At 40.2% G+C, this 52,423-nt stretch overlaps 2 protein-coding genes across 2 annotated transcripts; both read right to left on the bottom strand.

Annotated features, from left to right (window-relative positions):
• Positions 1-1,785: 1,785 nt before the first annotated feature.
• Positions 1,786-17,006, bottom strand: wdr19 (WD repeat domain 19). The gene is made up of 36 exons (XM_022758512.1): positions 16,932-17,006; positions 15,847-15,938; positions 15,693-15,758; positions 15,442-15,567; positions 15,118-15,233; positions 14,895-15,010; positions 14,624-14,704; positions 14,130-14,242; positions 13,855-14,028; positions 13,697-13,767; positions 13,423-13,595; positions 12,827-12,947; positions 12,625-12,731; positions 12,382-12,498; positions 11,328-11,483; positions 10,110-10,257; positions 9,550-9,760; positions 8,905-9,064; positions 8,668-8,778; positions 8,076-8,185; positions 7,935-7,992; positions 7,395-7,541; positions 7,097-7,179; positions 6,904-6,987; positions 6,671-6,817; positions 6,000-6,124; positions 5,694-5,803; positions 5,499-5,567; positions 5,322-5,399; positions 4,270-4,366; positions 4,015-4,139; positions 3,428-3,509; positions 3,141-3,291; positions 2,833-2,956; positions 2,632-2,708; positions 1,786-2,197 (listed from the first exon to the last, which is right to left on the bottom strand). The coding sequence occupies exons 1-36, from the start codon at positions 16,938-16,940 to the stop codon at positions 2,083-2,085; spliced, it is 4,050 nt and encodes a 1,349-aa protein (XP_022614233.1). The 5' UTR covers positions 16,941-17,006; the 3' UTR covers positions 1,786-2,082.
• A 5,223-nt stretch (positions 17,007-22,229) lies between these two features.
• Positions 22,230-47,824, bottom strand: klhl5 (kelch like family member 5). The gene is made up of 13 exons (XM_022758510.1): positions 47,217-47,824; positions 42,913-43,101; positions 38,127-38,263; positions 37,473-37,669; positions 35,743-35,955; positions 31,879-32,065; positions 31,407-31,631; positions 30,621-30,696; positions 29,984-30,070; positions 28,388-28,462; positions 27,885-28,022; positions 27,176-27,347; positions 22,230-24,810 (listed from the first exon to the last, which is right to left on the bottom strand). Exons 1-13 carry the CDS (start codon positions 47,822-47,824, stop codon positions 24,754-24,756), a joined length of 2,361 nt encoding a protein of 786 aa, XP_022614231.1. The 3' UTR covers positions 22,230-24,753.
• Between the last annotated feature and the right edge of the window lie 4,599 nt (positions 47,825-52,423).

Raw genomic sequence — 52,423 nt, 5'->3', positions numbered from 1 at the left:
GTGTAGAAAGGCATAAAAATGTCAAAAAACATCATAATATAGTATGTCATAAAAATGTTAAAAAACGTCATAGTATAGTATGGCATAAAAGGTCAAAAAAACATCATAGTATATTATGGCATAAAAGGTCACAAAAACATCATAGTATGGCAGGGAATACAACGACATAGTGTAGAAAGGCATAAAAATGCCAAAAAACGTCATAGTATAGTATGGCATAAAAGGTCAAAAAAACATCATAGTATATTATGGCGTAAAAGGTTATCAAAACATCATAGTATGGCAAGAAATACAACGACATAGTGTAGAAAGGCATAAAAATGCAAAAAAACATCATAGTATAGTATGGCAGAAAAATGCCAAAAAACGTCATAGTATAGTATGGCATAAAAGGTCAAAAAAACATCATAGTATATTATGGCATGAAAGGTCACAAAACGTCATAGTATGGCAAGGAATACAACGACATGGTATAGAAAGGCATAAAAATGCCAAAAAACGTCATAGTATAGTATGGCATAAAATGTCAAAAAACGTCATAATATATTAATGCATAAAAGGTCTTAAAAACCTCATAGTATGGTAAGAAATAAGATTACATAGTATAGTAAGGCATAAAAATTCCAAAAAATGTCATAGTATAGTAAGGCATAAAAATGCCAAAAAACGTCATAGTATAGTATGGCATAAAATGTCAAAAAACATATTATATTAAGGTATAAAACGTTTTAAAAACCTCATAGTATGGTAAGACATAAGATGACATAGTATAGTAAGGTATAAAAATGTCAAAAAACCTCATAGTATATTATGGCATAAAAATCCCTCCTCTATTACTGTCTCTTTAAAGTGCATGGAAACTCTTTATTCGACCTCAGTTTGAAGTTACACTGTGTTGGGACTGTAGCCTGATCTTTTGCAAAGATGGTACTAAAAGACACAAATACAACTTGATAATTTTGTCCACTTTTTATTTTCAGATTACCATCACAATAGGAAGACATAAAACATGATTAAATCATCATAGTATAGTAAGGCGTAAAACGACATAGTATAGTTGGGCATAAAAATGCCAAAATATGTCATAGTATAGTAAGGCATACAAATATGAAAAAATATAGTATAGCAAGGTATAAAAATGCCAAAAAACATCATAGTATAGTAAGGCATAAAAACGTCATACTATACTATGACATTTCCATGCCTTAGTAGACTTTAAATGTCTTGAAAACGTTATAGTATACTGTGGCATTAAAACATTATCGTATAGTAAGGCATAAAATGTCAAAAAACGTTATAGTATACTCAGGTATAAAATCTCAAAAAACGTCATAGTATGGTTAGGAATAAAATGTCATGATAGCATCATAGTATAGTAAGGCATAGAAATACCAAAAAAAACATAGTATAGTAAGGCATAAAAATGTCAAAAAATGTCTTAGTATACTATAATGTTTTCATGCCTAGTATACTAAGGAAGGAATAAAAACGTCATAGTATAAAATGTCATGAAAAATTCATAGCACAGCAAGGTAAAAAAACATCATAGTATTGCAAGGCAAAAAAAGTATATTGAATATCAAGTTTTCAATTGTTCGTCAGATAAAATAAGACATTTAAAAAAATGTCAACTTTTGCTTCAGGAATGTATGGTTTCATACCTTTTCTTCAATGCGGTTGCCCAACAGATTAATTGAGAAAATATTACAAATCCTTTGTTGTTGGTTGCAGAACTCACAGACAGTTAAAACTGAAAAAATAAATCATTACAAATATTCACTGGTACAGAAATATCTTTTTATTCTTGATGCATCCTCAGCCACTCTGTTTACAATGGTTATTCAAAATCCACGAGCTAAAAAAAATTGGAAATCTGAATTTTTACAAATACAAATAGAGAATAAAAAGAATAACAGGTAACAAAACGGTTTTATTACACATACAATTTCTCCTAAATATACATTACATTTTTTATTTTCTTTATTGTCTTTTGGTTGATATCAAGTGTCTCTGTTATGTCATACAAAATTATCAATAAATTCCATCCAAAATATATAATTTATGTATTTAAACATTTTTTCTTCATTGATCCAGTTCATCAGTCTGCAGGTATTTGGAACAATCAGAGATCTTCTTCACCTGGTTGACACTCAGAGTCTCAGAGCACATGGGACACATTGTCTCCATCTCCAGCAACCTGAAACAAAAGTTCAGTGTAGATTTGTCAACGTCGAGTTCAATTTAATTAAGCAATTGACCCTGATATACAAAAGAATGGTCAATGTGGAAACAAAAAGTGGAGGACACCTTAGAGTGTATTATCATGCTGATTCCATGGCCACTTATCAAAGGCAAAAAGAAGCTGCACTCAAATTAAAAAATCCACAGGGGGTCGAAAACTCAAGCCATGGTCATAAAAGCTGATCTACCAGACACTTTCAGCATTTAGTCATTAAACAACATTCTGCAAACTGTTGTGTTGTAATTCTGAGATCAACCATCCACATTTTGTCTTTTTTATTTTCATATCACAATGCTGTCTTTAATTTAGATAAACATTAATTTGTTATATGATCACTTAACTACCTGAAAATGACAACTAGTGTATGTTCATGCTTGTGTGACACTTACAGAATGAACTGCGAGTAGAGAGCAGGAAATTCACAGTGAGGACATACAGACCAGTCTTCTTTCAGCATATGACGACCCTGAGGACAATGAAAAGAGAACAAAGATCAAATGATAAGAATGATTTTTAAAAAATGTAGTGCTAGCTTCTTTTTTTTTCTTATAACCACATTCGAGTCTTAAAATGACATGTGGTGTTTGTACCGTGGCAATGCAGTAGGGCAGGTTGTTCTTGCAGGAAATACACAGCAGTTCGTTCTGTGGTAGCTGAAAGCCACAGAAGGGACATGGAGTCGTTTCCTCCTCTAGCTCCGATGTATCTGGACGTCTGTGGTGCAGACACATACAGAGTGAAGACAATGATTCAGAGGCAGTGTAGGGCAGGTAGAGGAGAAGTACACATGTGGAGATGGCGGGAGGTCAGGAAGAGCGGGAGAGGGGGTCTGAAAATCATTAGCGGGTGGCAAAATTTCTACAAAAGTGAACAGGAGATGTGGACATTCTTCACTCACCGAACCATAGCCTCAATCTTCTTCCTGTACTTTGGGTCGATGTCGTTTCGGTATTCTGGTCTCATCAGCATGGCAGCAAAGCTGAAGGCCGAGTTCTTCAGTCCAGCACGGTGACACTCAATGACTGCTGACGTCAGAATGGGAACGACATCTACACACACACACACACACACACACACACACACACACACACACTGATGAGACTTCTAGTGGAAGACTTCTAGTTTTTGTGTGTACTTCACAATAGATTAGTGTTGGGAAAAGGAGATTTATCTGTTTTGACTCACGTGCAGGAAACTTGCTGATATTGTTGCTGACACGAATAAGCATGCGCGCTCCTTTTAGGTGGTCTCCTCTCTTCACATGGACCTACATAAAAAAACACATGTACAAAGTCAAAGTCACATATGTAATATTAAGATAGAGAAGCCTTGTCATATAACATTTAGACTGACATGCCCATGATGCTTTACAAACCCTTTAACATAGGTTTTATTCAGAAAAACAACCTTAGTTCTCATTATGTCAAACTGTGCTGTACTGGTTGGTGTGTCAGATGCTTTCTTGCCTTTTCCCATTTTAATTTGTGTTTATTTTGACCATTGTAATCATGACATACATTTTGATGTTGTAAGCAAATGTCATATTTTGTTGATTTTAGAAGTGAAAAAAAGTAAATACAACTTTTGCAAAAAAACAAACATTCTTCAAATCACTAGTAGCAGTTTGACTGATTGCTTCATGTAAACAATGACAAGATTATTATAAATGATTACAGATGGGTTTTTTTTCATGTAGGCCCTCTATCAGCAATAGAGATTTCTTCTACTAGCTAACACATCATATGCATGTGATCGATTTCAGCTGTTCTGACCTTCACCAGTAGGTAGGAGTGGAGGATCATCAGATTGGTGGCCATCTCAGCAGGGATCTTAATCTTTTGGGCCTGCAGCTCTGTGTACATGCTGAACAGCACGTCATGGGCATTACGGTAGTTCCCTGTAAGAGTAACAGACACACACAAAAAATAAGCGGGCAAGAAAAACTTGATTGCAATTTTTATCACATGGGTCATGTTGTTGTAACTGGCTAAGAATGTCTTGATTAGTGTTAGTGAATATGTTTGTACCTGCACACTGCTCCTCCCTGGCGATGATGATGGCGGTGCGAGCAGCCTCCCTGTACTGCTGCAGCGCCATATAGAGACGGAAGAGGTACTTGGCATCCTGGGAAGAGGACCAACGAACCATCAACATTTTAGACATGGGGAAAGGGGTAAAACATTGCCACAGCTTTCATTCACTTTGTGCTCATGATCTACGTGTAATTAAAGTCGGATTTACAGCAGCTAATGAGACAATCTGGGACCAGTGATCCCTAATACCTGTAGATGTATTCTGCAAGTGGAGAGTGTTAACTGCATTTCTGAAATTAGCAAAGTCAAAAGGAAAACAAAATCTGTTCTGACTTTGTCAGAAAACTGAGTTTATTTAGGAAACTATTTCTCAGAGCCCTGAAACTGAGTGAAAAAACTGGTTTTCAGGGCCTTTGAATGCATATTTGCAGATAACAGGAAAACTGTGCTTCCAGGATGGTGCCCGTTTGATCGGTAACACATCTCAAGGCACAGAATTAATCAGTTGAAACAGTTCCTTAAGGGCAAGCTGAAGGAATATAGGGCACACTCATGTCCTACTGACATGTTCACAAGGATGTACATTACCTATGACACGCATACACATACAGACACATAAATGATGGCCCACCTGTCTTTCATAAAGACAAATGCTAAATGGATACTCCTATTAGCTCTGTTGGCAGAATATCAATTACTGTTTTGAAATACAAGATTTGTGGATAGTGCCTTATTGGACTTGAGATACCAAGCAACTAAAAATATGCCCTCTCTTCAAATTTTACTCTGTTCTTTTTTTTTTAAGTGAAAGGTTGTGTTTATGTCAATCTCACACTTCTGGTTCCTACCTGAATTGACAGAAGCTATCAAATTTAAAGAGGAGAGACAGTAAGAGGGAGAACGAGTGAAAAATACACCAAACAATAAATGTAGACAATAATAAGTTATTACTGGAAATGTTACAACAAAATCATGTAGCTAGGAAAGTCACAGTCATTGAGCTGAATGAAAGAGAGAAGGCTCCAATGTTCCAGTATATTGATTACCTTGGGCATTCCGTCACTCTCCCCCATCAGGTAATCTATCAGCTGACCAGTCAAAGAGCTGTCTTTGGCCTGACCCACCTGGAGTGCATACACACACACACCAAAAACACTTAACTGAATGCCCACTTCATTTTGTATATACACAGTCACATTCGGTTTGACACACACAGCTCTCACCGTCTCAATAGCCATCTCCACTGCCAGGTTGTCATCTGTGTTGGGACACTTCAGGAAGTGTTTCAAGGCCTGAGAAACAGAAAGAAAGAAAAAACTGACAATGTGAGTCAGTGTCTCAGTAAGTAACTATTGAATCAGATAAAGTCACAAAAAACTGTTGAGTAAATACATGAACTACTAGCAGAAAGCTCTTACTCTGCTGTACTGCCCACACTTCTGGAAGAACTTGCCAGCCTGCAGGTGTTTCTTTTCTCCCTCAAAGTAGAGAGCAATGCTCTGGTAATCCTCCTGCGTCGCCTCAGAGCCTGATCAACACACACACGCAGTTATGCAATTAATATTCAATTTATAGACCATTTATTTGGAATTACAATGATAGAAAACAGCTTGGGCCACTAGCAAATAGTGCAACAGCAAATAATGTTAGACACACTTGGAATGTTTATATCAAATTGTAAATGTCTATATGGTCTATACACACACATTCCCACACAGACTGACCAATGATGTCTGCATAGACCTCCATCTGTCCGTGCTGCTGAGCCAGCTGGAAAGCTTCATCGTTGCACTGAGACAGAACCAGGAAGTGGATGGCTGAGCCGTAGTCGTTCAACCGCAGGAAGAATCTGAGACAAACAAACATATGTTTAAGGTCTATTACAGAAATACAGAGAGAGAACTAGAGCTGATATTACTTGTTAATTAATCCTTTAATCAATCGAGAAGAAATTTATTAGCAACAATTTTGATAATCGATTAATTGTTTAAGTAATTTATCACACAAAATTGTCAAGCTTCTCAAATGGGAGGATTTGCAGCTTTTCTCTATTTCATATTATTGTGAATTGAATATCTTTGTGATTTGTGAGCATTGGACTGCTGGTCAGACAAAACAAGCAATTTGAAGATGTCACATTGAAATTGACTTTACTATTTCGTGATATTTTATAGCCGTAACAATCAAAAAATAATCAACAGTATAAATATACATTAGTGCAGCCTTACAAAGGATTAGTTTTGATAAGACTCAATATAAAACAGTCTGTGGAATTCAGTTTTGTGAGGTCAAAACTAAAGAGAAAACAGTAGATGGAACTAAAACAAATGACGATAACATGGTTATGTGCACAACCTTTGTTGTGTGTGTACGCCTGTGCTCATATTTGTCCTACCTGGCAACCATCTTTGCTCCATCGATGCTCTGCGTCTCCCTGACAATGCGAACAGCATCCTCAGGGTTGTTCAGGTGGTCCAGCAGCACACGGATCACGTTGTCCCAGTCTTTAGCGCTCTCATAGGCCCTTGCTGCGTCCTTATACCTGATGCAAACAGTATACATTACATCAGCTTCTCTTTCACTGATTTAACTGTCTTCAGTGGTGACACATTCAGACTAAGAACCTACTTGCCATCCGCCTCTTTGGCCTTGGCATACTGCAGGTGGATCTTGGGAGAGGAAACGTGGGGGAGCAGCTCTCCCACCTTCGCCCTGAGTATGGAGTAGAATTACATGAATAGAATAGAATAACATAGAATAACATAAAGGAGGAGAGAAACTTGCAGGTCTGTGTGTTGGTGTATGTTAGTGTTTGCCTCACCAGTTCTTGCAACGAATGTAGACGGATGCAGCCTTGTCATAATACTGGCCTTTCTCATAGAGCTGAGCAGCTTCAGAGAATTGCTGTAAGAAATTTAAAAGACCATAGAAGGAGATATGAACGAAAAGAAAGTAAAAAATATTATCTGATGCTCAGATATTTGCAGTGCTGCACAATAAACCCAGTCTGTAAAACACACATAAACACCTCAGATGACTGTAATCTAATGCTAATGTATAATATGGGAAATCACCAAAACATGTAATTTACAAGACGAAAGAGATGAGGCTGTCTCTACCTTCATGCTCTCCAGTATGGCTCCACATTCCTTCTTGAGGACTCTGCTTGTGTGCTGAATAGCCTGGGCAGCTCCTCTCCTGATGTCACCCATCCTGATGGACATCCTGGCTACACCTGCTTGACACGCCTCGTCATGCTCCTGGAACTACACAGCAAAGGAAGGATGGTTGAAGGTGAGGGGAACAGAGGGAGAAAACTTCAAAGTAAGTAAAAGTTATTTAATTTTCATCATCTTTGTTCTGACTGCTTTCTACAAATCCTAAGAGGAGAATCTGAAAGGATATATAGCAAGTCCAGATAGTTGATAGGACCAGCATTCTTTGTCCTACAGCTGCAGGGTGCATGTAAACTAAACCACATTAGCAGAAATAATTGGATGTTGCCATATTTTACAACAATAACTATCATAGTATCAGGAGGTATGTGTAATCAAAACAAGTATCTGGGGTAAGCACAGTCCAAAAATGAACATTTATTAACTTCTTGTACTATTATTATTTCTGACGGATGAGTTATATATACAGTATACTGCACTTACTTTATTATTGTGGGTCATGCCTTTTTCATAATGTGCCAATGCATTCACATAGTCTCCACTACAAAGAGAAAAATAGAGGTTTAGAAAGATCAAGTCTGCTGAATAGTATATACTGTATGTGTGTTGTGTGGATACACTTACATAAACTCCAGGTGAACGGCATATTCTTTGGATATAAAGGGAATCTGGTCTTCAGCTAGCCTCTTTGCTAACATAAGAGCGCTGTCCCAGTGCAACAGGTCCCTTCTCATCTAAAACAAACACACAAAATACTACATTAACAATGTTAATTAACAATAGCTGACATAATCTACAATTGTAAGGAATTACTTAACCCAGCAGTTCACAACCTTTTACTACTCATGGCCTACTTGAAAATCTCAAAAAAGTCGGTGGCCCACATCTGACCCCATAACAATACGGAGGCCAAGAGCACTTTCTTTTTTAATGGTAACGATCAAACATTCACGATTGAACTGAAAGCAGGGGAAGCATGTAGGAACCTCAATTTTTCTTTTTTGTTTAAAAAACCCCAAAAAGGTTGGACTCTGCCGACCAGTTTTAAAAACATGTTTTCATCAAAATTGTACTGTTTTGCAAATGATTTGTCCGCCCACTTGCAATACCTTGGTTATGAGCCACTGACTTAACCAATTTTATTATAGGAGATACCCAAATAAAGCACAAGCAATCGGCCTTGGTCTCTTACACATATACAAAAATACAAACACACCTCCAGGGCAGCAATTGGGCAGTTTGAGGACAGATAGAGGTCCTGAGCCAAGTTGTAGTCACCTAGAAACATGGCCAAATGTCCTGCAAGTAAATTCATGTCCTCTGTACCCTGGACAGAGGGAGACACAGACACCAAGAGAGACAGATAATGAGATAGGAACAATGTTGTGCCAAAAGAGACAGAAACACTATCTTTTATGAGGAGTGTGTGATATATAAACCATTGTGTTTATACCTGGATGCTTTGCAGTGACAGGACCATGCCCACATTGCCACTCATGCGATAGACCTGGATGGCCAGATCGACCTCCATGTGGACCAGACAGGCTTTGCCTAACTCTGCCCAGTCTGCCTCAGTGCCTGCAGACTTGCAAAGAGCCAAAGCTTCATGGAACCTGGGCAGGAATACACACACACACATACAATTTTGTTCCTAGTCTCACTGATTTAACCCAGAGTGAAAATGGAAGGTGTCGTCAGGGAGAGACAGACAATGAAACCAAAACCAAAACCAAAACAAAACAATTACCAAAAACAATGTATTACCTTTGTTTGAATATAATTCATATATGGTATGGGTGCTGAAAGCCACAATTTTATACATACTGTACTTTAATCATTGCGGTCTTATTTTTTCCCCAATTACAAACAGTATTTTTGTATTTTCAAAATTTTGTAAGCAGATTTAGACATATCTTTCTCAACACAGCTGTACCTTTTCTTTCATTCAGTAATTGGAACTGATTAGTTTAATGTCCATTGACACAACAGCATTAACACCACAAGCAACATTAGTCATTGTGGGTAACAAAGTGTTAACAGATTAAAAATTCTTCTTTAACAGCAACATCTAATAAATCTGACGCCAGATTGAACTGACCTCTTGAGCATGAGTGCCTGGGTGAGATGCTTGCTGAGTCCTGGCGGTGAATCTGTTGATGTGCCAGTTGAGTGCTGGAGGAAGGAGTGTGTGCTCAGAGCCACTTCACTGGTCTTGCCACTCGCCCTCTGACAAGTCAGTTCCCCATTGTACAAGAGCAAAGGCTTCTGTGAAAAGATTGTGGTGCTCCCCACCAACACCACTCGGGGACCTGGGCAGACACAGTGAGAGAGACATTAAAAAAGGCTCAAAGATCATCCCTGTTATCTCTCTTCTACTTTTATATCACAGGATTACAATAAAAGGAGGAGTATTTAAATGTAGCTAGGAGCCAGATTTTTGCATGCTGTACTGTTAGATAAAACTATTTTGTTGATTTCATTTTAAAATGTATTATACTGCACTAATTGCAAGCCACTCTGAATAGGATGGTGGGGGAAAGAAAAAAATCAGACAAACCAGTACTCTCTTTTTAATAAGTTAGAGGTAAACATTAAGGAAATAAAAATGTGTAAGTGTGTATGTGTGTGTGTGTGTGTTATGCTGTGGCATCTCCCTACCATATATGGTAGTTTTATGCAGGGCATAGGTGTAGACCTTGTCATTGTCATAAGCTACAAACACTCCTCTGTCAGCATGCCAGTTGTCCCACAGCACTCCCGTGATGGTGGGAGAGAAGTTGGGGAGCTCAAAGCAGGAGTCAGTTGTCTGGATTGGATGGACACACACACACACACACACACACACACACACACACACACACACACACACACACACACACACACACACACACACACACACAAAGATAAGTTGTTTTCACGTCTAATACTGTATAGTCAGTTGGTCTGGTTAGCTTGGAGAAAGATGTGACACTTAAATCCAGGCTGTAGCCATCATGATCATGATGTGTTCACATCGTCAAATTTATCAATTTTAAGAATACATCTAAGAACTGATAATACACCATGCATAGACTGTCTCAATGCTCATTATCAAAATGAGACTTTGGTCTTAAAATGGTGATATTTTGACATTTCTAAGGTTTTGCTTTGACCAGTGTAGGATTATTAGTTTTTGTATAAATACAACCTGTGGTTTGAGGAACATGTCAGATCATTTTCTTTAGACTTAATCCAAATTATTTGTTACTCCATTTGTCTTTACCGTCCATGTATTAGTATTTTCATATTCAGAGTATATGGTGGAGTCAGACAATAAATAGTGTTGTAAGTCACAGTGATTTATAAGCCCTGAAAATTAAAGATGTCAGATTTGATCCCAGGAGCAGTTGTACATCTTTTCATAGTATCAAAACAAAGACGCTCTACCTGCTAAATTTGTGTTATTCATACTACACAAGAGAGAGCCACAAATGTGCATGAGATATAATTGGAAAGGGAGAAAATGGGTCATGGCAATGGTTAGGAGTGGGCATCTAACTCATGAAGTCCTAATGACTTGGACCATACTTTAACCAGTTGCAGCACACCAGAACAACACATACTATTAGTTTACTTAAATTCTGCATCATTAGTTTTCAGTAATTTCTCTTATATCTGTATAGCTTGTCATACTACATTTCATTGTTTTAACTTGTTTGTAATCCAAATTATATTTTTATCTTAACTCCATTAACTATTTATTGAATCTCTTCTTACCATGATATTTTGTCACTGTATGCTTAAGTACTTGTGTAATTAAAGTGCAAATCTCTCTGTGTGTACTGTAATTTCAGCTGTGTGTATTCATAGATGTACTAAGTAACCATATGTACTGACATTTGCAGGGGAGAGCAAGAAGCCGCCGTTCTTGTCATCAATGAAGACCAGCCGAGTGCCATTTAGGTCAGGGAATACTCTCCTCACACCAACTGGGTGGCTGTAGCTGCTTACAGTCTCCCAGTCCTCCACAAAGACACATACCACATTACCTGACTGAGAAAAAGATAGTAAGAGAGATAAGAGCATCCATTAGAAAAAGTGACAATTACAAATGCACGGCAACCAACAACAGTAGTAGGCAGGGATAAAGGGAGATGGGGAAATAGTAAAACGAGAACAAATACTAGACCACAAAAGATTGAAGATCTGGGGAAAACAGGAAAAAGGGAAAATTAAGGAGAGATTAGAGGAAATGGACCAGGATTAGTCTTTGTCTTTGAGAATTCACAAAACTGAAACATGTAATAATTAGAATCACTGCCTTGAGTTTGTATGCCTCTGCCAACCAGTCAAATTTCAGTTTGTGCATAAACAGTTCAATGTCTGTCCAGAACCATATACTATATACACTGAGGACTTTGAAGGGATTAAATAAAAGGTATTAAGTGTATTTTGTCATAATTAGTATCTGAATTCTTGAATTATGGCCAAAAATGTGTTTTGTCAGAGACCTTTGACCACTGAATTCTAATCAGTTCATCCTCGAGTCCAAAAGAACATTTGTGCCAAATTTTTTGAAATTCCCTCACAGCGTTTCCGAGACCTTGCATTCATGAGAGATGAATGGAAAATCTGAAAACATATTGCCTCTGGCCACTGCTGATGTCAGTGCGAAGGCATAAAAGAGAGATTGTTTTCAATAACTCTTTGTTTTGAGTTTGGTGATAAAGGGGAGAAGAAATTGAGATGACACTGATACCTCAAAATTCCTTGATCTTTAGTGATGAAAACTGCAACTTACAGTTTTGTGTATAACAATATATGAAAGGAACATTCTGATTCAGAAATTATTACCACCAGTGTCCACAGTCATGCTTTCATTCAGTGTGTGCGGAGCAGCTTCACTATGTACTAAGTGGGCTGACTGACGTGATGATGTGCTGAGTCTTACATCAGTGCCGTAGTAAAGGAAGTCAGCGGTGAGAGCATGGCAAAGGATTCGACCTTTTCTGTCATCATCTGGAAACAACTTCATCTGTTTCTTCTCCTCATGGTCTTTGCCTTCGATCTAAAACACACACACAGACTTGTAGAATATCCATGTTAAACAATAACAATAAAGGGTGAAGCCTGTTCATTGATCATTTATTGGTCAATAAAAAGAAAAACAAAGCACTGACACCAGATGACTCACCATGTGCAGCTGCACTTTTCCCTCAAAGAGCGCTGCTGCGTAGTCTGAGTTAAGGCACATACTGGCTATCGTCCCCAAATACTCAACATCCTTCAGCTTGTGAAAACCTGAGTGATACACAGAAACAGCGCAGTAAAACTTATGCGCAGACATTTACATGATTAAACCAATTCCTACACACACCACATAACGCTCGACACACCAGGTTCTTGGTCTACCAATGCGTAGAACCAGGCTCTGTTGTTCATCCCGACAGCTACATGGTATGGTCCCACTGCAATGAAAGTGGGCTCTACGTCCAATTCTATGGTCACAGGGGTTTCCTGAAAAACACATGAGAGAGAGATTTAATATTGAATCTATTCAGTCAGCAGTATCTACCCCCATCAGCGTAGAAACACAACTAGCCCAGTCTTACATACTGTATCTTGCCCTTTTAATCACTTTCATTTCTTATTAATCTTTCCTCTAATCAGCCTAGACCATGAGCTCACCTATTTTTTGCCAAATGTGTTTAATACATTTCATGGTCCAATAATACATCGACACATATAGCCATGCCCTTTTCAGCCCACAGTGACATATGTACAACACCTCTCAACTGCTCCTCATCAAATGCATTCTCCATATTTTAGCCAACATCAACAAAAAAGATTTAACAGCTTGTGCAACCTCGGCAGAGTTTTGCATATTTATTCTTGTTGCAATGCTGAATGCATTTTGAGACTGTGAGATTAATTATGTGTGTGTGTGTGTGTGTGTGTGTGTGTGTGTGTGTGTGTGTATTTGTGTCCTCACCCCCTCAACCTGGTTGGAGATGGTGACCTCCAGCAGGGAGGTGAGGTAGGCCAGCCGGGTACCAAAGCTATCACAGAGGAGGGGCAGCTTGGTCAGGAAGACATGGAGTGTCCCTTTCTGTGTGGAAAGAGCCAACAGCTGGCCATCATCTGTCCAGCTCAGCTGGTCCAGACCTGGAGGAGGAGAGAGGGTGGGAGGCAAATGAAAGAGAAGTAGGTGATGCTTTCAAGATGACCCTTTGACAGTTTGGCTGGAAAAGATGACTGTCTCTCACCTTTAGTCTCATCCTCCAACTGAATTATATTGCTGATATCTTTAAGCTCAGACAGCTCGTGGATCTTTATGCTGCAATAAGAAACACGTAAATTTAGTTTTTCATGCTAACAAAGAAACAGAATGACGGTGCTATCTCTTTTGAAAGCGTGTGTGTACCTGTTGTCCCCACAGGAGGCAGCCTTGTTCAACGCTGGCGAGATGGCCACACTGTTTAGACTATCTTTGTGGTTGTGAGCCTGGTAGAGCTCCTCCCCAATCTCCCTGATGTGAGTGGAAATAACCACAAAGAATCCATGGGAGAAGCCAATGAGTATATACCCATCACCATACCTGGAAGTAACAAGGAGGGAGACAGAACAAATTTTAATACCAATATCTCACAGCCATAATTCAATATCTGAGCTTGGCGGTGTGCCTGAATATGTGAGTACCAGCGATAGGACACTATGTTTCCATAGCGGCGCTGGAACGTCAGCTCTATCCGGTTTTCAGGGTCGTTGACATTGAAAAGCATCAGTATCTTCTTCTCCACAGACACACTCACCTGAAGGGTCAATAGTTGCAGGAAGGTGAACATTTGCAAAGACATAACATCCTAAGTCTCTGCTCTTAACTTTTATCTTTCACTTACAGCTCAAACTGATAATATGTATGCTAAATTACTTTTTTGTTTTACCCATAAAGTTACTGTTTTATCTGTACTGGGAATCCTCATTGCACACTGTTCTTCACACCATAGGGATAAAAGTACATAGCCAGTGGTGAATGCTTTGGCCTGCTTTGACAAATTTAAACAGGCGACAATTCAACTTGAGACACTAGAATGTGAACATATTGTAATAAATGTGTGATGTAAAAATCATATACTGTACTTATAAGAAGAGTGTGGATAATGAAAATTAGTGAAAAATAGCAGCAATCTTACGGTGCTCTCTCCTTGAGCAGACCTTTCATCTGTCTTCATCACCGAAAAGTAAATTTCAGCAGGCTCACCGCGAAGCGTTATCTAGCAAGAGAACAGAAAGTTAACTGGATCTATTTTTCACCTTTTTTCTCTTATTCTTCTTCCTCTACTTAGTAATACAGTGCATTCAGATATCATTGTTGACATGAACATAATCTAATGTAAACACTTAACTTTCATGGCTTGGGTAATGCTAACATATTTGTGCTTCTGTGTATTTATGTACAAGTACCTGTCTGATGGTATCACCCTCATGATTGCTGATGCTCAGCGTGCTGTCATCACTTCCCAGAGCCAGTAGATTCTGAGTATTCCAGCACCCACAGGTGATCCTTTTGGTGTGCTTTCCTAGCATTCATGGAGAGAGAGGGACAGGAAATCAACACAAGAGAAGTGACTACAGAATGACAAAACTGTAAACAAGTCTCTGTGCAGTTGTGTTGCGTGTGCATTACCCAGTACAGGGATCTTGCGTGAAGTTTGCTGATTGTAGATCAACAGGTTTCCTTTGACTGTCCCGACTGCCAACAGCGGGCCAGTCTTGGACCACAAGATGAAGGACATCTGATCCCTGTTGTAACAAATAACAGCAGGGAACAAACCCAGAGTATCAGAAATGATTAGCAATAATTCTCACTCTGTTTGAGCCTCATGGGCTGGAATTATGAATGCATCAACATTGATATTTGATATTTAGCCTGAAGAAGTATATGTGAATCTGAGAATTTTCCCAATGCTAGCTTCTCCCTCTTTGGAAATGTGATGCATGCGTGTCACACCTCATGCCGCTGTCTATCTGGGATGTTTTATTGACACTGGCATCCCAGAGGTAGATGGAGCTGGATTTTGCAGCTATCACAGCCAAAATGTCTCCATCCTTATCCCAGTCCATACCCACACAACGTCTAGGGGAAGTAGAAGAAAGGAGAAAAAGTGGAAAAGAACTTACTGTAAAATACAGCAAGAGGTAATCATCCTAACCTTTTTGATTAGACAAAGTCAGAGCCAATAAGGATGTTCTCACACTTACCCTGGAAGGTTGAGTTCAGTCCACTTGTGTCCATGGCGATCAAATATTTTCACTGAGCTGTCTTGTCTGTATTAGAAATATAATGCATATCAGCATGCATATTCATTTTACACATTTTATAGGGCTATATTCTCTACCACAATGGTTTACTCACCCTGCAACAGCAATATAGTTACCAAGGGTTTTCTGCCACTTATACAGTAGGTTAGAACCCGCCCAGGCTTTGTCAGCAAGAATGAAAACGTTCTGTGGATGCAAAGATTACTTTTTAACTACATTTTATTGTTAAAACATATGCAAGTATGTGAAAATTAAAGTGGTATTCATAGTTTTCTCAGGAGGAATACAAATAGGTTCTAAACTCAATAACAGTCTCCTCTCATCCTAACCAGAAAGATTACTCAATGTTAGATTTCATTGACTGGCTGCTCTTGATCATGCCATTCATTGCCATTTATTTCAGCATTTTTGATAAACCTAAAGCAATGTTAACGTAATATTGCTGTTCAAAAAATAAAATGTGGGAAAGTTAAGAATTAGAGTGAGTGAACACAAATTGTTTTACTGGAAATCATCTTGAATTAAAGGTAATTACTTCTTGTTTACTTTTTTAATGCTTATTATGTCCTTGTTTTAGTGAGTTTACTCAAGTTACATCATTTGAATAATCTTGATTTTGGCTTGGAGAAACAAACTGGGGGTTTATTTTGAAACCAATGTCTTACGTTTCTTTTTATGGCATTTATGAAGTTGAAATTTGTTACATGGACTAAGATTTGACCCAGAACGTGAAAACATAAGCTGTTTAAAATGTCACACGGACAAATAAGATACAGCTGCCACAGCTAACACTATGTTAGGCGTGTAAATAATGCAGGCTTACACTTTGAAGAACTGTTATGATTTTTCTGCCCATTAGCTAACCAAACATGCACCGTCGTGATGGAAGGCTTGTCCTGACATTTGGAAAAAGCGTCTTCGATAATACACCTAGAAACGCAATTCGTTACTTGACTTTGGTTAACGCTATAGCCTACAAATTATCAGGTTTAGCTAATTGACGTTACCCAATGTTAAACGTTAACGTTACATTAGCTTTTAGCTTGGTTTCAAAGAGTTGCCAAGCTAATCAATGCTACCTGGAAGAAGCAGCTAGCTACGGTCGTGGATCAAGCTCAACGTCGAAATCGTAAAACCAGAAGTAATGTTGTTATTTCCAGTTCTTTCGCTGGTACTAACCTTCATCATGGCAACACTTAGTTCATTATTTAAACTTTGAATCGATCTTTTCTGTTCAGAGCATCTTCGACATAATTGTTGTGCTTATCCCAGAATGCTTCACTCTGAAGCGTCTGCAGGAGCGATGTCATAGCAACAGTGAGCAGCCAATAAGGAGCTGCAAAAGCAGAACAGAGTGATTTAAAAAAAAAAAAAAAAAAAAAAATAGTTTCAAAGATGATTTAGGTCTTACTTAAGTTGCAAATTTGGACACTGAAGAAAGCAAAATGCCAAAATAAATGAATAGCGAATTTTTTTTTTCCTGTAGTGAATTTAACCGTTGGTGGCCAATAATGTTGAGTGCAGGATGTTTTCTTCATTCAGTGACAGCTCTGAATTGAGAAACATGTAAACTTTATAGAAATTATTGGCAACAAGGTAATCATGCATTTAATTGCAGATGTGGGCATTTTATGGGGTTGGGCGATGCAACATAATTTGGCTTTGATCCGATACCATGTAATATCATGGCCAGAATCACCAATATCAATACCAATAATACAGATATCGACACTAATCTAGGTAACCATTATGTAGGGAAGAGAAATTTGTCTTCATTTATGAGGTGAATACATTATAAATAGTCCATTTAATCATCACCAAATAATTGCAAAACATGAGGTATTTCTTTTCACTCTTCTCTGTTGATTACTTCATCACATGCACATTTTAATGGTAAATAATAAATGTTTGGTATGTTCATTCTCTGCAGTAAAGAGCTCATGACTGCACAACAGCGGCTGAGATGCAAAAATCACATTGGGCCTACTGACACAAGCATTGGTACGCAAAACAAGACTTTGCATTGGTTGTATCAATAGTTTGAGGATCGATCTGCATCCTAGCATTTTAAGCAATGTAAGCAACCATTATTATATTCATATAGTCAGAAAGAACATCTTCTTTAGCTACAGTATACAAAACTAATTACAGCCTTGAGTTTCAATACAAACATTTTTAATATTGTCAAGAAACTGCTGATAATATTTCATATATTGTGTGAACGGCTTGGTAGAGTGACATGAAAGACAACAATAAATAAACAATATAAAAAAAAAATAATAAATGAGCATAAAATGCCATATTGTTGACAAACAGCAATCCAGACTTGCACTGTGCATGCTGGTAAAAACAGATATGTTATTAGGAACATGTGCGTTGGTATCTGCTGTGAAAATTACTCCCTCACAGTCAACAGTCACTGTCAGAACATCATGTAGATTTAAGATTTACAAGGACGGAATCCCTCCATTTAATTAAGATAAACAGTTTGTGAAGCTGAAACTACAGATGTTTGAAAGTCTCTCTTTAGAAAAGCTGTTCAAGAACAGCATACATTATAAAGTGAGCCTGGAGATATTGCACCGTGTACATAATGTCTGAGTGTGCAAGCAGCTGTGTTTGTTGTGGAGTTAGGTTGCTTTATGCACACAGTATAACAGCCCAAGCACTGATTTGAGCTCTGCATCTGGTCCCACTGCTCATGACTGGAGTCTGTACAGTAAACAACTGCAATAAACTGAGGAAGCAGGTCGTTATAGTCCAGACATTTATTAGATGTTTTATGGAGTCCAACACAGAAATAATGTGACTGCTATTTTCTATTGTCAAGGCAACTTCATGTGCATTGTTTTTCAGCTCAGTTTATATATGAATCCCTTCTGGTGCATCAGTGCAGGTGCTGCTTGTTAACATCCTCAGGCTGCAGTACTGAGACTCTAGATAAATGTTGTAACTGTAGAAAATCCCAGCGGCCGTTCCTCATGGCCAGCGGTGATACAGACTGGAAAACTCAGTTACTAGTATATTAGTTCCACATATAGATATCATGGTGCTGTTTCTTATTTGTAGGTAAAGACAATAAAACAAAAGAGATTGGACTCCTGACTTCTCTGGTATTACTCAGCAAGCGGAAGCAGTAGCAGGATGTCACCTGTTTGAGATTGCAATTTGATGGCTGTGGGAGACGGGAGTTGTTCATTAAACCTAGTTTACACACGCAAAAGCTATATGTCATTGTCTTTTACAAGGCCGCAAGGGACAGCTTATGCAAAACATGCAGCATTGCACACAGTACAAACTCTAAAATCCTCACACCTATTAAACAGAATTTGTACTCGCTTGTAAAATAAAGCATCTCTGGTCTTTGGGTTACTAGCTGCCAAAAACCTTGCTTTGCAAATCATAACCAGTCTGCTTTCAAATCCAGAATAAAATCCTTCTTTATAGTTTCACAATATTATTCTATGCTTCTATCATTAATTACTATTAATTACTATTACTATTACTATTACTATTACTATTACTATTACTATCTATCATTAATTACACTAATTACACTGATCTCAGACACAGCTTCTTGTGGCTAATGTTTACAATACACACACGTTTATTTTACAGCCGGTGTTGAATGAAAACTGTGAACTTGGTGATATAGCTGACAATAATAATAATAATAATATTGATAATGATAAAAGTAGAATCTGACAGTGTTCACACTGTACAGCCAAAATGATTATAATCCATATCATATCCATCCAAAGGAGACCACAAAAATACACAAATTCTGTGTTATTGAGGTTTTCCTAAAAGCTGTTATTTTACAATCACCAGAATTTATATCAGTAAATTCAAATCTGTTTATTTGCGTTTCCCACAGTTTAGGCTGACACAATCACACAAAGTAGTGCTTTTTTCATGACAATTATTTGTTCTATGTTTTGTTACATGTTACTTGTTTTCAGATCTGAAAACAAAGCCTAAGCCTCATATAAACGAATGACAAGGCTTAAATGCCAGCCATTTCGCAGAGATAAGGACATATGGTAAAACAAACAAACAAACAAGGTCACACAAACAGCATCACTGTAAATATCGTTGTGCTTCCACCACAGATCCAGTTGGCGGCATCCTTGTACAATTGTTGACTTTCTTTTCTACTGTCACAGTTTTCCCAACATCTGCCCGGTCCCATCTTATTTTTTCCGTTGTCCTACAAGCAATCAGTGATGCTCTTTTAAAAAACGCAAACAGCATTTTCAGCCTTTGTGACTCAACAGTGAACAGGCTGTTCATCTGAAATAAATCAAGGTCAGCTGCTCCTTCGCTTCCGTTTTTTCATTATTGACGAAAGGCTGGGGAAAACACAGCACAGGGTGACACAGCACCTTCTGTTCTATTCTATTGATGGGAGGATGACAGGTTATTTTTCCTGTACAAACCTGGGACCTGGGATGAAATGCCAGCTGTGTGACACAGATATTCCTCACTGTGCTCCAGCATGCCTTAGCAGAATACACCCTGCTGACTCAGACCTCATTAAGATGCACTGAAGGGAGCAGCTGTATGATTTCCAAGCAAAATGGTAAAATTAGAGCAGAGAGAGGAAAAAAAAAACTGATGAAAAATGAATGTTGTGAAATGTTTTTGCCAGTGAGACAATAAAGCCCAAGTGAGTAGAGCAGCTGAATGTTTTTGCAGTGGCACATTTTAAAATGAAGTAGGCTACTACGCTCCACAATAACAAAAAAGAAATGAAATCAGTCTAATACAGTAATCTTGTATTCCTGCAGTGAATTCTGGAAAGTCTGTGATTTACTGTATGTACACACATTTTCCTGCCCCTGTAAACTGTGCTGAGGTCAAACCTCGTGTGCCAAAGGAAATTAGCTCTGGATGTTGTCGTCTCCTTTATTTTTATTTACAAAAAAATTCACAGGAAAATATTTCTGTCTCGTAGGAATTTTGAAGGAATGTTGAAGGTGTTACAAATAGTCCTGATGTACATTTTCAGAACAGACAGTCACATGTGCAGGGAATCTTTATACTGACCTCTGCCAAGGAGGTTATATTTTCACCCGAGTCTGTGTGTTTGTCAGCAGGATTATGTTAGCAGTACTGAACTTGGTGGAGGGATGGAGCATTGGCCAGGGAAGAACCATTCAGACTTTCTGCCCTTTCTGAGTTTCCATCTAGTTATATCTGATCCTGTTTAGTCCCAAATTTTATAGGGTATTTTGTAAAGTATGAGTTGGGTAATTCCAGTAGGACTGCCGGCTATTCCTACAGGACAAACAGAAGTAGCTGTTCTGGAGCTCTCGATCATTTCACAATACCTTCTTCAGCAGATAGTGTTTTCCCAGTTGTCATTGAAGTCACTGTAGATATTCAAATGTAATCTGCTGAGGAAGATTTGATGTGTCAAAAGCTCCAAAACAGCAACTACTTATAGTGAGCTTGTTTTGTCAGCTACTATTTTCAATACTTATTATATTCTCAGATGTGTTAATACAACAAAGTGGAATCATGTATTTTCTCCCTCAAAGGTGACATACAGACCTCAGAAAGAACAAAATAAAACTCTTGAAAAGACAGTTTCCCTTTATTTCCCCTGAAGCTATAAGGTTGAAAAAAAAAAACATATCATCTTATTCCACACAGTGACAGTATCACATATATATTCTGTAACACTGCCTTCCAGTTCTTCATTGAAGCAATATGTTTATACTGTGACATATTGAAACCCAAGGCTCTGTTTCTTATGACAATCTTATGAAGTCTAGTTTCCCCAGAAATATCCAGCTGCATGTCTGTTTGCAGGTTATTTCTACATTTAGATGTTGAGCATGCGGAGTCAGACAGTCCAGCACTTTCTGTGTCCCTCTTGTTCCTGTCAAGCGTAATGCACTCAGGTGCTGTTAAGGTGGCAAGACAAGGTCGCAGGCATCATTTCTCAGTGCCACCGGGTACTGGTTATGATTTAAAGCTTCCCCCGCAATAAATAACAGAGTGAATCAGTTGGCTACTGGCTGCTGTCCCGGGGTTAAAGTATCTGCAAATTATGAGCATTCCTCTTCCTCACAGTTTCAGTCGGCGAACACTTCAACCTGCTGCAGTGTCTCTGGCTCAGGCTACAGCTTTTAAGTTAGAGTATCCACACTCAAAAGTAATGAGGATTCATATTAACCTCCAGGCCTAGAAAATGGATTCAGAACAGAAACCTTTGAACTGCAATGGCCATTGCTAGGGCTGCTCTGATGGGGGATGCTGTTAGAGATAAGAGCCACATATAAACATTGAAATTTATACCATAACAGCGTTTATAGTGATTGTGACAAATGTAAGCGGCTTGCAAAGACATCTGCTCCATAAACATGATTTAGCTGTTATTGTTAAAAGTGTTGCCCATTAGTATTTAACACAGGAAAAAACAGAAACGAAAGTTAAATCACATCTTGACTTTAATGTATAAAAGACCAATAACAGCATTTTACAGCAGCATATATTGTACATACATAATTTATACTGTAAAAGAGCAGGTGAAATATTCTGGTACAAAAAGAGGAGATGAGCAGCTGTACCATTTCTCACCAACCCTCGTTTTATTACACCTCTTCGTCATCTGAATTCATGGTACAAAAAGAAATACACAGTTACACATGGTATATTTAGTGGCCACTGTATAATATACAGCATAACATACAGATTTTACATTTTTTTATGTACATAATATACTTATTTATATACCTTGATTTGGAATGTCTTTATTTTTAACCTCTGACTGAAATCAAACTCTCTGACAACATCTACACAGTGGAGGTGACACACTTCTTCTGGTGTGATCTTAAGAGAATTACTCTCTAAATAAACAGCGGGCAGGTCTGAAGGGGAAGAAAATAGAATAATGCAGCACTGCATTAGGCTTGAATAAACATCAGCTCAGCTGTGGGGGATTTCTAGCCTGCCCGTCTCTGCTTTTTAGATGTCATGCCGGCAAATTTGGGAGGCTTTTCAATTTTCTCTGACTCCTGGGGCACTTGGCTTTCAGCTGTGTGGTGAAAGTGTGTGTAAGTGTGTCTGTGTCTGTGTGTGTGTGTGTGTGTGTGTGTGTGTGTGTGTGCATGTGTGTGAAGTGCATCCTGGGGGCTACATTAGCTCTAGATCTGTCAGTTCAGACAGGATGCCTGCTTTGCCTCTCAGTGTCAGGAGTTAGCTTTCTGTACACTAGACAGACACAAACACACAAACAAACACACACACACACACACAGAGAGCAGCAGATTGAGCTTAATAGCCAACACAAATGACATGTACAGCATGAACCTGCAGTCAGAATCTTCGTATCGAAGAAATTTCTTGTCATGTAAGTTCATTTAAACAAGTCCACAAATATGAGCACACAAGGTCGTTTCATAGGATTCATTTTCAGCTTGTGTCTCATGCTTTGTTTGCAGCTGCGTCAAATCTAATAACACTTTGAAGTCAACATCAAACAAAACGTCGGCACCGGCTGAATCTACGTTATTAAATTCATGCTCTCATTATATCGTCTGTTCTTCATTTTGTCAAGGTATCCAATTCTGCTCTAAAATGTAGTGGTGCATGTTTTTGTTTGCGCTTGAGTGTGTGTGTATGTGTGTGTGTGTGTGTGTGTGCAGTGATGAAATGGGAAAATGGGGATGAGGAGAAAGCAGCAGGGAATTGAAAATGTGGAGAGGGGAAGGGGGAAGATTCTCATTTGAGATAAAAATATACTCCGTGCAATCTCTGAACACCCAAACACATGTACACACACACACACACACACACACACACACACACACACACACACACACTGAAGAAACTACAGTGGAGAAAAAGTAGGTAGCTGGCAAGCAGAAAAGCTCAACTGACCCTGTATATAATCAAGTCTGTAGATAGCTGACCCTGTGCTCTGCTGGAAATTGAAAACAAAATTTCCACACAGGGATCAACAAAGGGCCACAGTGTTATTATCATTAACAACACCAATAACAGACCTTAATGGACCTCAATTATGTGAAAAATTTCAGAATTACAGTCAAAAAACCTGAATAAAAAGCAAACAGTTGGATAATTTGCCAGTGTAGCTTGTAAAAAAGCTACAATAAATCGCATATCAAAGTATACTGTATGCTTCAGATGTAAGCTGATGCAACATGGAAGACATACACACAGAACTATTACATAAAGCATAACGATATGTTTTTGACTGAAAAGACTAAAGAGGCTCACAGTTCCTTACAGTATAGCTGTTCATAAGGTTGTGCTGATTATGTCAAAAGTCTTTCTTTTATCTGTCAGCAGAGAAGAGAGGGAAAGAAAAAGGAGAAGAGCACTCGCCAACTGCAGCATAAAAATAATAGGGAATATATTAAAATAGCATCAATACACACAATCAGATATTGTTAGGAAAACCAAGAGTGTAAAATGATGAGGCATCTCAACATGTCTTGACAAGCTCTCTGTCTCTCTCACCTTTCTGTCAGTAGAAATGGAAGCTGAAAGCACCACGGAGTTTTGTGTGTGTGTGTGTGTGTGTGTGTGTGTGTGTGTGTGTGTGTGTGTGTGTGTGTGTGTGTCTACAGGAACAAAATAATAGGTAAGAAAAAAAAAATGCTGTGAGACAGCTGTTCTGCCATGCTCAGATAAACACTGCAGATTCCTCTTCATTGTGGGTGTCAGTGGCAGTTCACTTCTGGGGCAGATGTTATCAAGTTATTCAAATATGAAAACTTCATCAGAAACCAGGACTCAGTCCTGACCCTAACCTTAACATTAAAATGAATCATTGGCAGTCTTCAAAGAGTGTAAAACTTGACTTTGCCGAAGTGTAAAACCTGAAGTGTTGGATAATCAGCCTCTTTTTTTTTTCCTGGTGTAGGCAGATGCATCTCTTGGTAAAAGCCACCATGTCAGTGGTAGTAAAGAGGAGGGACCACATCAAATACAGTCCACCAACCATCAACCGTTTGTGTTTATGTTTTCACAGTCTGACGGCCACCACACATGCTCCTGCCCTGCCCAGACAAAGAGGTGCAACCTGAAAGAAAAAAAACCTCTCAGTCAAAGCTGGAAATTAACAGGTAAAACGATGGAAAACTGTATAAAGTAATGTTTCCTCCTGCATTGGAGGATTACATTGGAGTTAGGAAATTTCTACAATATTTGTGGATGTGATCTTTTTAAACTTATCAGATACTGCTATGTTGAAATTAGTTTTCATCTGCTCCCTAAAAACCAAGTTTCACCACCTTAAAAACAGTAGTAAAATTCTGAGGATTTATATCCAGGCAGGATTTAGAGAGACTAACCCATGCTTTCATTTCCAGTAGTTTAGATCACTGTAATGGTCTTTTCTCAAATCTCCCCAAAAAACCCACCCAGACCCAGAAAGCTGCAGCGAGAAAACAAACAAAGGTCTCTTCACTGTCAGAAAACCGGGTTTAAACTGTAATTTTTGCAGTTTTTAATGAATTATGTGAAGCAGTTTGAATTGTATTTGTGAATGACATGAGCTATAGAAAATATATGTGCCTTGTCTTGCCTTTGTTCCTGAAATGTTGCCATTTTAGAAATACAATACTATGTGAGGTGTGAGGGACAGGGGCATGTCGATATTCTGACAGCTGGAAGTTACTGTAGTTTTGTTCTGCTAATTTGGGCCAATTACCAACACAGTCAGCAGCTGCAGTGACACAGCTTGTAGAGGAAATTAAGGGAACTTCAAGTGGCAAAATGAGGCAATTTGATACCAACATCATTGTAGCCTGAAACTATAAGAGCTAAACCAAATTTTGGAAATCTGATGAATGGGACCTTGAGCTGGTTTTTACCTTGTCTCAAGTGACTCACTGTGGGTTAAGTTTGTGGTTGTATAAAAAAAAATGTAAACTAATTACAAAATGTGACCTGCACCACACAGACTGGAGGAATCGCAACAACAGAAGAGAATGGTGGAGAAGTTTAGCAAGGTGAACCTGAAGGCAACTGAGGCCTCCTGATGAATTACACCACACATAGCAAAGGTGGGGCTCTGTAGTAGTAGTATGGCAACATTATATTTATATCTTATATATACATATATTATAGGGAGGGGTGTGGGAGGGCAGCGGTTGCTGAGGTGAGGGATAGAGGGTGGAGTATGCTTTGGAAATCCCTGGTCTATACCAGTGGCTCCTAACCTTTTTGGCTTGTGGACCACTAAAACAAAGTTACATCTAGTTGTGACCCCTCATCACAGACTGCAAATGTTCATGGGTTGTGAGCAGTTTAACTTCAGAGTAAAAGAGTGATTCTTCCTTCTCAGATTGTTTCATTTGAAATTCTTTTCGAGGCCAAGATAAGTGAAATTATTCAGATATTCACAAGAAAGTGTAGCAGAAATATGCTATTCCTGCTTTGCATCATGTTGTGACCACTCAGATTTTATCTTGCCACCTCTTGGAGGCAGTTGAGAACCACAAGTCTCTAAGACTTAATTATATGTTTTGCTTGTCTTCTCTCAAAACAACAACATTGTGCATCCATCCACAGGCACCGATGTGAACCAGAATGTGAGGATTTATAGAGGAGGCACCAAATTATTTTTGTCCTAAGTGAATCACTCGTGTCTTTTGAGGTTGTTTGCCTTGTTTTGTTTCGTATCTGCGGCTTCTACACAGACAGTTCGAGCTGTCAGTCACCTAATTTTAAACATAAACTCACCACGAATGTTATGTGTCTTGGAAGTAAAAAAGATTGACAGATTTGTGCTAAAGCAGGCAGAGGGAGTGATGCCACTTGGACAGGATAGACAACACATCTGTTTGTTTGTTTGTTTCAGTTTTTGACAATGAACAAAGGACACATTTAATGGTCTCAACATGTCCCTCACATCTCAGTTTGTCCTCATCCCTCTGTGCAAGTTTGAATGTTCCCTGTATTCTGTATCCGCCCACCTACACCCCTCTTGTTCTCAGCATGGTGCATTTCTGTGAAATGGCAGATTTCCAGCGACTTTGGTTGGAAATCCTCTGAGACTGTGCAGGAGATGGGGTATAAACTGAAGTGTGATAGACTTCAGCCGAATGAGATCGTTCAACTTTGAAATGGTCCCCTCTATCTCCTACTGCTGCCGCCACAAGGACAATATAATATATACATGCAAGGTCAAACTGTGACTGTGTTTATATAACAATTCTATTAGTGTACATCATGATTTATTTTTTTGTTTTTATTGAACTAAAGTATCAGTGTATATATAAGTGCAAACATCTAAATCTGTCTATATGAGAATAAAGGCTTATTGCACAAACTGCCCAGACTCCATGCTTCTAGATATATAAATAGTGTGTGTGTGTGTGTTTGTGTGTGTGTGCGCATGTGCATGTATGTGCCATTGTATTTATTTGTGTTTGAGTTTTTACCTGTGTCCACTCATTTGTCTGAGGGTCGTAAGCTTCTACAGTATTGAGATACACCTGACCGTCATAACCACCCACAGCATAGAGACGGTCGCCAAGGAGACAAACACCAACAGCATCTCTGCTGATGCTCATGGGGGCTACTGCCGTCCACACATCTGTCTGAGGGTCATACCTGTATACACACACACAAACATTTACATGGGTTCACACACACAACACATTAACACATTAAAGCAACATACAGCGTTTTAATCAGCGTGCTTTAGAGGTGCAGGTTGGTGCATTTTTTGGACTTTGGACAGAGCCAGGCTAGCCATTTCCAGTCGTAATACTGACAGAGTGGTATTTGGCACGAGAGTGAGTAAGCATATTTAACAAAACGCTGAACTATTCCTCTGGACTTTGGTGTCCCCAAGTGGTAATATCAAAAATGACAGACAGCGATGTTCGCTGCTACCTCCTACCTACAGGTTGACAATCTAATTACTCAGATTTTATATACAGGAACTTCAAAAACAGAAACAGCCTTCGTCTAAAAGACATATAAACTACAACACAAATCACATAAAAATCTTATACATATTATTACAACACACAGTAAATTGTGCACTGTAAATTTCACATTTCAAACACATATATATGTGATACATCTGTTACACCTCCTTAATCAAACGTTAATAAACACATACATGCATAAATGTTGACTCACCTCTCCACACAGTCACTCAACCGAGATGCCAAGGATGAGGCCGGAGCATCGTGACCTCCGATAGCATACAAGAAGCCGTGCCATGTGGCCACACCCACACCTCCACGTCTTTTAGCCATAGGAGCACAACCACTCCACCTGTAGACGGAAGGTTGTAAATCTCACAACCAACTTTCACACTTTCTCCAACACTGAGGAAAGCCTCACAAATGGACCAGCTCAAAATCCTCCAAAATGTGCTTTTTTTTTAAAGATTATTTTCCAGGCACCAATGAGAACCTCCTCTCAGCTGCTCAAGCGGAGCCCATAATGAGTGCACTCGATAAACAGAAGTTGTTTGAATGTGGTCTATTCTAACGGCCTGAGAGGGTTAGCTGTCTCCTTTGATCTGTGGGTAAATAACCTTAAAAGCACAGAGGCAGTTCACTAGTAAGAACAGCAGACAGGAAATAAAGCAGGAGACGGCAATTAATTCTGGTCAAATGAAGTCCCTCGTCTCTGACCTGTTGGTGTGGGGGTCGAAACACTCCACTGAACGCAGGCAGGATGAGCCATCACGACCTCCTACTGCATACAACCTGAGGAAGACAGAAGAAGGTGTTATCTCTATGGACATACATACAAAAGAACACCTGCCACACAAAACACCACACACATTTCTGGACTCCCTTTTCAATTTAGTGACACTTACACAGATGGTAAAAAGGTGTGTTTGTGTTTGTGTGTGTGTGTGTGTGTGTGTGTGTGTGTGTGTATGTGCGTGTATGTGTGTGTATGTGTGTGTGTGTGTGTGTGTGTGTGTGTGTGTGTGTGTGTGTGTTGCCCAGGATTTTTGGGGGACAAAGTGAGGTGAGTAAAATCAATCAGCCAACACTCTTGGGGCATCACAACCCCAAGCAGTCACTCAGTGTGTGTGTGTGTGTGTGTGTGTGTGTGTGTGTGTGTGTGTGTGCATGCACGCGCGCGTGTCTGTGTACGTGTGCACACATCCATGGATATGGAGTTGGGAGGGTGAAGAAAAAAAGTGCATCAGAACCAGTCGAGCAAGTAATGAGCTCCATCAGGCAAAGCGCCCAGAGAATACACAACACATACATGCACACCCACAAACACATGCAGCCATGCACACACACGACTGCTGGGCATGGATAACACAAACCAGTTGTTTCTGTATTAATTAGCATCTATAAAGCATTTCTCTGTACTGTCTCTCTGAGGCACTAAAATAATAAAAACAACGGCACAATATTGCGATTTTAATAACTACTGTCGGCTGCAGGAGAATTCTGGGGCAAATGAGGAGATTCAAGCCATGAATGTATCAAATCCCACTATTAATACACTCAGTTAGCAGTACACTTAGGTACACTTAGCTAAAGCTAATGTAGTCCTGCAACCTGCTTCATGAAGGTTGTTATTTTCAGTTTTATTGAAATGGTTTTAGAGAGATGTTAATTCAACTGTATGATAATTGAGGAGGCTGCAGTTTGTGGTGCTGTGTTCAGCACCATTATTACATTATTCAGAAAGTTGTTTTTGTTATTTAGCCTATCCTCAGTGATATAAATTGGATAGACAAAATAATATAAACACCTGTTAGTGCCTCCAAGATGACCACAAAGATGAATCAACACCTCTCTAATACAGTTTCAACACAAATTGAACATTATAATGTACATGATGGGAGAATTTAATATAGGACTGTTGTACTAGATTGCATTAGTTTTAGCTAGATGCACTGGATTTTGCCTATTGATTTGCTATTTTTATGGCATACAGGGGCAATGTACTATAATGTGACACAAGGTTGCACAGAATCTATATTGGTACAGATATACAGTAAAAATGATGCTCTGTCTGAGTACAGTAATTCTTGTAGAATATATAGTACATGCAACATTAACTGACATTAATTTGGCAAATGCTTTTGTCCAGAGTGGATCACAGTAAATGGATTTAGCATATGAAGAAGAGCAAGACATCATAAAAAAAACTTGGGTGTTTCAGTGCTTCAGGTAATGCACTAAAAATGTATCTTTAACTTGGATGTAGTGTCGATTCATGAAGCTATACATATGTGAACTTGTGTGCTCACTTACTTGCCATTGAGTACAGCTACTCCCACAGTGCTTCTGGGTGTAGCCATACTTGCAACAAAGCTCCACTGTCGGGCTTGGGGGTCCCACCTAGTAAAAAGAGTAAAACAATTTCTCAGTCTTACTGTGGAGCAGAACAGTTACAGTTAGTCTACTGATCCATTAGTAAATCGACAAAATTAATTTGTAACTATTTTGATAATTGATTAATTGTTTTGGGTAATTCTTTGAGAAAAAAAGACAAATTTATCTGGATCCATGTGAATATTAGTTGGTTTCCTTAGTTTTCTGCAACTGTAAACTGAATATCTTGGATCTTTTGTCTTTTAGTTGGACAAAACAACACACGTTTAAGACGTCACCTTAAACTCTGGAAAACTATTTTCTGACATGATATAAAAAAAAACTGATTAATTGAGAAAGCCATTGACACATTTATCAATAATGAAAATAATCATTAGTTAAAGCCCTGTTATGGAGCATGGCTAACCTGAACCTCTACAGATTTTCAAATAAATTGTAAAATACAGTATCCAGTGGGGTTAAGAGATTGCATTTTCGCAGCTGCACCATTGAGCAGCAACATTTCCTTCTCAAAACGGTGTCCCCTTTTCTCCAGCTGTGGGAAATATCCTCTCACCTTTCCACTGTGCTGAGGTAGCTCCAGCCATCATGTCCTCCTACCGCGTACATGGGCCCCTCTAGGACAGCTACACCTGCAATACACAAACACATGTACATGATTAACTCATGGCAGCTTACCAAAACAATATCAGCTCGGACACGTATAGGATAAGGGGTGTGAGTTTTTATTGTGTGTGCAGCCACACCCAGGGCATTAAGCATGCGGAGTTAGCAGCATGTTGACACTTCCATACTCAAGGGATTTATATGCCAGAACATCTGTGCTGCCAGATGTGTGTTTGAATCCTTGCGTCCCTTCACACACATGCACACATTTATAAAAAACAATGAAGCACCAGCACAGCACGCTTCGTCAAATGTGGTCATCGGAATAGTCGGCTTCACAATGAGAGGGGGGACAGTCCTTAATACAAGACACACAGGTTAAATCCACTCTGATGAAGCGTCCTTGAGCATGACATTGAATCACTTATTATCTGGTGGTGAGGTGCAGTTCTGTTGCTGAAAATAACCTCTGAATTAATTGTGAAAAAATATATTTTCTAGCAGGGATCAATAAAATATCACAAAAAATCAAGTAACTGTGTATTTGTCTCTAAAATTGTACTTACATAATGCCATGCTCAAAATTCAAATACCTTAATCAATCTTCTTACAAATATCTTCCCTATTACCAGCCAGAACTGATACTAAAACTAATTTAATAAATTTGGGGCTGAACTTTCCAAGACAATTTCACATTGTATGTAAATCACATTTGTGCTCTAACCAAGGTGCTCACCTAAGCCATGCCTGTGTGTGGACATGGGAGGCATGACGCTCCAGGTTTTGCTGTGCGGGTTGTAACACTCCACAGTGTTGAGGGTCTTGAGTCCGTCTCGGCCCCCCACCACATAGAGACGGCCGTCAAGGACAGCTACACCAAACTGAAGTCTCCGTCCACTCATGGTGGCTACCTGCCGCCACGTGTCCCGACGCAGACAGTACTGCTCAATACTGGTAGCACCTGGAAAACACATGAACATGTAAAGTGAAGGGGGATTACGCTGCTCTCTAATTTAGAGGTTTGATTCAACTGTATGGTAATTCTGGCAGCTGCAGTGTGATGCACTGTTTAATCTCTCTAGAACAAAAAATTAACATTATAACCTTCATGAAAGGAGGATTTATCGCAGGACTTTTTATTAGACTGCATTGGTTATTGCTAGGTGTATCTAATAAACTGGCTAAGTAGAGTTTAGTGACTGTTATACCTTTCGTAGCATCCATGCCACCCACAGCGAACATGGCCCCTACAGTAGCTTTGCGAGGACGGGTGCGAGGGCTCTGCAGCAGGGGCCGACGCTGGGGCAAGAGGTGATACTTCATCCCCTCCATCAGCAGCCGCTGGCACTCCACACTGTCGCGGAGCAGAGGGTTGGACTCTAGGTCTGCCAAGAACTACACACACATAAAAGAAATGTGCACATGAACGCACAGGGACACGTGGCAGCTGCTGTCAACAAGCAGCTGAAACAAATGCAGGGTATGTGTGTACAGTGGGTGTAGGCCAGTGTGGGTTACAACGTTATCGCTGATTATGGAGGTCTGAGGGTCGAAAGAAAGCTGTTCTCTCATTGATTGAGAGATTAGATCAGATCAGACCAGCTGCTATTAGTGCTCTCTCACACACACACACACACACACACACACACACAGATCATCTGACACACTAGAAAACTAATCAAACCTCTCATCAGTTTTCTAGTCCATACCCTCTAACCTCATCTATGACCACACACACACACACACACACACACACACACACACACACACACACACACACACACACACACACACATATATATATACACATAGCGACAGCTATGAAGCACTTTAATCCACCAGTCTGTTCCTTAAAATATATCCACAGGAAATGCGTGCAAGTGAGAGAGGCAGGGTGGTGAGAAGCAACTTTTCCCTAAGGGTAAGAAGGCAAGAATTGCATGATTTACATTTAGATAGGTGTGTGTTTGTGACTGTTTGTGTACGTGTGTGTGTTAATAGATGAAATGCAGTAGAGTTCCAGAGAGACCTGATTTTTTAAAAATAAAATTCATTTGAAGTTTCCCAACTATGTGCACAGCTGCATCCTTGTGTGTGATGAAGTGAGTGGAGACATTCAGAAATATATATATATATGTATAGGATATATGATGATGAAAAAAAAAGTTATTTTTACACTCTCATTTTCGTCTGTGCTGTCCCCCATAATTCCCACCCTACCACAAAAAAGAAAGATTCGGCCAAAATAATTCAACTTGGTCACTGAATGTAAAATCAATTTTCTCAGCCAGACGTGGAGAGCGTAAAGCAAGCATGCTAAATGGATAAGCAGCTTACACGCCAGGGTGAACCCACACTTCCACTGCATACAATCACAGAGGGACAAATTAGGGTGAACCCTATTTCAGCATTCATTTGTGTGTGTGTGTGTGTGATAAAGACGGACAGAGATAGAAAACCGTGTTTGCCCTCTGCTGTGCTATTTATCCATCACGCTGTGATGATTGAATGTGGAGGGTGAGATAAGATTGAGTTCTGCAGGCGTCCCGTCTTCTCCTCTCTGTCCTCTCTTTAGCTCACAGTGGATGGAGAGACCGTTGTGCTGCCCTCTCTGTTTCAGTTCACGCTTGACATAAGAGGCAGAAATGGTCTCTGTCCACTTATAGCATACACTCACTCCCATACACATAGAAACATACCTTACTCCTCTCTCATTTCCCTTACAAGACATGCTCTTGCTAGCACCTCTCTGTCTGGACCAGAGGATGAATCCTAATGACTTTAGTGATCCCATCATGTTTCCTCTAACACCACCATGGGTTTGATGTTTGTAGTTTGGAGTGAAGACACCCACACACACACTTAAGCTGCAGTTATTGCTTCCATAAAAATTGCTTGTTAAAGGTAAGAAAGTAAGCAGGGCTTGAACTTCTCTCTTAAACTCTCTCATTCTTTTATCAACATTCCCTGTCAATTTTTCTGCGTACAAACGAGTGCGACATTATAAATATCTACCAGGAGAGAAAATATAATGTGCTGTTATCCCAATATTTCCTTGATGGTCAGCTTTTCACTCTGTGTTAAAGTGTGGCCGCTGGGAACACACACTGGATTTCAGTCGGACAGCATGTTAAGCAAACTAATTATTTTCTGAGAACCTTACTACCCTGTATATATGCAACTGTTTGGTACACACTGTCCGATTTACAGCCGCAGATGCTCTTCTGAGAAGATTAGACCACTGTGTGTTTGTAACAGTGGTAATGGGGAACAGGGATTAAAGGCATTAATCTAGTGAATTGACATCCACTTGATGAGTAATCACATGGTGCCCTAGATCTGGCTAATTGGTTGATGAATATTGATCAGTTGTCTGTGTGAGGTTTCAATGTTGTTTTATTGGCATGTCACAGCTCATGAGGTTGCTGATTGTTAATTCATTTGTCAGTTAAGCATTGTGGTGGTAATACATTGTTAAAAGATGAATAAACCCTTAGTTCTACGTTTTTTGCTTTTGCTCTTTCTCCTTTGTCACTCTTCCACTGCTTTACCTTTCTGCCATCCATCTTCGCCCTGATTACATGTTACAGCTACTTGTGATTTCAGCTGACCAGGGCAAAGTCATATATCTGAGGTGTTCAGTGCAAAAACAAGATGTATAGATGCAGGCAGAGAGAATGGAAAGAGAAAGGAAGGGCCACAAAAGGACTTTTATCTCTACACTTTCTTTACATATAGTGAGGGAAATGACTGATGAGGGAGATGAAGAGAACAGATAATTTGGCTGCAGTTAAGAGACATATCACACTTAATTAAGGTTTAAAACGTGTGTGTGAATGTGCATTTGTGTGAGTGTGTGTGTGTGCATCCAAAGCCCTAGGCAGTAACTGGTTTATATGCTAGATTCTGCCTAGCATATAAACCTCTCTGCATCACATTACCAGTCAGATACTCTGCTACACTTGCTAGAAAGAGGAGAGAGTGGAGGAGGAAAAGCGTGGAGATACATGCACACACACTCAGATACACACATGTGCACAGAGAACAAACACAAGCACACACCTGACAGAGTAATGGTTGTGATCTACAGTTAGCGTAATGGCTATAGTCCCTCTAATTGCCTAAAGAGGATAGTGAGACAGATTGGAGCCAGGAAGAGGGAGAGAAGGAGAGTGAGGGAGAGAGAGTGCTAGACAAATTTGACCATAAAAAACAGCCAGATCATCAGGAAGAAGACTGACACAAACTCTTGATTAGTACTTTGCTGCGAAAGATGTGAAGACATGAGCAACTCTGACAAAGCTCCAACAACAGTTACTGAATTTGGTTAAGTTCTAGTTTCAAAATGTGTTGATTGATGATGGAAAGAAAAATGGATGACACCTTCATAATCATAGTAGATATATAATGTGCTCTTGCGAATGTAATTTATCTTTTCACCGTCTCTTCTCAGCAATATATAGAATCATTATTACCAATTCAACTGATTTACAAGAGTGAGAGAGAAAAAGAGAAAAGAGGAAAAATACTGGAAAATGGAAAAGACAGAACAGAGAGCAGCTGATAATATAGTGACACGTAAAACTGTACACAGTCGTTTTAGTTTGTACATTCTTTTAAATTGTAAAGATATTTATAGTTATTTATTAATGCATCTATCACCTATTCCACATATCCATATTACTATCTTATCATTATCAATAAAGATGCCCTAGATCAATAGAGCTGATCAGTTTCAGTTGACTGACAGCAGTGGAGTGGGTCTCAGCCATGTCCTGACCCATCCACATGAATACTGTTTCTTTGTCAATGTCATTTTAAAATCCAGTGTTTCAAATCCTCTCCTCTTGTCGCCTGCATAAAAATGAATTTGACGCAGTGAGATATACAGATTTAAAATCTGAGAAAAGAGAGACCTGATATTGAGTCAGTGCTCAGTTCAGATGGATCCACTGAGTTCAGATTTTGGAGTTGCTATTGGAAGAGAAAATGCTGTCTATTAAAAAATTATTAAAAAAGACAGTTATATTATTAAACAAGACAGTTATAATACGTTATGTGACAGCTCTCACCTGTGGCTGCAGCAGTGGCAGTCGGATGTGAGCCAGCAGCAAAGGCAGGTGGCGTTGCCGGGTGGCAGAGTCATGACGGACCCATGTTAGCAAAGATGTTACCACGGTTTCCTCATCTGGCACGTTGATGTCATCAGAAGTGAGCAGCCTCTCCATCTCCTCCACTGGGAGCAGCAGGAACTCCTGACCTCCCACCACCTCTAAGAAGTGATCCTGGTGGACAGAGAGAGAGAGAGTAAAACAGAACGACGGATGAAATCGTAGTAAGAGTAGAGAAGTAAGGACAGATTGGTTTTTAAAGAGTAAGGATGAATAAATAATGTATTGCACAAGAAAGAGGGGAATGAGAAGTGGAAAAACAATAGGGAGGATTTAGAGTGGAGACGGAGATCAAGGGTTGGCAGGAGGCAAGGAAAGAGAAAAAAAGAGGAGGAAAATGAGGGCTTGCTAAAGGTCAGAGAAAGATGGATGGGAAAAGCTGGAGAAAAAAAAGGGTGAGATGAGTCAGTGGTATAAGATGGGGAGGTTGTTTGAGACGTAGAGAGAAGGGCTGCAACTAACAATCATTTCAATATTGTTTAATCTGCCGATATATTCTAAATTAATCAATTAATTATTTGGCCTTTAAAATGTCAGATGTCGTCGAAACGTCATGAAGCACAAGGTGACTTCTTCAAAGTGCTGTTTTTGTCTTACAAATAGTCTCAAATCCAAATAGACATGCAATTAATTACAATTAATTATTAAAATTGTTGCATGTTAATTTTCTGTTGTTGAACTAATCATTTCCGCTCTAGTAGTGATTGAATTTGGATAGAATTCAGGGGTAGAAACTAAAATTAGATACTCTGTGTTTCTATGCTAACCAATATAGAAACACCACTTGCCCTCAGTGATAGCCCACATTGTGCTTGTTAATTGTGCGTGACCGTATAGTTTGCCATAGCTATTACAGACATTATATCTCATTTGTGTGTGTTTTTTTTAAAGTTAGAAAAGGGGAATAAAAACATGTAAACGTGACCTGCTTCACACATAAACAAAACCTTTGAAATAAAAAAAAGAGAATTGAAAACACTCAAGTTCTCTCTACCAAGTCAGTCTTTTGTGAAGCTCTGTCATAATCCTGAGTTTTTATGTGTGTGGGAATATGTGTGTGTAAATGAGTTACAGACACAGGCAGACAGTCACACCCAGATAAAGCCACCTCTATGACATAATTACCCGAGATTAAAGTTTAACAATAATCCACTTAGAGGGAGAGAAAGAGAGGAGCGGTGACACTGACAGAGACAGACACACAGAGGGAGGCTGGGTGAAGAAAAAGGCATGTAAAGACAGGAGAGAACAAGAAAAGAAAAGAATAATCAAGTCGAAGGAGCTATTTCATCGTCACCATAGCAACCCTTTGCTGAAAACAGCCATCGTGGCGGTAATGGTGTGTGGTGCGTTGTGAACGAGGAACCAATTTGTTACCAAAAATAACATCAAGGCTGGAAAATGAATGATAGAGGTGGAGAAGAACAGTTGTTTAAGGTGAAAGAAAACCTGAATATTGTTCTTACATTCAGCACCTTACATTAGAACCTAAATATCACCTGTAGTCTACCTGTGTCTACAGTACATCAATATTTTCAGATCTATATTCCTCCAAGCTGCTCTTTCATTCATTTTCTTGTGGTGGCTCTACAAGCACAGGAGGTATAGATATAAACTGGCCATGTACCCACCATGGTGTAGGCGTGAGCAGCCCTCTGCAGGTCATGGCAGCCCTGAGCGTCGGCGTAGGAGCGGATGCCCAGACAGTTGGAGGGGTGGAGCTGCTTCATGAGGAAGGAGCAGCAGGCCTGAACCACAGACGACAGCTGCAGCAGGCAAGAGGCTGACAGCAAAGACTCAATAGTGTCCTCCCTCAACTCGAGACGGCCTGGACGAGGGCGGGAGATAGAGAGATAGAGAGATAGAGAGAGAGAGAGAGAGGGCAATAGAGAGAGAGAGGGAGATAGATAGAGAGAGAGAGAGAGAGGGAGAAAGAGAGAGAGAGAGAGAGAGGGAGAGAGAGAGAAGGGATGAAGAAGACAGATAAAGAAAAACAAGATATCAGAAAAGGGGCTGTGTATTAAAAATTGTCTAAGATTTATAATTTAAGAGATTTTGAGATCAATAGTAACACCGTCATCAATTCAAGCAAATGGTCGCAAAATGTATACAATTTTTTCATACAACTGAGACCAAAATGAATGCATTAAGTTTGCATGGAAAATATGATGGTTTCTGCTGATGGCTTCCTGGAGGTGTTAGCCATTAATAGCAGATTCAGAACCTACAATCCCATAAACAAAACCAGCCAACTAATAACTAATAAGGCATACATGTGTATGTACCTGTATATGCATACTGCACCAGCACCCACAATGCATCAGGGTCTACTCCCTCCATCTTCACTTCGTCCTGCTTAGCCTCCCGCACATCACTTGTGAACATGGCCGCAAAGTAGTCCGATACGGATGAGAGGACCAGCCTGTGAGAGGAGAGTGTCAGGCTTCAGTCAGAGAGGACGGACAGCTCTAATTGAAGAACAGAGTACTCTGACCTTGCTGACAGGATGAGTCTGGACTGTCAGGGAAAAGATGCAGAACGGAGGCGGAAAGGGCATTCTGGACATGATGACACAACCAGACAACACACAGCATTCATCCCATATCATCCTGTTTGTGTGTTGGTCAGATAGCTTTGGTATCTTCTCCCACACCATTCCAACATCAGATAAGACCATTTCTGTAATTTCCAGAAAACGATGATTCACTCACATGTTACACCATGATTGGTGAGCTCTGCAGAGGTCAGACACAAGCCTCGGGTTGAACCTCTCTCTAACTCAATTTTTTCATTTGTTGCCAGGGTTGCACAATTCAATCGCAATATGGCCAAGTGCAATATCCAAATCACAGGAGCTGCTAAAAAATCACAGGTGCTGCAATTTTTTCATAGTAAAAATGTGTCCAAACATTGTTGTCCATTGTTAGCACCATAAGCGTTATGGTGCTACAGAGACGCCTTGGCCTACAAATCCAATTCTCCAGATGTGAAGGAACATGTTTGTTTGGTACATGACCCAGCAAAAATCACATCATCATCATTTCTATATTTTTTTCTGTTGAAATAAAATTTTCCGCCTTCTATCTCTCCATACAACAACAAGGGGCTGAAAAACAGTAAGTAAATGGACTGTAATTATTACAACTGTAGAGGTTAAAATAATCCTACATGCATGCAGACCAGACAGGATTAAATTGCTCATTAGTGCAAGTAATATTTAAGTCACTCGATTTCCCCTAAAGAAATAAATCCCATCAGAATGGGACTCGCACCATCTATATTCCTCTCTGAAGAGATGTTATTAGAGGTGGAAGAAAGCTGTGCAAACAAAAGCTTTGCATGAGCCTTAGGCATCTCCAGATGTTTGTACACACTGAGCATATTGAGGATAAAGAGCTTGATGTCCTCAGACGTTTAAACTGCCTGACAGTCTAACTGCAGTGGCTCATGTTTCCCCTTAAAAGTAGTGAAAATTACATTTTTAAAACCTAACATAGATTTTCAAAACTTGTGACATAAAAGAGACTAACATGAGCTCATTTGTTTGTGCACAGTTATTTATCTTTGAAACCAGTGCCGCATTGGGGGGGTCTCTGAATTATGTGATATTAAACTGATATCTGGAAAAGACATTGGAAGACATCACCAAGCTGTTGCAAAATGTACACAGAGTTGCCAGCCATTTGCCAGCACATTAACATACTAACAATGCAGTAACGCATCTCCTGACTCCTTACATGTGACTTGTTATTTTGAATTCACAGCAATGTCCACAGAAAACAATATAAAGGAAGACACAGTCCCAGTCAGATCAAGTCCTGGCATGCACTATAAAAGACCAAAAGCCAGTCCCTGCAGTCAGACAGGAGATTATTCAATTTGCATCTGTCAGTCACAGCAGATGAGCTCATGGAGGAAGAAAGAGAGAGAAAGGAAAATGTTTAATGTAAGGTCAATGTAAAATTTAGAGGTGAGTGAGTGTGAGAAAAAGATACATGGAGTAATGTTCAGTGAAGCGGATGAAGGACGGAGAGGTTTTATCTTAAGGTCACTTGTTACTTAATTCTCCACCACAACAATCCATTACCCTTTCATGTCACCATGAAGTTCATCACACACACATACACATCAAGGTATTAAAAAAGCCAGAAAGGAACTGTTATTTAATATTTCATGTACAGTATTTTTCATCCCTTGCACTTGGAGATGTCTTTGTAACTGACTGTCTGAGGGATATATACTATAGACCTGTACTGCAGGGTTCAGTATTTTTGATGTCCAGTGCTAAATATGACTTATGATAAGTAAATTGAGCAAGATCAAGCACACATTAAAGTTCTGTTTGATGCCCATATTAACAGATTTTACATGTTCAAATGGTCTTTCTGCTTTAACTGTTGTATGTCGTTTGGTGACTTGAATATGTGTGTGTGTGCACGTGTGTGCACGTGTGTGCATGTGTGTGTGTGTGTGCACTGAATATGTATGAGTTATGTACATGTGTATAATCTCATTACTGAGTGTGACACCGGGACCTTGACAGATAGCCTGAAGCACAGATGAGTAGTGTGTGTGTGTATGTGTGTTTTACAGAGAAAGACGTCAAAGATGTGTTGCTGCGAGGAAGTCATAGAGCATACAGCAGTGGGTTATTTACACACAAACACAAATGCAGTGTGCTGGAGACAGAGACATGGCAGACAGTGTGCCACACTATAATGGAAAGAGCTGAGAGTAGACAAAATGCCAGAGTGAGGAGAGCAGGAAACAGATGAGTTGGACTCAGGAAAGGAGGGCAAGAGCTGGAAACTGAACACTATGTCTGTTTGAGTGTGGAAGTGCTGCTTGGTACAGAGATACAATAGTGGAAAAACAGAGTGGGTAAAAACAACAGGAGGGGATGGTAGGAAAAACTTACCTCACTATTGTGACTTAAACAGAGGTATAGGAGATGTACACTTTTAGTCATGCTAATAGCGTGGCTGAAACATGGCAACGTGTTGGTCTGGGAATTAGTCGTTCCGCCCCTTTGGTCCACACTGAGATATCTTAACAAACTTTGCAAGAGGATGAATCTATTGAGTTTAGTAATCCACTGACTTTTCATCTAACACTACCAGCAGGTCACAGTCACAATCAAAAAAACACCTATGACAACTGCAGTTCTCACCAACCGTCACGTTCTAGTCAGTGTTCTCAGTACTCTGGCCTCAGGCAGCAATAATGAGCCCATTATGGTTTAGTGCATCACAACAAGCGAAGAAGACTCACACGACATAAGAAAACTTACTTGGACAAGTGACACAAAGGTGAAATTTATGCTTTTATACAGTATTTTTCAGTTTTCAAGAGAAAAGACTTCAAGGATGAAGACTAACTCATTGTTTTGGTACGTCTGGTTAACAGCTCCACCTCCACTAAAGAGCAACGCTAAGCTGTTTCCCTGAGCTTTCCTATGGGACCCTCTGGGATTGTCTCTCATGCGATGGATTAGACTGTCCAGAGCAGGGCTAAAATGGCTGTACGCTTAGTCTTGTTGTACTAAAATGAACCATGGTGTGCACTTAATGGGCCCCAGAAGCATATCTATCGATCTACAATAATCGTACACAGAAGTTTCTCAACGAACATTAACTAAAATCATTGAAGGTAGCACTCTTACAGAGGTGTCCAGATGGGGCTACAAAAATAGATCTGCAAGATAATATATTTTTATAGGGTACAGCCCCAGAGACAAAAAGGTATAATTGGGCTCTACTTTTTTTTTTTAAGTACATACAGAGCCTGAGTTTTGCTCAAAGTGTGCTGCTTGCAACAAACTCTGGAAGAAACAAGCAGTTATACTATACACACAATACAAGTGGCTTATTCAGCATGTATGGTGTATTTGTTTGTGTGACGGAGAGAGACGGAGAAAGACGGAGGGTAAGAAGGTGTATGTTTTGTTCCCAGAAAAGCACTTTCATCCTACACATACAATAAATCAATTGCAAACAAAACAAGTACTTTCAAGCAAAGATGTCTAACTCCCACCCTCTTGCTGGCACGCACAAACACACACTCAACACACATCCACACAACTTCAGACATCGACACACTCTTTCACATACACCATTAGGATTCTCATACAGCAGCGTCTTTTGTTTGTCACCATCTGTGCCTGGAGGACTAAATCAAATGAGGCAGAAGAGGAAGGCAGTGAGAGAAAAGGAGTCTTTCTGCTGGTGGAGGGCCGCTCTTCTGTCTCATCCCTGTGCAGATGGACCCTGCTGCTGCACCAGTGGCCACATGCCCAGAGAGCGACAGCGACAGAGCAGAGTGTAGGGGCTTGTGTGGGGCTATGAGGTGGATGACAGACACGTGTGTGTGTGTGTGTTTGATGCATGATTCAGAGGCTCACTTGACTATGTGTGATACAGAGAGACTACAAAAATAAAAGGGGACTTCTATGAGCGTGTCTGTGGTTCTGTTGAGTATGTGAAAGTTTCTTTCCAAACAGTATGCTGTGTGTTCATATGTGTATGGAAACTGTGTTGAGGTGTTGTGGTATATGTGTAAGCACTTCATGCAAGAGTTACAGCTAATGTTTCTGCAAGTGCGTGAGTGGTTAAAAAAAAAAAAAAAAATTGACGTACATGTTGGATTTAAGGCTGCCACTGATGATTATTTTCATTATCGATTGATCCGCTGATTTACTTTTCTAAATAATCTATTTATATACTGTTTATACAATGTAATCAAAAAGATAAGATTTGCAATGATATGAAAGAGACAAAGATAGCAAATCCTTTAAAGAAGCTAAAATCAGCATATGTTTGACATTTTTGCTTTAAAAGTGACTGAAACGATTAACTATCAAAAACTGGTGCAAATTAATTTCATGTTAATTAATTAATCAATTAATTGACTAATTGTTTCAGCTCTATTCGGTTTGTAAGTATCTTCTATATAGTCAGAGTGAGCATCTATTATATATTATATATATATATATTTATCTATATATCATTTTCATCTATTCAATATCAGTCTTTGCTGTGCCAGTGTAACATATTAGCATCTCTTTGCTCTTACCTGTGCGCAGGTATCCGCCTGTCTCCAGCCACCAGTATGACATCACACAGCTGTCGGCTCCTCAGGTAGCCCTCCATCTTGCGGAAGGTGACGTCAGCGTGGGACAGAGCGGTGAACATACACTCCTCTGGACATGCACATGGCTCCATCGACATGCATGAGGACAGTGTGGCGCTGCTGTTGGACGTCCTGTACGCACATAAACACACGGACACACATATGCACACATACATGGACAAACAGAGACAAAGACAAGGAGACAGAAGCTTTGAGTGCATGTGTTGATGCTGATTCTCTTTTGTTCAAGACAAAGAGACAGATGTGTGGAGAGAGCTCCACCAGCTGCTCCACGTCTTCCATGTGCCATCATTTTCTTTGTTCCATTCCCTCACACATATTCGCTTTCTCCTTCACTTTTTAACAGGGTTACAGTATGTCGCCAGGAGCAGACAAAAGCTCTTTAATAGTCCAATTACTAGGAGTAAATGGCCAGATAAATTTAGCCCACTTAAAAGAGAAGCTGCCAATTAAATAGCTGTGGGAGCTGAGCCCATAGGATATGCAGTAATTTACTCTGCTCCCTAATGGCAACCAGTTTCCTTGTATCTATACCAACAACGGAAAATGAAGCAGAGTTTTGAGCCAGGATGGCTTCAACATTCGTTATTCACTGGTGGAAGTGTTGAAGCCCAGGGCTGTTATGTCTTATTCTTCCAGTCAGAGCTGATGAAGAGTGCGCGTGCATGTGTGTGTGAGAGAGAGAGAGAGAGAGAGAGTTGGTGCGTGTGGTTGTTCGTCAAAGTATACCTACCCTATGAATCATCAGTCATCATGGCGCCCAAACCAGCAATTAATTTATGAGAGCCAGAGCTGTTGCTTCCATTTTTTAATTTCACAGCAGAAGTGGCAGGACTGGCCCTCCAGCACAAAGAGATAAGAAACGGACTGATACTCCAAAGAAGATATCGCTTCAACTCTACAGTTAAATAAAAATTGTCTTTTCTGACTTGTAATTTTTACACATTTTAGTAATTTTTTACTAAATACTGTTATTCTATTTCTCCATATTGTTGTAATTTTACTGTTCATATTTCTGTCTTCTCTGCACATTTATTGCATGTCTGTCAGAAGATGGAGTCCAGTTAATGGATCTTTCTGTGGATATTTTCCTTTTGCTATAATTAATATTTTTGGATGACTCCCGGAGTAACTTGAATTTTAAAGTAATCTGAGACACTATTAATAAAAGTTGCAAGAAAATATCATGCACACAAATTGGCTTGTGTGTGCTGCTGCTGCTCCTGATCTGCTACAGCAGGAGTCCTCTTCACTCTGCTCCTCTACATCTGTCTCCTGTCCTCACATTTATATCTCCGACTAATCTCATCCATCACTCACTTCACTCCACCTCATCCCATCATCCCAATATCCATCTCTGCCTCGGCTTTCTCGCTTCCCCATCCCGTTCTTACCCTCCAAGGAGGCTTTTTGGCTAGCTTTCCTGTCCTCTTGTATATGTGTGTGTGTGTGTGTGTGTGTGTGTGTGTGTGTGTGTGTGTGTGTGTGTGTGTGTGAGTGTATGTAGACGAATGGTGTGGCTAAATACTGCCAGAGGAGATGGCTTTGAAGTGGGGGGAACGCTGCCTTCCAGTCCCCTTAATTGAGCCTGGCAGGCACTCAACGTGGTCAGAGAGGGAGAAACAGAGAGAGAGAGAGGAGAAAGAAAGAGTGTGTCTGGGGCGAATCAACACCATGCAGCCAGATTTTTTAAACCCCTGCACCAGGCAAGGACATTCACACAACTGTCATTGAGTGTCTCTCTCCCTGCCTCTCTCTCTCTCTCACTCACTCACTCACACACACACACACACACACACACACACACACACACACACTCTCCCTTATGATTAACTATCTATCCTGATTAGCCTGTAAGCTAACAGCTAATGCAAATGAAACTTAGTTCTGTAAGGTGATAGACGACGTGATCATACAGCCACGTTGCCTGCCTGGTCACATGTTACACCCTCCGTGACACACATACAAATGCTTTTGCCCCCCCCCCACCACACACACACACATTAGCAGGGAAAGAAGAGAGGGCAGATGAATGGATGAGATGAACATGGGACAGAGGGAGAGAGAGAGGGTGAGTACGGGAGGCACACCAGGATTAAAGGGGGGGAGGAGGGAAGCTGGGTGGGGTGAGAAAGTAAAAAAGAGAGGAGGAGATGAGCGGAGCTGAGTCGAGCCTTCAGCCACTCTGGGATTCAGTATGCGTCCCTTCCTCTGATCCCATTTGGGATTCTGCCACCCGTGTTCTTGGAGTATCATACTGTACACAGGAGCTTTCAGAGGGAGATGATGAATAGCAGCACACACATGCACATCACAAAACTTACATGCACCGAGCTGCACATGTATGCTGCAGAAACTAATCTCTGTGTTGGTATGGCAACAATAACATGTGCAAGGACATGGCTATATCCATGCACAAGCACAATACATACTCAAAATCTGTTCAGGTTCACATCATAATGTCTTCTTTGCTTATGCTAATGAAGCAGGTGTGTGTGTGTGTGTGTGTGTGTTACTATTAAGAAGAAGTAATTTTCTGTGTAAGTGGTGTGACACCAAGCCTTGCATAACAATTGATGTTTTTAAAACCATATTTCTCTCTCTCTCTTTTTTTCGTTTACACAAATGCACACATTTGCAGTGAAAACAAATGGGGTGTAGAATAAATAATTAGAGCTTCAGACATTAATCCATTTTAAAAAATACATCTGCGTTTGCGCTTAGTGAAAGCTGTTTTAATGTGTGAGTGTGTGTGTGTGTGTGCGCAAGTCCTATGAATCATTTATATTTTCTGATGCGTGTCTTGGGAACACGAAGTATGATAGGAGGCTTTCAGATGCATCATTATACCAGGATAGTAAACACACACACACACACACACACACACACACACACACACACACACACACACACACACACACACACACACACACACACAGAGTGTATGTCTTCCTTTACTTGCTCACATTTACTGCTGCATCATAATAAAAACGTAAATCGGTGAGTCTGTGCAGATGCACCTAGGAGGTATAATGCCCTAATTGCTTTGTTTTGCTGTCTCCATGGCAACTATTAATTTAAAACCTTTTCAAACCACTACAGCTGGATGGCCATGCCAATGCAACACACCCCATCATGCATGTGCACACAAACATGCAGACCACTAAGGCTTGTGAGTGAAAGCTGGAGAATCAGTCAGTGGAAACAAAACAATATAAATGTCAAGTGCACTATACAGCAACATGCGGAGCTCAGCCCTGGAGTCATATTGTTAATTTGACTCTGAAAATCCCATATTCACAACAGTGTACCATTTGTGTTTTGTGTTTGTGTACTCAACAGAAACTGGTTGGTGAAGCCTTATTAGGAGGTTGAGAGGAAAAATCAGTGGACCACATGCTGTCCCAAAGGTACTCCGCCATCATTTTCTCTCTCCCACTCCCTCGTTCTGTCTGTCTATATGTAATGCGCGGCCCTCCACTACTGCATACCATCCGAACAGCCTCTTGCTTGGTAAATGCCTCTTTGTAAATCACTTTTTCCTTTATAGTCAGCAGGAGCACATTCACAGTTTCCACCTGTCCTCTATTTGCACCAGTAATGATGATTAGGGCTGCAACTATTTCAATTTTGATTAATCTATAGATTATTTTTTCAATTAATCACCTTTGAAAATAGTCAAAAGAGTCTGCTACAATTTCCCAAAGCCCAAGAAAATGTATTCAAATTGCTTGTTTTATTTGACCAACAGTCCAAAACCCACAAAAATCTTCAGTGTACGATTAGACATGACAAAGAAAAGCATCAAATATCACATTTGAGAGGCTTTAGACAGTGAATGTTTGGAAATCTTACTTGAAATATTACTAAAATGATTAATAGCTTATCCAGATAGTCGTTGATTAATTTAGGTCGACTGACTAGTTGATTAATCAACTAATTGTTGCAGCTCTAATGAGGATTATGATATCAGCAGTGACAAACTAGAACGAGATGATTAAATGTGGCAGGAGAATGATTAATCGAATTATACAAAACTCAATGACTTTTCACACAATAACTAACAACTAAGAAGTTCTTCACTTGCACAAACATTGTTGGGGTGGGTGTGTTTTGTGAATCTCACATCTAAGTTACTTTTAATGATTGTGTACAAATCTTACCCTGGAAGTTTTAACTAAAAAGTCCATAAGCCGACATTAAACCACCCAAACCTCACATCCTACCTGCAAGAGCTGGAGTCGGTTTCCGGGTGGTTGCTCTCCTCGGTGCCCGCCGCTGCCGCTGCCGTCGCTGCTGCCTCCTCCTCCTCTACCCCGGCATGAGCAGAGGGCTCGGGTACCAGCTGGGGCACCGGGGCCTCGCCGGGGGGTTCCATGCTCGTCACCGGGCGAGAGCGACGATGAGGCGGCGGGGAGACCCACGACAGCGCCGCGGCGGAGCTCCGGCACTCTGGCTGACTGAGGGAGCGGGGACAGGAGCTCCCCGTCGCTCCAACTGCCGCTCCTCCCGGTCCGCCTCGACTCCCCGCCGGATCAGCAAACTTTCTGTTGCTGCCGTTACACAGGTTAGACCCAGCGCTACCGCTGGCCACAAGACCGCTGTGACCCCCCGCGCTGGGGTTTACACCGGTTGAATTCGAGTTGCTAGAGCCGCTAACTGATGGTCCGTCTCCGGAGCTGCCGCCCGCTCTCCTCCCGGCGAAGTAGTCTCCCAGCGGCGGGGAGTGAGGCGGAGGGACCGCGGGGTGACCGAACCACCTCCATCGGATCCTGAGAATCTGTTTCACATCGAACTCCTTCCGCGAGGAAGAGCCCGAGCCGCTACTCGACATTCCAGGGCTCGACACGAGGAAATGGCGGGGGAGAGCCCGTACCGCTCTGCCGTTAAAGCTCTACACTGAACTGTTGGCGCGTCTCTACTGGCAACCGCACGCCCGTTACCGCGACTGGAGGGAGTGTGTGAAACATAGCGTAGTATATGGAGACAGAGAGAGAGGGGGAGAGAGAGAGAGAGGGAGAGCGAGAGAGAGGAAGGTTTACACAGAGTTTTAACATCGGTGCCAAAGATTTTTCATACACAAACCAAACCACAAACATTTGCCACAAGGACAAATTAATGTCACAGTAAAATGATACAAGCTTTTCGTAGCAGAAAGGAGTGGTTCTTATTGTCATCATCATCATCATCTTCATTATTATTCAGCAGGCTAGACAATCAATCAATATACTTAATAGTAGCTAAATGTGTTTGTGTATGAGTCTGCATGTGTGTGACAGAGTGTTGTTTTGAGTTGATATGATGAGCTGATGTGTTTTCAACAGAAAATGAATGGCCCACTATGGGTGCAACAAAGGCTGGATTAAGCAAAGTGGGGTAACTGCCCAGGGGCCCTAGACCTCCAGGGGTGCGAACAGCTCTGTTCATATTGCACTCACATGGTGCATTTTCTTAAATAAAGTTGTTTTTCATCAAATTATAGAAAACCTGCGGCCAGGTATAAGAGCTGGATGGTTCCTGTGCAAAACATAGGCAGAGTGAAACTGCCATCTATAGCATGTTGCATGCACTGTAAAGCCCAACAGCACATTTTTATCTGGGGCCCTCAAACATATCAGTCCAGCCATAGCTAAAAATAACAATTTTCATTATTGATTAATCAATGGAAATAATTGTTAGTTTCAACAGTTGTTGTAGGCTATTACTCATATTCAGGACATAAATTTGTTAATTCGGTCACATTATTGGGCTTCACCTCAAAAACAGCATGTCCACAAGGTAAACCTTTAACCATTAAAGGGTTAAGACTGAATGAAGCAGATTAGGTAAGGTTAGGGTAAAATGATTATAAATCAATGCAATGTCCTCCTAAAGACCTAAATCCTAAAAACACTTTTGTGTGTGAATGTGTGTGTGTGCGTGTGTGTGCGTGTGTGTGTGTGTGTGTGTGTGTGTGTGTGTGTGTGTGTGTGTGTATGCATGAGTGCCAGAGTGAGTGAACATGGGGGTTTGTGAAGATACAGCAATCATTACATGTTCAACAAAGACTCTGAAATGTAATGAGGCGATGGACACATCCTCTTTCTCAACTTCATTTCCACCCTGTCTGTTCACTGCCTCCTCTCTGCTTCTCTCTGTGAGCCTCTCTTTCTCTCTCTCTCTCTCTCTCTCTCTGTCTGTCTTATTGCCTCCAAACAGACACACTTTGTTTATAAGCCTGGCTGCAATAAACAGATGTGTGGATTTGTTGTTTGAATCACCACAGCAAGGGACCTGAGTGTCCTTGAAAATGAAATTTCTCTTGTGTCCCTCTCACCACCACATACACATTACCACACAAACACACACTCATACCTCCTTCTTAGGCTCTTTTGTGCCATCTTATCCTTCTTTTCCTGTTTCTCCACAAACGTTCTCTCTTCTCTACCCATTGCTACACTTCTTTCCCATATACCTATCTTCCTCTTCCCTCTCCTCCATCCATCTGCAATGCAGCAGCTATTCATAGACAATAATGATCAGTGGGAGTGGGTCCTGTGGGAGTCATCCCATCCACATGCCTGGGGCACCCAACAGACCAGCAGCAGACCTTCCACAGTAACCCCAGGATGACCACAAGATGTGCCGAAGCCATGGTGCCGTAACACAGTGTGTTCTGGATGGAGGCCCACCAACAGGAGGGGAAGGATGCTTTAGGACCCCACTCTAGCAAAAATCAATGCGTCAAGCAGCTGAGGTCAGTTTATGAATTACACAGATGGGAGATGTGTTACTCATAAATTGGTTCTGCAGAGCAACAGCCAGGCTCACAGATTCATTTTTTCCATAAATAAATGACTGAATGGAGCAGATGAATATGGCTGATTTAACTTCTGCCGCTTTTGTCTAAGAAACAGAGGGTTTTTCTACAGTTTCAGGATGTACTGGCGGCTGAGTGCAGGACCACCCTGCTGCTCTATCTGATCAATACTACAAAGTCAATACACACACACAGGCACGTAAACACACACACACACGCTGAGGCTGAGAGGAGGCAGGAAAACAAGCAGCAGTATTATTAAGGCAAAGAAATAACAAAGGATCAAAGCAGAGGAGTCAGGAACAAGATTACACGGTGAACCTGATTAGACACACATCCAGCTGTGTTTAATGATTTGGATATTTTTTTAATCAAAACTCTAACTAATTAAAATGAATAAACTTGTTAGAGCCAATTTATTGCATCCCCACAAGCAGACTTTGTTACCACCTATTTGGCAACTGTGTATCACAAGTATCACAACATAATAAAACATGTTATTTTTCACACCCAGGAGATTTTCAGTCAGGATGCGTTGTCACATGTAATGTACTGTGTGTTGCATGTTGAAATCTACGTGACACTTCAGTGTTTGGACTTGAATGAGGAGTTTGACTTGAGTGTTATACTCTAATCTGATATATTCTTCTATATAAACTATGATGGTATCTGCCACACTACATGGGACGACAAAATCCTCCAGAGTGTGTATGAGACGCATTGATGTTTTGCACTGGGGATAATTACCTAAATGTACATACACCTAAGTGTTCTTGCATTCTGTTATTAGAGCCTCATGTAACGGTCTCCTAACTGCTATAAATCATTAAACAATTCACAGACTACAAACTGTACAGAGTGCAGCAGCCAGACTACTAACAAAAACTAAGGAAAGAGCTCATATTATTAATGTCTTTGCATCGGATACCAGTTTATTACAGAATCAATTTTAAGATTTGACTCATTTCTTTTAAAGCACTTTATGGCCCGGCTCCAGACTATATCTCTGAATTACTGCAACCGTACCTGGACGCAGTCTGAGGTCCTCAGGGAACCTTTCACTGGTTCACATGTCCAGATATAAGACTAAAGGGGGGACAGAGTTTTTGCTTGAACAACTTCTTTTTTTAAATGGCTCTGAAAACATGTTTTTATCGAAAGGTTTTTGATCAAATGGTTTATCCTCTTTTATATTGGTTCTGAGAATGTATTATTTATTGCAATTGCTTTTTATTACCTTGTTCAATTTAGGTAAATATGTATTTATATGTGTACGCAGGTTGGTTTATGTGTGAAATACGTGTGTAACATGTATGTTTTATATTTTTTGTTTTTCATATAGTCTTTGTAAAGCACTTTGTAATCTCTGGTTGGATATGTGTTATATAAATAAACATATCACTATTTTTATTATGCCTGAAGAAGATCTATGATCAAAAACTTGTGAGTGTATTAAAAAGACTATGCAGACTCTAGTGTGCAGAATTTTTAAAACTTAAAACTTAAATATTCACTTATGTTCCTGCCTTGCATAGTGATTGATCGTCTTCCTTCTAATCCTTCTCTGTGCAGAAACTCTCCATCCGCATCAACTTGGCCATGTTCCCTATTGCTGGTGGGTCCCTACCTATTAAGTGTGGTTGTGTGCTCACATCTGCCTGCCTCATGTGGAAAGAGAATGGATTTAACATTTCACCCATGTGCTGTTTCAATCTTATTTCCAATGTATTAAAAGGTTATCTGGATAACTTCATAATCCTGCTTTTTAAATTTCCGCCCAGAAAAGTCCTCCCTCCTACAGAGCCCTGCAGACAACTTTAACAAAACTAAAGACCCAGAGAGTAAACCAACGCATTTCTGCAACACTCAAGGACGGAAATGCCGCCCTGTTACTGGGGGAGGCTGCGAATGGGGCTCTGAGGGGGAATGAAGCTGAGGAATGACGGGCCATTCAGCTCTGGTCTCCTCCAGTTGGATCTAATCATTGGTCACTTGGCAGGAGACTCCTTGAGCCGCCTACTGTTATTGGTCTCCTGGCTGTGGTAGTCCGAGGCTATCACTCAAAACTCTCTGGCACCGCTTTATGGCTCTGCAGCACTCTGGACACACACACCCACACACAGACACCCACATAAACAGAGACACACACACCGAAGAAAATGACACCATGAAATCCCATTCACACACACTTCGCACTCGATAATCATCCTGTTTATGTGCATTCACACATGCAAGCATGCATGCACACAAGCACACATACACACATACAAATGGCAGCATGGCATTTACGCACACTTTGCATTTAGCTATACACACACACACACACACACACACACACACACACACACACACACACACACACAGACACACACACACACACACACGCACACAAATACAAATACAGAGCCAAATAAAAACAGGTAGCAGTCATCTGGGGAGAGCTGTCGTAAAAGATTTTATGGAGCTAGAAAGTGAAACATTATCTGTCTGGCCCGGCTGTGATGATCAGCTCATCTCTCATGACTTATGTTCATTCTCCAATGGCCTTCTTCCAATTTCTTTCTTTCTGTCTCTCTCTCTCTCTCTTTATTTCATTTCTCTTCCTCCTTTCTGTGCAGACTTTTGAAAACCTCC

The sequence above is a fragment of the Seriola dumerili genome, unplaced genomic scaffold, assembly GCF_002260705.1.
Source record: "Seriola dumerili isolate Sdu_G_001 unplaced genomic scaffold, Sdu_1.0 BDQW01000301.1, whole genome shotgun sequence".
In the NCBI taxonomy this organism is placed as follows: domain Eukaryota; kingdom Metazoa; phylum Chordata; class Actinopteri; order Carangiformes; family Carangidae; genus Seriola; species Seriola dumerili.
This window is presented reverse-complemented; position numbering and strand designations above follow the sequence as displayed.

What these genes read in the sequence shown, in the direction of transcription:
- klhl5 (XM_022758510.1), bottom strand. Translation starts at nt 47,824, where the DNA reads ATGTCGAGTAGCGGCTCGGGCTCTTCCTCGCGGAAGGAGTTCGATGTG. An exon ending in AGGCGGATACCTGCGCACAG is followed by an intron (nt 38,264 to 42,912) that starts GTAAGAGCAAAG and finishes CTCCTCTCACAG; the next exon opens with GCTGGTCCTCTCATCCGTAT. An exon ending in TGGCATGGATGCTACGAAAG is followed by an intron (nt 31,632 to 31,878) that starts GTATAACAGTCA and finishes TGTGTTTTCCAG; the next exon opens with GTGCTACCAGTATTGAGCAG.
- wdr19 (XM_022758512.1), bottom strand. An exon ending in CAGATAGACAGCGGCATGAG is followed by an intron (nt 15,234 to 15,441) that starts GTGTGACACGCA and finishes TTGTTACAACAG; the next exon opens with GGATCAGATGTCCTTCATCT. An exon ending in GGAGCAAAGATGGTTGCCAG is followed by an intron (nt 6,125 to 6,670) that starts GTAGGACAAATA and finishes TGTTTGTCTCAG; the next exon opens with ATTCTTCCTGCGGTTGAACG.